The sequence below is a fragment of the Cotesia typhae genome, unplaced genomic scaffold (assembly GCF_013202065.1).
Source record: "Cotesia typhae breed Kobodo isofemale line unplaced genomic scaffold, CoteBio_Ctyphae scaffold_141, whole genome shotgun sequence".
NCBI lineage: Eukaryota > Metazoa > Arthropoda > Insecta > Hymenoptera > Braconidae > Cotesia > Cotesia typhae.
Window position 1 is genome coordinate 132,524 of NW_027423775.1, and position 72,089 is coordinate 204,612.

Below are 72,089 nucleotides of genomic sequence, written 5' to 3' on the forward strand. Positions count from 1 at the left end.
ACAGAATTATAAATTAGACATTGTAAAAATTTGATTTTCAATTATAAAAATTAGTGAAATGAATGAAACTGAAATGTGTTATAAAAAATAGGCTGGTATTACCTCTTATTTTTTTGCACTGCTGGTTAGTAATTTCTATATGATTTTCGTTCTTGTGACGGTCCTGAATATACATCTTTTCTAATATCTCTGATGGCCACAATTCTTTTATTATTAAATTTACCCGTTGCCTCATGCTCGACTTTTTCAAAATTTTTGCTAAATTTTCAGCACCTATTGCTGTATCTCCAAAAACGACAAACTGGAATAAATAAAGAAAATGATGAAATTTAGTTTCATGAATCGTAAATGGTTGATAATTTTTACGGTCATTCAGAAAGAGTCGATTTTGATAAGATAACTACTTGTTACTTGAGCAGTACTGTTACTGTTATTAACCAGAATATATATATAGTTACCTCATCTCCATTTTCGATTATTATCGATTCTGTCAATTTTGGAATAGGATAAGTAACTTGCTGATTATGGCCTGGTTGTTGAGGAGCCTGCCTTGACTTAACGTTGTTATGTTTCAAATCTGCCTTAATCATTCGACTTAAATTATTTATTTTATTATTTAAAGTTCTCAGGTTAGTATTAAGAGACGTTAATGGCCGGCGTATAACTGTCTTGCTGCGTCGTGACGTTGATCGATTTGATGAAACATTAGGTACTGTTGGACTACGTTGAACCGGTGCTCCTCGTACAGATTTTTCGACACTTGAACTTCTTTCGGTTTCACTATTGTCACTGACAATCTCCGTGGGTATCTGCTCTTGCTACAATAATAAGTAAATCAGTGAGTGTAATAATTCAAAACGCATTTAGAAATTACATTACAGAGACAAATACTTCTGTATTAAAATATATGTATTAAATAATATTTTGTTTTTAAGTTAGCTCGTTAGATATTAAAAGATGTATTAGCATGGAAAAAACAAATGCGTTCTATCTTTTCAAATACAATTCTAAAAAGTCAAACAATTAAACAAGTTCCACAATTTTTCAGATTACAAAAACAGGCTATAAAATTACTGTATTACAATTTTTGTAACTTACGTCACGGTCTATTTCATCGTAATCCCTGGGAAAATTATTGCTTGGCATCATATTGCGGTAAAACTCCGATGATTTCGTCGTAACCTTTTCTTTTGGGTTTTTTTATTATTCTGTTCAAAAGCAACGAAATAATTATTTAAAAATTTTTAAAAAGTATATTTTCAGAAACAAATACTATTAAATTGTTCAATAAATTTGATTTTAATTTTTGGTATTAATTATAAGTGAATACGAAATAAAATAACTATAGAAATATATAGTCGTCTAATATTGAAAGTTTGTACAGTTATTGTACTTTAATTGAATGTTTGACAACTTTAAACACTGACATTAAAATTTTATTCTTTTATTATGCCAAAAATTAAACTTACTTTTATAATTATTTTCGGCTTAAATGGAATATTGGTTCTCATTTTTGGACTGTACTTCGGTAATTTCATCATAATAATTCGATTAGAATCCGAATTACGTTTCATAAGTGTATGTGGATTATCTGTAATAAATGACAGTAATTATAACTGAAAGATGTAAAAATAAGTTAATAATTTACTATAAGAAATATATATAATGTAATTTATTTATTTTTTATCATGTTTCATTTTTCATTTCGCAGGTAGACAAACAAATTGATTATTACGGAATTCCAAAGATAATCTTAAAATTCGCGGTCAAAAGTCAAAATGTTAATTTTTTGACTTTTAATCAACAAAATGATCGTTGTAACTTAACTGGATGTCAATTAAAGTATTAGTTTATAAAAATCATACCATCTGAGTCCACGAATTTTACGATTGCATTACCCAATGATAAACGCTCGTCCCTCACAATTAAACTGCATTCACGGTCGATGTCCTTTGTCCAATCGATAGGCGTTAATTTTTTATTTTCGTTTATTCGGAAAATACAGCTGGAACACACTATGTAGCTCTTATTTTTACGGACATCTTTCACAAGACTATATTTATGATGCATCTTTATCAACGATCTATGAGAAAAAAATGAATTTGATTAGTAATTTTTGCCATTTATATACTTATGAACGTTCTTAAGTTATAACACAGAAATCGAACTGCCGATAAATTATACATATTGGCTATTATCAATGGAAGTTGTAAAAAAGTGATGTACTTACATCTGTAATTTGTCCTAGAGTTAAAACATCTGTTGTTTACACGTCGCCATCTTTCATGGGTCATAAACGCAAGCGCTGTAAAGCACAGAGGTCTAACATTAGTATATCCAGGCATAAATCACAGCGTCTGGATAGGATACGAACATATTTACGCATGCGTGTGTAAGGTAAGCGCGACAATTTTGAGAAAAATAAAATAAAATCTTATAACATTGTCTGAAAATTGGACAAATTCCATAGAAATAATAAACGGAATAAAATGAAAAATTATTTTATCATTTTAATTACAAGCCGAAATAAATAGATGATTTTGTCCCTTTATACATTTGAAATTTTTACGTAAAACGTCTAATGCTTGCATCTACATTCTGCGCATGCGTTTACTATTTTTCATATTGAAATCATCTTTTTTTATTACATTTAATTTTTAATACACGAGAAGTTGAGAATGTAAGCAACTTGTATAAATAATATTATTGACACTATAAATTGTTTATTAAATTATAAAATAAATATAAACTATCCACAGCGTACTTTTTTAATCGCTCCATAAATGTGTGATTTATAAATTAACTCTTTGTATATAAAGTCGTTTACTTAAAAAATTAACCTAACTTGTGAGATTGTTCAGTCTGTTATTAAAGTCCTGTAGAAAATACATGTAATCAAAAATCAAGCATTAATAATAAAAAGTACTTTCAATTGTTAGTATTTTGACTATATAATCTACATTGAACATAGAAGTGAATGCTAGGTAAGTAAAATGGCAGTTTCGAATGTTTTTCTGTAATATCTAAACAGTTACATCTATTATTTTGACCGTTTAATTCAATGTAAAAACGTGGGAGACTTGCTTCATCAATGCTACTTAAATTTTTGCAGTAGAACTCTGTACAGATAAATGCAGGTTATATTTCCATAGAAGTTTAATAGTTGAATAATAATCTATTTGAACAAAAAATAATTTAATATACTACCTGTAAAATTATTCACATATGAATATTGAGTAATTAAACAAACCTCCATTTCTAAATTACTAGTACTTTTTTTTCTATAGATATCCCTGGGTAAACTATTTGAATGTTGGCTAGGCTATCTGTAAAATTCAGGGTTGATTACCGTTTACGCGTAGATCAATCAATGTCATTCTAATTACTAATTTTGTATTTATAAATTCTTTCACCAGATAAATAATGAAGAGGAAGTTCAGTAATTCTCGGGTAGCAGTGTATAGAAGACAAAAAAGAAAACTAGCTAATTATTTGACGGCGTTTCCAGATGGACAGGGGCCATCTATTCCCCAACATTTTTCGGATCACCAGTAAGTTGAAATAATTTAAATAATATTTTTTCCGACTTTCATCATTAATGTACATGTATGAACACATTTCAAATAACTTGCATGTAGTTTTATTCCAGCATAAATTTGTATAAAAAAAAATTAGTAGAGATCAAAAATGATTTAATTTTTTAAATTTCAGTAGTCCAAATTATATTATGCTATTGGTGCTTATTTGTTAAAGCATTCAATAAATGAATTCGATTTTCTTACTGCTTTAAAATGTTTATTATTCGTTCAATAATAGTTCAATAGTTCAAATAATGCTTTAGATGAAACGATTATAATTTAATCAAAATCTTACTTTTTTAATATGAGTAGATCAATTTTTATATTTTTTCATTACTTATTTTTTTTTTTTTTTTAATAATTTAGTGTATTATGAACTTGTTATTATGGAATAAATGAATATTACGCGTTATAAGCAATTAAAAAAATTTTGTTGAAATACTTAAAATTTATTATCATTAATGAAAGCAAACTTGTTTATTATCCCTGATGGAATTCTTTTATTGAAAAGTGTTGAAATTGATAGAATGTACATTCTCAATAATTTCAATTATATTTGCTTCAATGTAAATATACTGTTCACATGGAGCGACTACTGATCAACGCCTTTCAATGAGTATTTTTAATCAGGGGAAAAAGTTGCAATCATAGCTGTGCCTATGTACTGTTTTTTTCTATGATGATGTTTTGATAAAATGAGAATTTATTATGTGTATTTACGTTTCATTTCAGAATTCTGAGCATACCGAAAATATGGATGTCGAACCTACCAACGATCTAAATGTTAGTAGTTCTCATGGTGTTTGCGTTGAAGATATGTATGATACTGACAATCGAGAAGAAGAGTATGAAAATGAATTTCATCATGACTATAATGTAGAAGACAATGAAGAAAAGGAAGAGGAAGAAGAATACAAAGAAGAAGATGATTATAATATTAATAATGATGAAGAAGAAGAAGAAGAAGAAGAAGAAGAAGAAGAAGAAGAAGAAGAAGAAGAAGAAGAAGAAGGAGAAGAGAAGAAGAAGAAGAAGAAGAAGAAGAAGAAGAAGAAGAAGAAGAAGAAGACGAAGAAGAAGAAGAAGAAGATGATGATGAAGACGAAGAAGAAAAAGGAGAACACGATGATCAAAGTGAAAGTACAAATAATTGTAGTGAAGTTGAAAATTCGAACAAGCCATTTTTCAGCGTCGATAATGAAGTAAATCCAGGTGTTTTCTTAATTGCTAAACGTAATAAAACTGCAAGAGACCACGTTCTTGCTCAAATAGCTATATCATCCCGACATCAATTATCGTATACAGCTACTCTTGATAACTTGAAATGGATTAAATCGTTGTATTATGATAGTACAATACCCTCTACAAAAGATGGGTTATGGAAATTTTTAAATCGCAATGATGATTGCCTTACCTATCATTACTATTGTCGCTTATGTCAGGACTATTTAGGCTTTAAATGCGAAATAACTAATAAACTGACTAGACAGTGTGAATGTAAAGCGTGTGGTCCTGATGATAAGTTAGAATGTAATTTACGTTACTTCATATACTTGAGCTTATCAACACAAATCCAAGAATTACTCTCTATACCCAACATTAGTGAGTCGTTAAAATATAGATTTCATCGAATAAAAAAAGATCCAGAGGGTTACGAAGATATTTATGACGGCCAAGAATATAAATCGCTCTGTGAACCTAGAAAATTTTTGGAAGAATGGTATAATTTCTCATTAACTATAAATACTGATGGATGTAATGTATCAAAGTCTTCTAAATCAAGTGCATGGCCGATTTACGCTCAGATCAACGAGCTACCTCCACAGATGCGAAAGAAACATATGCTTCTTGCGGCAATATTCGTGGACGAAACACATCCAGTAATGAATAATTTTTTAAGACCATTTACCACAGAAATACAAAATATATTTTGTGATGGAATTACATGGAAACCTAACAATAATTTAGAAGTAACATCAAGATTAATTGTCACCACATGTAGCTTAGACGCCCCGGCCCGCGCAGCAGTAGCTTGTATTAAGCAATTCAACGGAAAATATGGTTGTTTATACTGTTATGCAAAAGGCAAATCAGCAGGACGTGGTAAACGAATTTATCCATTATCTCAGTGTTATCAAAAAGAACGATGTGATGCCGAAATACGTAATGACATGATTCGAGCTTTTGATACCGAGAAAGTGATCCATGGAATAAAAATATATCAGCTTTAGTAGCTCTACCATTATTCGACATAAGTAAAGGTGTTGTTGTTGAAGCGATGCATGCTGTTTTTCTCGGAGTTGTAAAGCAATTAACAAAGTTACTTTTAACTACAACAAATGCACCTTATTATATTGGGGCACCTAAAACTATGAGCTCGATAGATAAATCTTTATTGTCGATCAGACCACCGTCATGTCGCTCACGAAAACCACGGTCCATATCAACTTATCCCAAGTGGAAAGCATCAGAATGGCGGAATTGGCTCGACTATGCTCCAATTTGTTTATTAGAAGTTTTGCCAAAAAAATATTTAACCCATCTAGCACTTTTATCAGAAGCGATTCATCATTTAAACAGTGACTGCCTGACGCCCAATAATTTAGAGCGATCTGCTACTCTATTAAAAAAATTTGTATCACTTTTTCAAAAGTATTATGGCACGATAAATATGTCTTCTAATGTCCATTTAATGACACACTTGGTATCTGTTGTGAAAAACTGGGGCCCAATATGGGTCCATGAAGCATTCGTGTTTGAGTCCTGGAATAAGAGAATCATGGATTTTGTCAGCAGTTCTCATGCTCGAGTTAATCAAATTGCCATGCGCTTTATCATGCGAAAATTTATTATTACATCTCTATACGATAATGCAATAACAGCTGAAACCAAAAAAATTATGGCTAAACAATGTAGAGTTTCATTGGAAACCAATAAAATTGACACTAAAAATCGCTTGAAAGGTGTAGGAAAATGTATAACACGATTAACGACAGATAATGAACGGAATGCTTTGATGAAATTTGGATATGAACCTATACACATGGAATGTTTTGAAAAGATGATATTAAACGGAATCAAATACGAGTGTAAGAATACAAAAATTGTAAATTCGACAACAGTATTATTTTCGATGGAAATAATAAATTTGGTACGATAATTTCAATTGTTAAATTTTGCAACAATAATAAAACAATAGGCGGTATTTTCATTCAACGCATGCAACAAGTCAGAAGTCTATTAGGAACTAAGCATATTCACAAAGTAACCACCAGATTGGATGACCTAATTTTTATCGAAGAATCTCAATTTATTAAGCCTGCAGTTCAGATCATTAAATCGCAACAATTATATGTTATTGAACAAACTAACTGTTGGGAAACAGATTAGTTATATAATATAGATAGGTTATGTTTGTAATTAATATGTTATAATTTTAGGTGGCTGTGTGCAGGTACCAGCAGTTATTTGATTGTCTGTTCCATTGGATGCTTCCCTGAGTTCCTATATTTTTATATAACTTAATTTATAAAAAAATTTGAATAAAGTTGTTAATTTTATAATTTAAGAGTTTAAATTATTTCTTCAGCATTCTTTAACACTCATTACAAACTGTTTCTTTCTAGGTATAATTTGCTACATCTATTTATATGTATATAGCTATAAAGAATATAACTGAACGGGAATCTAGATACACAGTAAAAAGGTTTCCTTCAGCCAAGAAAATAAAAATTGATTCAAGAAAATTTTTTGAAGAAATTGATATTCTTGAGCTAAGATAATGAAAAATGTGAAACCAAGAAAATTTTCTTGTTAAAGTAAATTTTTCTTACTTTCAGAATTTTTCTTCTTAGCTGAAAATAAATCAAATTCTTAAAATAAAATTTTCTTCAGTCAAAATTTTTTTCTTCGCTCAATTAAACCATTTTTTCTGTGTACGGAATTTGAAGTTAAGTAATCGGAAAACTTGAAATCCCAAACATAACAATCAATTTAGCAATAAATTTAAGCTAATTTTGATGCAATTCAAATATAAGTAGGAAGTAAAATGTTTAACGTTGGATTAACAAAAATTAATTATGGGGCTATATTTCATATTTATTGGACGTATAACTTGTTTTCTGTATCTAAATTAGCCCTTCGTTAGTCGCGCTATGTGCGAATCGCTAGCTAACAACTACTCAAATTATAAAGACTCGTTATAGTGCAAGTGAGAAACTAAAAAGACGCGACCAACGGAGGGTTAAATACGTAACATAAGTACTCCCACTCTTTACGGTGATTAAGACATCATTATATATATTGACTATGGATACATTATGGTTCTTATATGTTTCAACTCGGGGAGCTTTGTGATAACAACATGTATTCACTCTGGTTCTTTGATGGGCTCTGTATGAAACCATTTTGGAAACTTCAAGATAACAAAATGTATTCACTCTGGGTACGTTATAGTAACATATTGGTTACAGTACGTATTCACTCTGGAAATACTCTGTTATCATTATGTGTTCTTTCTGAAAACATTCTGTTTTCAAAATGTATTCATTATTGTTTCACTACATATTCATTCTGGTTACCGACTGAGCCCACTATGGTTTCACTCTGGAAACACGATGGACAAATGTAACAAACACAGTCTGGAAACGCTTTGGAAACACTCTGGAAACAGAATGGAACCATTGCCACTCTGTTTCCAGAGTGTTTCCAGAATGGTCCTAAGGTCGCGAGGGATGGTTTTAAAATTAAAATTTTTTACTTACCATCTTGTAATAGTATTTTAATAGGTAAATTTTTATTTCTTGACTTCACAACAAAGCCCGACTTGGTAGAAGCTTTTATCTTTTCAGTTTTAACCACAGATGCGTAACCCAAACCAATCCAAAAAATTAAAGAGAACATTTTTTTGGACATTATTAATATCAATATTTTTACGGTTATTTAATTATTTTCATTAACGATAAAGCGTCAATTAATTGAAGTTTGTCAACAAAAAATAAATGCGAATCGGTTAAAAAAAAAAATAAACTAAAATAGGTTAAAAAACGTAAATAAAAAACATATGAAAGAAATTATCCCGTGAGCTATCTTATAAGTACGCATAAAATACTGGTGTCTTGATCAAATACAAAATAATGAAAGATTTTGCGCAATTATCAAGATCAACAAAGTATCGGATATTAAAAAATGTCGAAAGGCAACCAGTTCGAATGATGACAGTTCATTTACAGGTAAATCGATAAAAGTGCTGCATTCATTTACGATCAAAGTCTTATATAAGTTGATTTTTATACAAAACTATAAGAACTCTTCACAAAAAACCACCGGGGATCACTTCGATATTTACTCTTCTTTTTTTTTTTGAGCAAAGTTTTATTGGAGTTTTGATAAACTCTGAAAAATTATCATCGAAATTAATTAGATTTTCTAAGAAAAATGTCAGATTATATACAATTATATATGATTATATATAATTGTATATAATTATATATGTGATTTGATATATAATCATATATAATCATATATGATTATATAGAAAAATTTTTTCTCGGGTACTTTCATGACAATTTTAGGACACTTTTATGAAAATTTTAGGACACTTATGGAAATTTTAGAATAGCTTTATGACAACTTTATGATGCTGTTATGACAATTTTAGAAATCCTCATGATAATCTTAGGATTCTGTTACGCCAATTTTAGGAAAATTTCATGACAACTTTATGATAATTTTAGGACAACTCTATAATAATTGTAGGTTACTTTTATGACAATATTAGGACACTTTTAGGACAACTTAAAAATACTTTCACGACAATTTTAGGACAACCTTATGATAACTTCACGATATTTTTAGGATACTTTCATGACAATCTTAAGACACTTTTATGACAATTTTAGGACACTTTTATGATAACTTTAGGATACTTCTATGACAACTTCATGATAATTGTAGGATACTTTTATTACAATTTTAGGACACTTGTATGATAATTTTAGGACAATTTTATGACAAGTTAAGGACCCTTTTATGATAATGTTAGGATAACTTTATGACAACTTTATGATGCTGTTATGACAACTTTAGGGAAATTTTTATGATGATTTTAGCAAACTTCATGATAATTTTAGGATACTTCCATGACAATTTTAGGACAACTTCAAGGCTTCACGATAATTTTAGGACAACTTCATGATAATTGTAAGATACTTCTATGACAATATTAGGACACTTTTATGACAACTTTAGGATACTTTCACGACAACTTTAGGACAACTTTATGACAACTTCATGATAATTTTAGGATACTTTTATGATAATTTTAGGACACTTATGATAATTTTAGGATAGCTTTATGACAACTTTATGATGCTGTTATGACAATTTTAGAAAACTCCATAATAATCTTAGGATTCCTTTACGCCAATTTTAGGATAATTTCATGACAACTTCATGATAATTTTAGGACAACTCTATGATAATTGTAGGTTACTTTTATGACAATATTAGAACACTTTTAGGACAACTTTAGGACACTTTCACGACAATTTTAAGACAACTTCATGATAATTTTAGGACAATTTTATGTTGATTGTAGGATACTGTTGTGACAATTTAAAGATACTCTTATGACAACTTTATGATGCTGTTATGACAATGTTAGAAAATCCGATGATAATCTTAGAATACTTTCACGACAATTTTAGGACAACTTCATGACATTTTCATTATAATTTTAGAATAATTTTATGATAATTTTAAGATACTTTTATGACAATTTTAGGATACTTTTATGCCAACTTTATGATAATTCCAGGAGACTTAAGACAATTTTCAGATACTTATATGATTATTTTAGAATAACTTTATGATACTTTTATGTCAATTTTTATGTGTTCTATAATAAATATTCAAGCCTTTTATTTGTTAACATGTTAGGAATATTTCTTCAGAATCTTTTTAAGAAAAATACTCTTGAACCTTTATGATCATTTCAGATGATGAATACGAGTATACCAGTGATTCCGATTCTTCTAGAAGCCAAGACTCCTATACTTCCAAGTCCCAATGTTCCCCTCGTTACGAGAACGAATACTCTTCTGATTCGGAAAGTGAATACGCTGCTAGTGCAGACGATGAGCAGAGTCTTACGAACGATAGTAATTATGAAGATAGTAGGGTTGGTGATGATTATAATTTTGATTGTCATAACAATCACGATACTCGCAGTAGGAGCTCCGATTCTTCTTATAGCGGTACTTATGATCAAACTGATTCTAACAGTTCCTCCGAAAATTACGTTAGTGAATGGAATGAAAGCTCAGATGATAGTCAATTTACTGAAAGTGAAACCAGTGATAGTTCAACTGACGATGACGAGGCAGGGGCTTCTTTCGATAATGAACATTTAAATGACCCTATTTATGAAAATGCTCCGCTTACATTAGGCGAAAGTGTACTTTGTATCTTGACGTTCATGATTCGTCATAAAGTTACTAAAGTGCTTTTGGCCGATTTACTATCTCTCATCAATGTTCATTGTATAAAACCAAATTTTTGCATCAAAACATTATACTTTTTTACAAAATTCTTCAAAAACATGAAAACACCTCTTCAACGACATTTTTTTGTTCTGTTTGTTTTCTGAAGTTAAACAATGAAAAAGGGTATTGTCGGAGATGTAAAAAGAAGAACGAAGTAAGTTATTTCATTCAAGTCCCTCTGATATCGCAACTTTTCAATCTCTTTCGGCGTCCAAATTTTTATAATTCATTACAAAGTCGGTTCAATAGGCAAAAAATTGTGCAAAACAATTTAGAAGACATCTGGGATGGGGAAGTTTATCAATCATTATTTAAAAACAATGGATTTCTGTCGTATCCCTCAAATATTTCATTCACTTGGAATACTGACGGAGTAGCTTTATTTAAATCATCAAAATTCAGTCTCTGGCCATTTTATTTAACGATAAACGAACTGACATTTCAACAACGAACAAAAAAAGAAAATTTATTGTTAGCTGGTCTTTGGTTTGGAGCTAAACCACAGCCAAATTTATTTGTAGACAGTTTTCGGAACGATTTAACGAAAATTTTTCAAGGTGTTTGGTGCAAACCAGCTGATTTGAATCACAGAGTCAAAGTTAGAGGCATGATTATTTGCGGGACGTGTGATCTTCCTGCTAAAGCTGCTTTTTTAAATATGAAGGGACATCGAGGAGTGTTTGGGTGTTGCCACTGCAAGATCAAGAGTAAAAATTTTAATAGGAGACGCGTTTACTCGTATCAGCGACGGTTAATACTTAGAAATACTGCGGAATCTATCAGTGATGGGAGGAAAGCCTTCATCTCTGGCAATGAAGTCGATGGAATAAAAGGTCCCACAGTTTTATCTCAAATAGTGCATGATGTTTATAATACTACTGTGGTAGATTCAATGCACTGTATATTTTTAGGAGTTGTACGGAAAATATTCAGTTTATGGTTTGATGCACAGTACAAAAACTATCCTTTTTCGCTTTACCAACATCGAGAGTGGGTTGATAAAAAATTAAATTAATTTGCCCTCCAGCATTTGTTTCACGATTAACAAGATCTATTTTCGACTATAAATATTGGAAGGCATCTGAATGGAAACAGTGGTTATTATATTATTCGATTCCACTTTTGCATTTGATTATGAGAAAAGAGTGCTTAGAGCATCACCAACTCTTAGTACTTGCTGTCAGTTATTTAAGTTATCCTTCTATCAACAAAAAAATGATCTTAATAGCAAATACTTCCATAAAAATATATATCTCCCAGTTTGAACGATTGTACGGATTAACCCACATGACTTGTAATTTACACTGTTTGATTCATCTTCCTGATGCTGTGCGTAAATTCGGTCCGTTACCCTACACGTCGTGTTTTGCGTATGAAGACCTCAACGGAACTTTTAGACGGTTTATTCAAGGAACTCGGTATGCCCAATTACAAGTATGTTCTGCTCTATCAGTCTTCAATAATATTATACAGCTCAAATCCGAAGCACAACAAGAAAGTCGTGATGTAGCAGAGAATTGCAAGAAGTTAGAACTGACTTATTTGAGAAGGCGCAAGCTTGTTCCAATATTCGAAAAATGCTTCATTCTAGGAAAGTTGAGAAAGTGTGACGAGTCAATTCAACAAGTGAGAGCTTTAATGACTGAACGCTTACAGGAACCGTTTAAAGTTTTCACGTTTATGCGTTTATTTAAAAACAATATGGTTTATGACTCAGAACTCTATGAACGCGATAAAAAAACAAATTCTTTCGTAGTAATTTACCGTAATAATCAAAATAATTGTATTGGCATTATAACAAAATTTATAAAAATTTGTTATTGTGATTATAACCACAAATGTGTTGTGAATTGTGAGAACAGTAGCTTTTATGCAATAATAAGACCATGTGAATCAATCCGTTCTGTGTTTCCGTATTGTGAGATCGAAAATTTTATGAATTTGTGTGTCGATTCGTCTGAATTATTAACAATAACAGAAATTAATAATTTAATCACTGTATGTTTTGTCATAGAAAATGATACTGAGGAGGAACCTGAAACGTTTTTTGTTATAAGACCTGTAAATACGTCTGAAATTGAATGATGTTTTAATTAGTATATTACACACCTAGGAAAGTAAAGTAAGAAATGTCTCAGATCACATGTAATTGTTGTCCGAGGCAAAGCCGAGGTCAACAAACATATAATCTGAGGCTTTCTTATTTATTTCCCGTAGAGTGTATACTATTTTTTTGCTGGACGAAGGCAGGAAGTGGCAACTTCATTTAGCGCAGCGGGCTGAAAGTTGACGCTTTCTGCCTGTCGAGCAAAAAAAATTTTTTGAACAATCTATCACTAGAACAATATTTCTGTACACTGTAAAAAATGTTTATTATTAACTAACATATTTATTATTCTAGTTTTAAGAACAAATTTTGTTTATGTTCGTTATTAATTAACACCTAAGTTTATCAAGATCGTGTTGCCAGCATGCTAAATTCTTTATTTGTGTTTTTAATTAGTTTTTTTAATTATCCTAAATAATTTATAGTTAAATATATAAACAACGGTCTGGGCTGTCCGAATTACTTTTTTCAGTTACCGAAAATTCATACTGAGTAAAGGTCCTCCATTTCCCTTTATCCTTTATTTCTCTAATTCACAAATTTGTCTATATGGCTTTTTTCTACTATAAAAATTATTTAATGTTTCTAGAGTTGAAATAATATAACAGCCTTTTTAATAAACAACTTGATGTAGACATTTTGTACTTGTCCCACCAGTCACAAATGTCTGTCCCACCAATTACAATAAAAAAATTTTTACTACGTAGGTAAACAGTCTAATTCTTCATAATATTGAATGTTTGTAGGATAAATTTTTTATTGAGAGGGAAATATTTTTTTAAACTTAGTGATCGAACTGAAATTGGACTTAAAGTATACCAAGGTAAGAGAGAAGAATTTTTTGATGTCCCACCACTCACACTCAGTCAAATGATAATTACGAGAAACTCAAAAAGTAATCGAGGTTTTTGACAAAGGGATGTTGTTAATTAGTTATTCTTCTATATTATGAGATAAATTTCACTATAGTATAAGTTTTAGTCACATAATTATAGCTTATAATTGATGGAATTCCAGAGTTATAAATAATAACACGGAATAGTGTAAAACAGTTAATTACACCGTGTTAAATTTACACAAGTGTTTACACCGACTTTTCACACTTACACGACGGTGTAAAAGTCTCTGGGTCCATCTTTTACACCGAAATTTTTTACAGTATACTATCTTTGTGTATTCATCAGGATTTCATCCGGAATTCATTTAGAATTCTTATTTGTGTCAAAATATGACTTCCACATGATAGTCAGCGGATCACCTGCGGATTACCGGCGGAATCCCGCAACTTTTTTACACGGGGGGTTTCAAATAATCATAATTTTTAGATAATTCGTATTGTAATTATGCGTTTGATGCATTGTCTTATTTACTAGCAACAATATCATAATAATAATAAATGATAATTTAGGAGCTAATTTTTAAAATGGTATTAAAGTAAAATTTCAATTATGTGAAAAAGCTTTCGTTGTAAGAGAACAATTTCCATTATGCTTGAGTTATGCAGTAACTATTGATAAGAGTCAAGGTTTAAGTTTAAAAAATGCCATCATTGAAGCAGGGAACACCATTTTTAATGTTGGTCAAATTTATGTAGCCCTATCTCGTGTAACAGAGTTACGTGGACTACATTTAATCAATTTTGATCCTCATTCCGTTAAAGCAAGCTCTTCAGCAATTAAAGAATATAATTGTTTAAGAAAAATTTATAGGTCTGATTTACCTACCATACCAATTCCTGATACACGTTGGCAAAAAGTATGGGACATGATTTGGGCAGTTGAAGAACATTCTATTCAAATTGAACTCAAAAATGCGAAAAAAGCTTCTCTTAGTTTATTAGATTGTCGAGGTATCGAAAACTGTGATAACGTTTCCGATGGTCTTAATTCAATTATTCAATGTATGTTTAATAATACAATAATTAGGACATTATTAATCAATCATGGCCTAAAGTATCAATCTGTCAACAATAAACTTAGTAATTTATTTAGCAAATATAATAATCGCGAATTACTTCTAAAGTCCAGTGACATTAAAGAGTCATTAATAGAGCAGCCTTATTCTATGACAAATAACGATCCTGTATCAGTATTTCTTAAAATTTGTAATGATAATTGTGATATTAGAAATTTAGTACAATTTAAATTAGAAATTAATGATCGATGCAAAACATGCAATTATTCTAATTTTACAGTATACTAGAAAATGTATTACATGTTTCAATATATGATGAGAAAAAAACATTTGAACTACAAGAATTAATTGATTCATCATTTGGATATTGATTTACTAATTTCAAATTTTGTGAAAATTGTATAGAAGTCAAAGAAACGCTAACAAAAATTTCATTAAATTCCTTGCAACAGATATTAGTTGTGAAGTTACATGTACCCATCAAAGGAAACAATAAATTAATAAATAGGAAAAAGGGTTTATAAAATCGGTACCCAAAGCAAAAATATCAATATGTAATACAAACTATGTTGTTGTAAGTGCTATATTTAACTCTTCAAAAGATGGTAATTCTGAAAATCATCATGTTGCGATGATTAAACATAATTTATCATGGATCCAAATAGATGATGAGATTGTACAATCAGTAAGATGGCCTGCGAATTCTAAAAGTGCTTACGTATTTTTCTTACAAAAGAAGTAAATTGAAAACTTGAGGTACACCGAAAGAAAGAAAGTCTTAAGTCAAGCGAAAATTTTCTTAAATCAAAAAAATCTTAAGGAAGATTGAAAATTTCTTGAATGAAGTTAATTTTTTTTAAGCCAAGAAAATTCCTTCTTGCTCCAAAATAACTTCGGTCTTCCTTACAATTTTCTTAGTTCAAGAAATTTTCTTTTCTATGTATATATGACATCTTAATACTTAAAATATATTAACTTATCTTAAACTTAACAAGAAATTAAATAAAATAACTACTACTAACTTCTTTTAAAGTTAAAAAACATACTTAAGTAAATGAGCACAAACAACAAAACAAAAATTTTTAAAATTATAATACTAAATAAAAAAATAATCCACAGATTCGGTAGAATCTGGCACCAAGTTCCGTTCAAAAATTTCGTTGTAAACGGAGCGTCAGACTACCGACTGTGTTTACTGTGAGCATGACGTTTTTCTGAGGTTGCAAATTTTATTTTAAATTCTACGTTCTTTCTTTTTCTTAAATTTCTATTATAACAGTAGTTCATACCTTTTTTCCTAATATTAATTAATTGAAAAATATGAAAAAATTGTTTAGTTCTATGAATCAGAATTATTTCGGTTCAGACAGCGTTGAATATAACTGCTTAAATTTTGTCCCTATTATAATTTTTTATTCAGATATCTCTGCATAGGAACACTTTTTAACAATAATACTAAAAGTAATAATATCGGTAATAATAAATTGATGTTAAAAATGACAGCAATAATAATATTTATCATTATCATTATTATTACTAAAATAATTGTTTGTTATTTTCATTGGATTAATGTGTATTGCAGTATTAAATCTAAATTAAAATTTTTTCTTATTAAGAAAATGGCAAAATTCTCTTTGTATATATAAGAAATGTATAATTTCCATCGATAATTTAAGTTATCGATTTAAACCGGAGGCGTTTTCGCGGATTAGTCAGTTTAAATTTTTTAATTCCACTAGCTAATATGAGAAAAGAAAACTTTAATTTTTTTTATCATAATTTGAGCTGTAAAATCAAAGAACGAACTCCTTTTCATATGATTATAGCTTTGCCTGAAAAATTCATTTATTTATGAATTTTTAATATTGCGCGGGAAAAGTTTACGTTTGAAATTAAAAATGTAAAAGTATCTTATGAAACAAAAAATTTTATAGAACAAATTATCATACAACCTTCCATGTTTATGTTTGAAACATATTTTTTAATTAAATTTTATTTGTTAACCAGTTTAAACACACAAACATTGTATGAGTTATACTTTCTTCGGATAAACCAGATGTTCAGTGTCTGGGGAATTCTCATTAAAAAGTGTGAACATTCTGTGATCTTATAGTTATTGCCTGTAGGTGGCACTGTCATCCAATTGAGCGGGTTTCAAATAATCTTAATCTCTTGATAATACGAAACATGACTATGCGTTTGATATATTGCGTCATTTACTAACAACAATATCATAATAACAATAAATAATATTGGTAACCATAATAAAAATAACAATAATAGTAATTATAATACTGAAAGTATTAATATCGGTAATAATAAATGATGTTAAAAATGAAAGCAATAATAATGTTTATCATTATCATTATTATTACTAAAATGATTGTTATTATTAATAAATCCGAATAAAAACAGTTTCACTGTAAAAATTGCGCCAAGTCCACGTTCATAAAACTCATCTCAATAACATTATCACTTTACAAAAAAAAATAAGACTCATTTCAAAAATTTTCATTCTTTACAAAAAGATGTGAAATCCGAACAAAAACAGTTTCACTGTAAAAAAATTGCGCCAAGTCCACGTTCATAAAACTCATCTCAATAACGTTTGCACTTTACAAAAAAAATAAGACTCAATATAATAATTGTCGTTCTCTACAAAAAAAAGTGAAATACAAAAAAATACCAAGAAACTGTCCTAATGTTAAAAAAATTGAAAGAAAATTTGTTGAAAATTTAAAAATTAAAAAAACATTTTTTTTTCGTACTTGGCGCGCGTCATTGAGTACCCCAAATTTTTTCAGGATAAATAAACATCCTTTGAATGATTAAAAATTTATAATTAAGTCAACCTATAAAATGCATGAATTTAATTAATCAGCTATTATTATTTAATAATAAGTTTTACAAAATTTAGGTAAAATCGACATGTCATACATATGTTATTTGAAATTTTTTAATCTTCCAGACATCATTTATGATTTTACTAAAACGCCCTCTCGTGTTTGGTTATGAAAACTACTTCAAAGTGGATACAATTGAGTGCTCAAGAAAAGAAAACATATGGCCGACTAAATTGAGAAAATGCGTTGTGATTGCCAATCAAAATGTGTTAATTACAATTAAACTAAGCATGATCAAGTTTCTTCATGAAAGCTTAATGACGGAACTGAAAAAAATTGAATTAAAAAATTTTGTGTTATTTCAGATATCTTCACCAGACTACCATATTGACAGATATTTTCACTAAAAATCTGAAAAAAATTTTCGAAACGGATTTTTTCACTGAAACGGATATTAATCCAGTAAGCAGTGTTTTTAATGAGTTGAGTATGCTTGACTAATGTAAATTTATAAGTATAAGAACGTATGAAATCATATATTATGTAATTAGAGCTGATCAGCCCGAATATGTATAACTATACATAATTACATAAATTCGAGCAAAATCGTTTTTTCTCGGGTTGAAATTCTTCCGAAAAAATTTGGGGTACTCAATGACGCGCGTCAAGTACGATAAAAAAATTTTTTTTTAATTTTTAAATTTTCAACAAATTTTCTTTCAATTTTTTTAACATTATGACAGTTTCTTGGTATTTTTTTGTATTTCACTTTTTTTTGTAGAGAACGACAATTATTATATTGAGTCTTATTTTTTTTGTAAAGTGCAAACGTTATTGAGATGAGTTTTATGAACGTGGACTTGGCGCAATTTTTTTACAGTGAAACTGTTTTTGTTCGGATTGTATTTACACAATTTTCATCTTCGGTCATTTCAAGTTGAAATGAAATATTTTTTGAATCTAACCATTCACGTAAATTTTGAGGGCATTGTGGTAATTTAATTTCAGAGTAAAGAGTATTATTACTCTTTAACCATGTCAATACTCTCAATACATTTTCTAAGCTAACCATTTTCTCCCATATAACATTTGACTTTGTAGGAATGCTACGCATTACAATATACAGCTCATGATGTTTATTCAACGGATCAGTTGTAGAACAAATTTTTTTTAGTGTTTCTTCTATTGGCAAGGGAAGATGAAATGTTTGACCTTTTAGGTTTTGTATTCGCATAGTATGAGGTAAATTTTTTTTAGCAACAGTTCCTAATCTTTGAACTACTTGAAATGCTTTTGCTCGCTGTATAAGTATTTTTTCATACTCATTTAATGCGAAAATTTCATTTGGAATTTTTCCAACATACATGTTGTTCAGTAAACAAGTTGGAGGCATAGATCCAGAGCGAATTTTTCGTAAACAATAGTTACAAATAAAATCGCTGTTCATAGTTGGATCTTGTTCATTAATAAAGTTAATTAAATTACTCCATATTTTATTTGAAATAGGCTGACGCAATTTACTCCATTCAGTAACATCTTTTTTGAAAACTAACTTTTGACAGGATATGCATTTAAAGCGTGGTAAATCCAATGACCGTTTTGTAAAAGCCAGGAATGCTGCTTTGTTCTCAGTCTGTATTTTATCTTCATCTAGACATAATCCTCCTTCTTTTTTATCTAATATATTTCCTTCTTCTTTCATTTTATTTGTAACATTTATTAAAAATTCTGAATCACCTGATTCTAATGCCTTATCTAGATGATTTAAATCAATCAAATTTCTTTTGATTTTGTGTATAAGTTGCTTAATATATCGAACAGAAGGAAAATGAGGTGATAATAACTCAATGCATAATAACTCTGAATTGCATGAATTAAAAGATTGAAGACAAAAATTGTAGTGACCTAATTTATCCACGACATCATCAACTGAATGATATATAAATAGTTGATCCAAAAATGCTTGAAAATTATTCAAATTCCGTGTTTTTAATTTTTCAAGAAAGTTTTTATACCGTAAGTACATTTCCATCTCCACAGTTACTCGACAATAATTATTGCAAAGTCACTTTTTTTTTGCATGTTTATCATTTAATAAAGGTAGTATATTTGTAGATTGACCTAATTTATTCATAGAAATAATTTGATCCTCGATTGTTCCAAATGAATATGACGTTTCATAAAAATAAGGTTCTGTAGTTGAGTAATGGAGAGATGGACTACACATAGCCTTATATTCATCTATTGTCATTGCTAAAGCATCAACGGGTAGGTGTGAAAGATGGAATTCGGCTTTCTTCTTCAAAATATACAAAGTATCTGTTAATAATTTCATATGCATTTTTCTTTGACACATACACCACTTGATGATTCTTTGCGCTTCTAAATGTTTCTCCACAAGATTTTTCCCATCAATAACTGTAGCTAATTTATTAATATAATATTCAGAAGATTTTATTTTGATGAAATTTTTTCTTGAATTTTCTCGAGAGTACTTCGCCACAATTTTTTTAGCCGTTAATACTTTTTGTTTTAAACTTTTATTTTTATAATCTGATTTTATTGCCACTTTTTTCTTAGCCGTTAATGCTTTCTGTTGTATAATTTTATTTTCATAATCAGATTTTATACTCAGATTAGAATAATTATGTTCTTCAATGATTGAATCTTGTGTTAATATTGAATTGTCATCAAAATCATCATCTTCGATAATCTTAACGCTAATTACCGCTTTAGATAATTGTGTTGAAAGTTCTGAACTCAGATCATGCGATGACGATTGATCATGAGCTTCTTCTTTAGATTGTTCAACCACTGACTGTTTTTGATTAAATTTTGTTTCAACGTTTTCACAATTTTGAGCCAATTCACTCGAGCCTTTTTTAGTCAATGCCTTGTGGCCCCTAACGCGCTGATTATATATTCTACGATTTCTTTTTTTTATTTCTCTCAAAGATTGTAAGTCTAATGCATTCTCATTAATAGTTGGAAAATGACTTATTGTATTTGTCTGAAATATTTTGACTAAATGATAACGCATAAGACCCTGGTCATAAACGATGCACTCCGGTTTTTGATTGTATAGTAAAGATATTGCAAACGCAATGGCAAATACTCTACAATCAGTTCCATTACATTGGTTTTGAACTTTCATAAAAATAATTGATTTTGAATCAAAATTAAGATAAGGATACAGATGTTTTAAGAAGAGAGTTTGATCGTCATTTAATGAAAATCTATTCAAAGAATCGTAAATGTAAATCTTTTTTGTATCATAGTATGAACATATCCAATGTTTATCAGTGCTATATAATATTTGTATATGATTTTTCAACTATGGTACGGGTTCGATTTTTTCAGATCTCGCTAGATATAACGTGTCGCGAAGATCATAGTCTGAACAATTAGCTAAAATTAATTTGAAATGATACATATGTTCATCCCGCAGTTGACCTCCACGTCTTACTATATTTAAAAGCATGTCACTTACATTTGGTAAAAAAACTTGTATTATTGGTATTTCTTCGTTTTGTTGATGATAATTCTTCAACTAACGTTGTGTGAACTTTTCTTTTTCGTTCCGTTGTTAGCAACTTGATTTTCTTTGAAACGGAAACAATATCTTTCTTAACATTTTGAGTTGAAGTTGCATCGTTATTGTTAAACAAAACTGTTTCAATTTTCCGCTTCTGTTTAGTAGGTGATGAACCGTTTTTTATAGAGTTTGTGCTTGTTTCGACTTTTACATTATTTTTACGGGAAAAATTTTTGCTATTTAGAGCTAACAACGAATTATCATTACTTAAAATTATTGTTTCAATTTTTCTTTTGCGTACATTTTTCAAAAAATCGCTAGTTTTTGTACCTACAGGTTTTATCGCCACTTTATTTTCTATTTTTAAGTCAACTTTCTTAAATTTATCAGTTGGAAATACGTTATAATTACTGTTAGTAACTATAACCTTTCCTTCTTTCATGATTGCGGAAAAAGTTTTCATCGGAATTTTTCCATTATCACTAGGTATCTTTGGGAAACTCGTTAAAATACGATCATTGAATAGTTTTATCAAATGGTTACGCATTTTATTATGATCGAAAAGGAATAAAGATTTTATTGGCCACTCTCCTAAGGCCAATGAGGTTGCGAATGCAATTGCATACACTCCACAATCATAATTATTTGGTTGACTCTGTACATCAGGAAATTCAATTGTATTACTATTAAATGTAAATCCTGGGTATAATTTTTCTAAAAAAATCTTATGCTTTTCATGAAGTTGTTTTCTATTCGCGGAATCAAAAATATAAATTTTTTTGGTATCATAATAACTACAAACCCAGTGATCGGTGCGATACTTTTCATTTTGATTAAAAATATAATCTGTGTCGCGACTATGCAATATTTGTATATGCTCTTTATTAGTATCCAGTTGTTCAATAGCTTCTGGATGTTGAACATACAAACTTTCTCGAATAGCATACTGAAATTGATTGTGCAGGAGGAGAGCAAAAAAATCTATATGCTCATCTTCTAACAATTGATTGTTAGCAATAACGGGTGATTTTAAATTATGAAGAGAAAACATTTTTGAGTACAATAGTTAATAAAATAAATTAAGATTAAAATATTTGTATGGGAAATAAATTACAAAAAAGTTTTATGTAAGTCGTTTATGAATTAATTTATTATAATTTTCAAATTATGTTAGTAAGTTTATATATAATAAAGTAAGAAATTAAAGAAAAAAGTCACCTGTAAGATTTACAGAATAAATAAATAAAAATTTTGTCTTTAAGTTAATATTGATGATAAACTAATTTTTACTACAAATTTTTATAATAATGTTATATAGACTGTTTTGTTTATAATCAGACTATTTTTTTACAATGAAACAATCGCACAGCAGACTGTTTTTTAAATGTTTTTTATATGAAACAATCACACAGCAGACTGTTTATTTTATTTTATTTATCACTTAAATTAGACAACACAATACAAATTAATTATTAATAATCATCAGCATAAAAGCTACTGAAACGCTTAATTTACTAGTGTAACAATAATAATCAACAATTGGAAACAAGTCAAATAATATACATATATATATATATATATATATATATATATATATATATATATATATATATATATATATATATATATAATATGTTTATAATATATATATAATATGTAAAATAAATAAAAGTATTTATATTTTTAACTTATATTGTTGTTTCCAATTTTGACGCATAAAAACATACACTAATAAACATTACAATTACAATAAAATTCTTCAGGTTATTCATAAAATATATAAGTGCTTGAAGTTAGTCAATAGTCGAAATTAAAAAAAAAACGAGACAAAATTTGTCATTGGTTAAAATTAAGGCGCGCGCGTAGTACGTTATTCAAATTTCTGATAAAATTATATTTAAAGGGTGTTTAATAAATGACGATATGGTCTTTATTTTTCATCCTAATGAATCAAATCAAATACCTTTAGACCTTTTATCGTATAACTGGTACATTAGTAAAACTATAGTTTTATTGAGTGTAATTAATAAATAAGAAGGTGGATATCAGAAAATCCCATTAATGTTTTGTAGTAAATATCATTTGTCAGTGACAAATTTCTATGAGAAGCTACGCTACCCGGGAAAAAATGATCAGACCTGATCAGACATGAACAGGCATGAGTCTTCAGCCCTGATCAGACATGAAAAATGACCATGCCTGATCAGGCATGAATTGACCTGATCAGGCCTGATCAGACATGGTCAGGTCTGAAAACCCATTACTATTTTTAATTAATTATTTTGCTTAATTTTATGGTTGTAGTACTTGATAGAGTCGTACGCAATTCTCTATAATAAAATAAAATAAAAAAAAAAATAATTACATATTATTGTAAGGATGTAACACCAGCGGTCAACCATCCAACTACCAACCATGCTCAATGCTGTTTAACTCTGGTGTTATCCGTTTGCCTTGAATTTCCCGCCTGCTGTGCTGCTATATTAGATGTAACAATTCTATGAAGTACATAGAGTATCGAATAAGTTTATGATAAATATAATGTTAAAATTGGTTTTATAATATATTTTGATAGTCCTAATTTATTTATGTAACCGAATCTCATTATAATATCACATTTATTTAAATAATATAATAAGTAATGATTTTCATATTAGGCAGGAGCAGAGCAGACCATAACATCCCATAGAAAATGTAATAAATTTTTATTTCAAAATTATTTAAATAAACGTAATGTTAAAAATAATTTTGCACTTTTTAGATGACCAAAAATTTTTTTCGTCAAAGAAAAAATTTTTATCATATCTCTGACTATAGTCAGAGAGGAACAGTCATAAACAGGCATGGTCAGACATGAATAGACATGAACAGGTATGAACAGGCCTGAGCGTATTTAACACTTCAGACATGAACAGGCATGGACAGGCATGGATAGGTCTGGTCAGGCATGGACAGGCCTGATCAGGCCTGAGCGTATTTAGTACTCCAGATATGAGCAGGCATGAACAGAACTGATCAGGCATGATCATGTATAACTTCAGGCCTGGTCATACATGAACAGGCATGATCAGGTCTAATTTCAGGCCTGATCATACATGAACAGGCATGGTCAGGTCTGATCATTTTTTCCCGGGTAGTCAATGGATCGGACCTTAGTAATCGTGGTTAGATGTCACTACCGACAAATTGAGCGGCAATTCGAAAGAACCACTCCGTGAAGGTAAGCCGCAGTACATGTTATTGTATAGTACAGTGAAATCTGTTAAAAATTACCGTAGTTCTGTCTCAATTTCTCATGAAACACTAATAAGAGCAAGAAAGACAACCTAGGTTACTTTTAAGAGCTTTTATTGTAATTTATTACTATGGTGATGTTTCAATGACATACCCTCGCGGTTTTAGAATCACTGTGAAAGCACAGTGCAAACTCCGTGTAAGTTGTGTGATTTCACTGTGCTTACACTGTGCATTTGTCCCATTTGTACACAGTGTTTTCACAATGAATTCACAGTAAAATCACAATGTTCTCACAATGAATTCACAATGTTCTCACAATGAATTCACAGTGGTTACACAATGAATTCACAGTGTTTTCACAATGAATTCACAGTGTTTACACAGTGAATTCACAGTGATTTCACAAGAAAATAGACAGTAAAATCGCGATATTAACCCGGCAAATTCATCGTGAACTTATGGTGTATTCACGGTGGTTACACGCAATCTTCACAGTGAATACTCTTGAAACAGCATCAATATTGTTTTTATGGTGTACCTACCTGATTTTTGTATTCAAAAATTTATAAAATGTAATACCATAGATAATTTAAAAAAAAAGTATTTATTACTTTTAAGTATCTTGTTACATTTATATGAAACACTGACAATTTTTATTTTAAAAAAATATAATTTATACTTATTTTATTACGACAATATTAATAATATTCTGTATATTTAAACAATAACAATAATTATAATATCAGTAATAATAATAATATTAGTAGAATCAGTTTAATCATTAACTATCACAGCACGACAGTTTGTACATTATTTTACTCATATCAGTTGTAACAATTGCGTTGTATTTCTAACTTTAAATTAAGTTAATTAACTACATTTTCTTGGCTTTTTTTTATTTTTCTCCTGCATGCACGAAAAGCCATGCTCATCCAATTTTTCAAATGAATGTTAATGTCATCGTTAGAGCCTTCGCCATAGTGAATTTCTCGACGTCTTTGCAGGTATAAACAAATTTCTATAATGAGAAAAAGAAAATTAAAATTAAAATTTTTGAAATTAAAATAAGGTTTTATAATGGAGAACAATAAACAACATTTTTTTATTTTACTATTTAATTTTTCGTTTTACATCATTATTTTTAAAAATCTTGTAACTTTATTTTAAATTTTAGTTTATTTTTAAAAATGTTAATTCAATATTGAAAGCTGAGATTTTATAGCCTTTGAAAATAGCATGAGGAAAATTTTCATTTTTAACAATGGATCGGAATTTTTCTAACTTTCCGCTGAGAAAATTAAAAATTTTCGAAAATCGGGAAGTTATTGGTTTTATCCCGTTTTTTGAAAATTGAGTTTTCATCAGATCTCGATGTTTTGAGGTCCTAGGAAGCTTCTTTAACTATTCCCGCGATGGTGTCTGTACCTCTGTATGTATGTACGTATGTATGTATGTATGTTTGTACAAAAACACAGAAACTCTGATTTTTTATCTGTACATTTCTGCAACTTACTGGCACTTAGTACAGTGGCGAAAACGCGAATTACGTGGAAAAATCAAGTTTTGAGGTCTGTAATACTTCGCCGGTTCGAGTTACAGCTTGGTCGCAATGGACACTTTTGTAGCGCATTTAATTAATTCTAAAGAAAACTCGTCCATGGTCGAAGCGATGCTAGAAAGTACCACTGAGCTACAGAAATTCACAGATAAAAAAATCAGAGTTTCTGTATTTTTGTAATGGGAAATCTTTACACGCCTTGGGCGAGAAATTAATATTAATATTAAGGGCGTCGAATGCTGCCAACCGCGTGAAAATCGGTTAATTCGTTCAAAAGTAATTGGAGTTTGAAAATATAAATAATCGTGTTTTATCAAACATCTATCAGATTTTGATAAGTGCAATTTTAAGCGCTTAGATATGGAATTATGGGAAGTTGCCGGGATAGCATTTAAGATTAACCGTTTTCCTAATTTGTTTGAACTACTTTAACTTTACAAACATGACTTATATGTAGAATCCTTGAAGTACATACTTTTCAATTTTCGCCGATCTTCAGGGGTTGTAATCGTTTGTACTTCTACATTATCTTGACGTATCAGATACATGTTTTTCATTACATCCGGCGGCCATATTTCTCTCATTACAAGATTAGCACGTCGTCTCATTGTCTTTTGCATAAGAATATCTGACATATTATCTGCATCAATTTTTAAACCATCAATGACAACAAACTAGATTTAAAAAAAAAAAAACATTTTTAGTATGAAAATTCGACTGTCATAAATGAAATGTGTACATCGCAATAAGTAATATACAGGTGTACACATACGGAATAGGTATTCAAGAATAATCCCCGATGAAAAATATTAAATGAAAAGAATTGAAAAGCGGTCGCTCCGTGCTAACTATATATATATATATATATATATATATATATATACAAGCAGAGAAATTGAAATTATTGACAAGAATTAAAATTTCATCATTTTTAATTCTTTTCAATCAATTTTTTTAAACAGGGAATCTTCAAGCTAAGATAAAAAATATCATTTTCTTTACTAATCTTGTCACACAATTGAGTACAGCTATTATAGATTGATGAAAAGTACTTATTGTTATACCTCTTGAGTTCCTTCTACCACAACGTGAGTTTCTGTTAAGTTTGGATATGACAAAGGCGATACGTTTGGTTGGCTTCTTTGCTGTCCAATCGGTTGATTTTTTTAATTAATTTATTCACCTTCTTATTCAAAGAATCAACCATAGCTTCAAGTCTCATTGTTTTCTTAGAAAGTTTTAAGTTTTTCTGAGGTCGCTGAAGAGGCCGCTTAATTCGAGTTCTTGGTTGCTGAGGACGTCGTGAAGCTGAAGTCGACGTTTGTGAATTTGTAGATTCTGTTAGTACTCGGCGTGGTGTTACTTCGTCATTTTTATGGCCATCACGGTTGTTTTGAAATGAGCCATTATCCTCTGCATCAGTACCGTCTGATAAATCCTCAAGTTCTTCATTATGAAGCTCATCATTTGATAAATCTTCAAGTTCTTCATTATGAAGCTCGTCATCTGATTCATGTGGCTTCTTATAAGACAAAATAGAAGAGACAAAAACATTTTTATTTTCACCATTAAAGTCCATGGGCTGTATAAAATTGATATGAAAAGTGCACAAGTAACAATTCGCGACCCAAATGCCAAAAGGGCGTATTACAGCAGTTAGATAGAGTTATGCCAAAAGGGCGTATAAAAAAATTTTTTTTTGCCATTCAACTTAGAATTGTTCGAAACGTAAAGATTTGTCAAAAAAAATTTTTCTATGTACTAATGCCAAAAGGACATATCTCAATACATACGCCCTTTTGGCTTTAAAAAAATTTTAGCCTAAAGCCAAAAGGGCGTATAAAAAAACTTTTAATTTTGTTCTGAAATATAAAATTTAACTCTAAAAAATAAATTCAGACTATTTAATTTTGTTCAATTTCGTGCCTCTGACTCAGCAACCATATTAGATATCGGTATTTTTCAAATTAATTTTACATGATTAAATTGTACTGTTTATTGGTCTGTTATTTTACTGTAATGTCAAACAATGAACTATAAATGATAGTCAAATACATTTCAGAACCTCAAGTAAACCATGGATGATTGCCATCACCATTGCACCTTGATAAAATTTTTTCATTTCAGCTGGTGTTTTTTTTTCTTTATCAATTAAAATTATAAACAGAATTTGTATTAAAATTTTAATATTAACCTTTAATAATACTGATGTGTAATTTAATAATCAATAAATATTTTCAATTCTGCAGTAAAATTAGTAACATATAACTCAGAATTCAAAGCAATTGGCAAAAAAATTATGCGCCCTTTTGGCTTTAGGTCACTAAATTTTCAAAATCCTAAAGCTGAAAGGGCGTATAATTTCAGACATACGCCCTTTTGGCTTTGGAAATTTTTTGTCTATATTTAAGCTTAGAAACCGTTAATAAAGCGATTAGTGAAAAAAAAAAATTTATACGCCCTTTTGGCACTGCAAAGCCAAAAGGGCGTATAAATTGGTATACGCCCTTTTGGCATTTGGGTCGCAAATTATCAACTTGTAAAATGCCAAATTGTAATATCACGTAAACGAATTAAGGTCAAAATAAAGGAAAAAAGATCTAATTTTCGGTCTATTTAACTTTAACTCCAAATTGTTTTTAGGGGAGTAGATTTATAAAAAAGTTTTTAAGCTGATTTTACAATTGAAAATTTTCTCGACTCAGGTATTGTTTCATTTTAGTGATATTATAATTTGTTCATGTATTTTTAATTCCTACAGTAAGAAAATACAATTTTATCGTGTTATTAAAATAGCAAACTAAAATATGCGATACAATACCGCTGCAGTCGCTATTACGAACAGTATATTTCTCAATGTATTTTTTTCACTTCTAACGATATTTTCCAGATACGTCAAAATAAGAAATTACTCAATTTTTTCATAAGTATATAAGCATTTTGATGATTAAAACTTACATCTTTCTCAGGATCAGGCTGTGTTCCTGGTAACAAATTTCGGTAATATTCTGCTGAGGCATTAACGGCGGCATTTTTAGGAATTTTGCTTGGACACTGTTAACAATAGTTTTAAAACCATTACAAATAATTTATTAAAGAAGTGAGCTTTCCAAGATTATCTTTATCTTAAATTACTGCAATGTATTAAATTTTTTATTTTCTTTTATTTTTATACGTTAAATCCACTTGCACTGCAAAGTGTACAGTTTATGATTTTTTAAAAGAAGTAATTGATTCTCAATTCAAATATTTTTCTTAAAATTTAGTATATATTTGAAAACTAGTTGAATTATTTTCTCGAAATGAAAAAGTTATTTCTTTAAGATAAAAATAAGTAACAAAACGGATATTTCTATGTAGTTTTATAAGTAAAAACTAAAAAGGAGACTTAAAAGTCTATTTACCAGATTTCATTAAAACTACCGTGATTAAAAGAAAAAAGATAAATGTAGAAATGATTAATATATATATATGGGGTATTCCATGCCAAATCGACCACTTTTGTACTCAACCCCTTTAGATTTAGCTGAAACTTAATCATTCTTTTCTACCCTTTGAAAAACATTTTGAGAATTTTTCAATTTTTTTGTCAACCCAAAAAAGTTTTAAATTTTTGAAAAAAATTGCTTTTTATTTTCAAATAGCCATAACTTTTAAAAATTGACTTTTGGGTACCTTTTTTTTAAAATTTTTGTTTTTAATGAACTTTTCGAAAAATACACAAAAAAAATAAAATATGATCAATTCTATAAAATAATCGGTTTTTTTGAGCTAAATCGTTATTTTTTCAAAGTTGGCTCTTTGTATTTCTTTTTCTCAAAAAAAAACTTCAATCAATTTGACAATTATTCCCGCTCATCCCGGGCAGGGCCGATTTTTTGTTTTTTATTATTTATATTTAATTGAAAAAAAAAAATTGTCAAATTTTATGAAATAAAAGAAAATTATTTTTTCAATTAAATAAAAATAATAAAAAAAAAATCGGCCCTGCCCGGGATGAGCGGGAATAATTGTCAAATTGATTGAAGTTTTTTTTTGGAAAAAAGAAATAAAAAGGCCAACTTTGAAAAAATAACGATTTAACTCAAAAAAACCGATTATTTTATAGAATTGATCATATTTTATTTATTTATTTTTTTATTTATTTTTTCGAAAAGTTCATTAAAAAACAAAAATTTAAAAAAAAAAAAGGTACCCAAAAATCAATTTCTAAAAAAGTTATGGCTATTTGAAAATAAAAAAGCAATTTTTTTAGAAATTTAAAATTTTTTTGCGTTGGACAAAAAATTTGAAAAATTCTTAAAAATGTTTTTCAAAGGGTCGAAAAGAATGATAAAGTTTCAGCTAAATCTAAAGGGGTCGAGTTCAAAAGTGGTCGATTTGGCATGGAATACCCCATATATACCTGTTTAGCTGCTACAGTCGTTGACGTCTGTTTGGATTGAATGGAAGGACTATAATCGTTAAATTTCACAGTCCTGATGCGTATAACCCCATCATCATGACGTTCTTTTAACAATTTAGGATTATCTGAAATTTTGATTAAAAACAATAGTTGAAAATTAGATGCAATGGCTTAGGATTACTTTACCGTCATGTTTGTAATGAAAGTAATAAATGCATGGTTGAGAGTTCATAATTTCATAAAACTTTTTCATTTGAAATTACCAAAAAATTTTCCAGCATAAGGAATGAAAGTGAATGTTCTAATACAATTACTTAATCAAACACACACTCATTACATTTTACAATTAGATAAATTATCCACTATTTACAGAACAGATCGTCAACTTTGTCACTTCAATGAAAACTTACCATCAGATCCAACTACTAAAAGATTATTTAAAGGAACTCCGACGTTTCTTACGTACACTATAGTATCGGAACTTTCATCCAAAGTAATGGGTTCAAATTTATTACCTTCTATAATTTTAAAAACATTTTTCGTTTTCACAACCCAACCTTGCTTTCTATTCTTAGATACAAGGAAACAAAATTTATCCATTTCTTATTCCTAAAATAATTTGAAATAAAATTTTTGATTAAATGACATTTCATAATAATATCAATGGTCACTGAAAACTATATCCGAACAAAAACAGTTTCACTGTAAAAAAAAATTGCGCCAAGTCCACGTTCATAAAACTCATCTCAATAACGTTTGCACTTTACAAAAAAAATAAGACTCGATATAATAATTGTCATTCTCTACAAAAAAAAGTGAAATACAAAAAAATACCAAGAAACTGTCATAATGTTAAAAAAATTGATAGAAAATTTGTTGAAAATTTAAAAATTAAAAAAATTTTTTATCGTACTTGGCGCGCGTCATTGAGTACCCCAAATTTTTTTCGGAAGAATTTCAACCCGAGAAAAAACTATTTTGCTCGAATTTATGTAATTATGTATAGTTATACATATTTGGGCTGATCAGTTCTAATTACAAAATATATGATTTCATACATTCTTATACTTATAAATTTACATTAGTCAAGCATACTCAACTCAATAAAAACACTGCTTACTCGATTAATTATCAGTTTCAGTGAAAAAATCCGTTATTAAATTTTTTTTTTAATTTTTAGTGGAAATAACTGTCAATATGATGGTGTGGTGAAATCATCTGAAATTATATAAAATTTTTGGATTCAATTTTTTTCAGCTCTATCATTAAGCTTCAATGAAGAAACTTGATATTGCTTAGTTTAATTGTAATTAACACATTTTGATTGGCAATCACACCGCATTTTCTCAATTTAGTCGGCCATATGTTTTCTTTTCTAGAGCACTCAATAGTATCCACTTTGAAGTAGTTTTCATAACCAAACACGAGAGGGCGTTTTAATAAAATCATAAATGATGTCTGGATGATTAAAAATTTCAAATAACATACGTATGACATGTCGATTTTACCTAAATTTTGTAAAACTTATTATTAAATAATAATAGTTGATTAATTAAATTCATGCATTTTATAGGTTGACTAACTTATAAATTTTTAATCATTAAAAGGATATTTATTTATCCTGAAAAATTTGGGGTACTCAATGACGTGCGCCAAGTACGATAAAAAAATTTTTTTTTTAATTTTTAAATTTTCAACAAATTATCTATCAATTTTTTTAACATTATGACAGTTTCTTGGTATTTTTTTGTATTTCACTTTTTTTTGTAGAGAATGACAATTATTATATCGAGTCTTATTTTTTTTGTAAAGTGCAAACGTTATTGAGATGAGTTTTATGAACGTGGACTTAGCGCAATTTTTTTTTACAGTGAAACTGTTTTTGTTCGGATTTCACATCTTTTTGTAAAGAATGAAAATTTTTGAAACGAGTCTTATTTTTTTTTGTAAAGTGCTAATGTTATTGAGATGAGTTTTATGAACGTGGACTTGGCGCAATTTTTTACAGTGAAGCTGTTTTTGTTCGGATTTATTAATAACAACAATCATTTTAGTAATAATAATGATAATGATAAACATTATTATTGCTTTCATTTTTAACATCAATTTATTATTACCGATATTAATACTTTCAGTATTATAATTACTATTATTGTTATTTTTATTATGGTTACCAATATTATTTATTGTTATTATGACATCGTTGTTAGTAAATGACGCAATATATCAAACGCATAGTTATGTTTCGTATTATCAAGAGATTAAGATTATTTGAAACCCGCTCAATTGGATGACAGTGCCACCTACAGGCCATAACCATAAGATCACAGAATGTTCACACTTTTTAATGAGTTACATGTTATCAAGAAATTAAGATTATTTGAAACCCGCTCAATTAGATGACAGTGCCATCTACAGGCAATAACCATAAGATCATAGAATGTACACACTTTTCAATGAGAATTCCCCAGACACTGAACATCTGGTTTATTCGAAGAAAGTATAACTCATACAATGTTTGTGTGTTTAAACTGGTTAACAAATAAAATTTAATTAAAAAATATGTTTCAAACATAAACATGGAAGGTTGTATGATAATTTGTTCTATAAAATTTTTTGTTTCATAAGATACTTTTACATTTTTAATTTCAAACGTAAACTTTTCCCGCGCAATATTAAAAATTCATAAATAAATGAATTTTTTCAGGCAAAGCTATAATCATATGAAAAGTCGTTCGTTCTTTGATTTTACAGCTCAAATTCTGATAAAAAATTAAAGTTTTCTTTTCTCATATTAGCTAGTGGTATTAAAAAATTTAAACTGACTAATCCGCGTAAACGCCTCCGGTTTAAATCGATATCCTTAATTATCGATGGAAATTATACATTTCTTATATATAGAAAGAGAATTTTGACATTTTCTTAATAAGAAAAAATTTTAATTTAGATTTAATACTGCAATACACATTTATTCAATTACATGTTATCAAGAAATTAAGATTATTTGAAACCCGCTCAATTGGATGACAGTGTCATCTACAGGCAATAACCATAAGATCATAGAATGTACACACTTTTCAATGAGAATTCCCCAGACACTGAACATCTGGTTTATTCGAAGAAAGTATAACTCATACAATGTTTGTGTGTTTAAACTGGTTAACAAATAAAATTTAATTAAAAAAATATGTTTCAAACTTAAACATGGAAGGTTGTATGATAATTTGTTCTATAAAATTTTTTGTTTCATAAGATACTTTTACATTTTTAATTTCAAACGTAAACTTTTCCCGCGCAATATTAAAAATTCATAAATAAATGAATTTTTTCAGGCAAAGCTATAATCATATGAAAAGTCGTTCGTTCTTTGATTTTACAGCTCAAATTCTGATAAAAAATTAAAGTTTTCTTTTCTCATATTAGCTAGTGGTATTAAAAAATTTAAACTGACTAATCCGCGTAAACGCCTCCGGTTTAAATCGATATCCTTAATTATCGATGGAAATTATACATTTCTTATATATAGAAAGAGAATTTTGACATTTTCTTAATAAGAAAAAATTTTAATTTAGATTTAATACTGCAATACACATTTATTCAAATTACATGTTATCAAGAAATTAAGATTATTTGAAACCTGCTCAATTGGATGACAGTGTCATCTACAGGCAATAACCATAAGATCATAGAATGTACACACTTTTCAATGAGAATTCCCCAGACACTGAACATCTGGTTTATTCGAAGAAAGTATAACTCATACAATGTTTGTGTGTTTAAACTGGTTAACAAATAAAATTTAATTAAAAAAATATGTTTCAAACATAAACATGGAAGGTTGTATGATAATTTGTTCTATAAAATTTTTTGTTTCATAAGATACTTTTACATTTTTAATTTCAAACGTAAACTTTTCCCGCGCAATATTAAAAATTCATAAATAAATGAATTTTTTCAGGCAAAGCTATAATCATATGAAAAGTCGTTCGTTCTTTGATTTTACAGCTCAAATTCTGATAAAAAAATTAAAGTTTTCTTTTCTCATATTAGCTAGTGGTATTAAAAAATTTAAACTGACTAATCCGCGTAAACGCCTCCGGTTTAAATCGATATCCTAAATTATCGATGGAAATTATACATTTCTTATATATAGAAAGAGAATTTTGACATTTTCTTAATAAGAAAAAATTTTAATTTAGATTTAATACTGCAATACACATTTATTCAATTACATGTTATCAAGAAATTAAGATTATTTGAAACCCGCTCAATTGGATGACAGTGTCATCTACAGGCAATAACCATAAGATCATAGAATGTACACACTTTTCAATGAGAATTCCCCAGACACTGAACATCTGGTTTATTCGAAGAAAGTATAACTCATACAATGTTTGTGTGTTTAAACTGGTTAACAAATAAAATTTAATTAAAAAAATATGTTTCAAACATAAACATGGAAGGTTGTATGATAATTTGTTCTATAAAATTTTTTATTTCATAAGATACTTTTACATTTTTAATTTCAAACGTAAACTTTTCCCGCGCAATATTAAAAATTCATAAATAAATGAATTTTTTCAGGCAAAGCTATAATCATATGAAAAGTCGTTCGTTCTTTGATTTTACAGCTCAAATTCTGATAAAAAAATTAAAGTTTTCTTTTCTCATATTAGCTAGTGGTATTAAAAAATTTAAACTGACTAATCCGCGTAAACGCCTCCGGTTTAAATCGATATCCTTAATTATCGATGGAAATTATACATTTCTTATATATAGAAAGAGAATTTTGACATTTTCTTAATAAGAAAAATTTTAATTTAGATTTAATACTGCAATACACATTTATTCAATTACATGTTATCAAGAAATTAAGATTATTTGAAACCCGCTCAATTGGATGACAGTGTCATCTACAGGCAATAACCATAAGATCATAGAATGTACACACTTTTCAATGAGAATTCCCCAGACACTGAACATCTGGTTTATTCGAAGAAAGTATAACTCATACAATGTTTGTGTGTTTAAACTGGTTAACAAATAAAATTTAATTAAAAAATATGTTTCAAACATAAACATGGAAGGTTGTATGATAATTTGTTCTATAAAATTTTTTGTTTCATAAGATACTTTTACATTTTTAATTTCAAACGTAAACTTTTCCCGCGCAATATTAAAAATTCATAAATAAATGAATTTTTTCAGGCAAAGCTATAATCATATGAAAAGTCGTTCGTTCTTTGATTTTACAGCTCAAATTCTGATAAAAAAATTAAAGTTTTCTTTTCTCATATTAGCTAGTGGTATTAAAATATTTAAACTGACTAATCCGCGTAAACGCCTCCGGTTTAAATCGATATCCTAAATTATCGATGGAAATTATACATTTCTTATATATAGAAAGAGAATTTTGACATTTTCTTAATAAGAAAAAATTTTAATTTAGATTTAATACTGCAATACACATTAATTCAATGAATATAACAAACAATTATTTTAGTAATAATAATGATAATGATAAATATTATTATTGCTTTCATTTTTAACATCAATTTATTATTACCGATATTATTACTTTTAGTATTCTAATTAGTATTATTGTTATCGAAAATATGAAACATTAGAAATTAGGTTTCTAGTTAAAAAGTGTTCCTATGCAGAGATATCTGAATAAAAAATTATAATAGGGACAAAATTTAAGCAGTTATATTCAACGCTGTCTGAACCGAAATAATTCTGATTCATAGAATTAAACAATTTTTTCATATTTTTTCAATTAATTGATATCAGGAAAATAAGGTATGAACTACTGTTATAATAGAAATTTAAGAAAAAAAAAAGACCGTACAATTTAAAATAAAATTTGCAACCTGAGAAAAACGTCATGCTTACAGTAAACAGTCGGTAGTCTGACGCTCCGTTTACAACGAAATTTTTGAACCGAACTTGGCGCCAGATTCTACCGAATCTGTGAATTATTTTTTTTTATTTAGTATTATAATTTTAAAAATTTTTGTTTTGTTGTTTGTGCTCATTTACTTAAGTATTTTTTTTAACTTTAAAAGAAGTTAGTAGTAGTTATTTTATTTAATTTCTTGATAAGTTTAAGATAAGTTAATATATTTTAAGTATTAAGATGTCATATATATACACAGAAAAAGAGAATTTCTTGAACTAAGAAAATTGTAAGGAAGACAGAAGTTATTTTGGAGCAAGAAGGAATTTTCTTGGCTTAAAAAAAATTAACTTCATTCAAGAAATTTTCAATCTTCCTTAAGATTTTTTTGATTAAAGAAAATTTACGCTTGACTTAAGACTTTCTTTCTTTCGGTGTACCTCAAGTTTTCAATTAACTTCTTTTGTAAGAAAAATACGTAAGCACTTTTAGAATTCGCAGGCCATCTTACTGATTGTACAATCTCATCATCTATTTGGATCCATGATAAATTATGTTTAATCATCGCAACATGATGATTTTCAGAATTACCATCTTTTGAAGAGTTAAATATAGCACTTACAACAACATAGTTTGTATTACATATTGATATTTTTGCTTTGGGTACCGATTTTATAAACCCTTTTTTCCTATTTATTAATTTATTGTTTCCTTTGATGGGTACATGTAACTTCACAACTAATATCTGTTGCAAGGAATTTAATGAAATTTTTGTTAGCGTTTCTTTGACTTCTATACAATTTTCACAAAATTTGAAATTAGTAAACCAATATCCAAATGATGAATCAATTAATTCTTGTAGTTCAAATGTTTTTTTCTCTTCATATATTGAAACATGTAATACATTTTCTAGTATACTGTAAGAATTAGAATAATTGCATGTTTTGCATCGATCATTAATTTCTAATTTAAATTGTACTAAATTTCTAATATCACAATTATCATCACAAATTTTAAGAAATACTGATACAGGATCGTTATTTGTTATAGAATAAGGCTGCTCTATTAATGACTCTTTAATGTCACTGGACTTTAGAAGTAATTCGCGATTATTATATTTGCTAAATAAATTACTAAGTTTATTGTTGACAAATTGATTCTTTAGGCCATGATTGATTAATAATGTCCTAATTATTGTATTATTAAACATACATTGAATAATTGAATTAAGACCATCGGAAACGTTATCACAGTTTTCGATACCTCGACAATCTCATAAACTAAGAGAAGCTTTTTTCGCATTTTTGGGTTCAATTTGAATAGAATGTTCTTCAACTGCCCAAATCATGTCCCATACTTTTTGCCAACGTGTATTAGGAATTGGTATGGTAGGTAAATCAGACCTATAAATTTTTCTTAAACGATTATATTCTTTAATTGCTAAAGAGCTTGCTTTAACGGAATGAGGATCAAAATTGATTAAATGTAGTCCACGTAACTCTGCTATACGAGATAGGCCTACATAAATTTGACCAACATTAAAAATGGTGTTTCCTGCTTCAATGATGGCATTTTTTAAACTTAAACCTTGACTCTTATGAATAGTTACTGCATAACTCAAACATAATGGAAATTGTTCTCTTACAACGAAAGCTCTTTCAAATAATTGAAATTTTACTTTAATCTTCTCAATAGCGTATTCGGTATCTGCACCAAAGTCTATATTGATAGCTTTTATTTCACTCCCATCAATCGACTTGGAGACTGATTTAACTGTTCCAATAGCACCATTTACTAGACCAAGAGTAACATCAATATTTCGACGTAACATAACTTTCGCACCAATTTTTATTGTTATAGTTTTAGCAAGTCCAGCTGATTGACTAGCATTGTCTTCTATTTTATTTAAAGTCTCGGATACTTTTTTTATCAATGATTTATTACAATCTATGTGGTCACGAGCCGTCAGTATAATTTCTTCAGAAAAAATTTTACTCGTCATAACTGAATTTATTAAATCACATTGCTTACAAGTAGGTACTAAACAGACTGAATCCGACGGCAATTTATCAATGTAATTACATATTTCATGTAATTTCTCATTATACGAAAGAGACGGTTCTATAGTAATTTTTCTCTGCTCCAATAATTTGATGTCGTCATTAGTCATAGAAGCAACTCGTACTCGAGAAAGCAGCTGACCATAAATATTATCAGTTTTTTGTCTCATATTAATTCGTAATTCTTCATAAGAGAATAAGTCGGTCCATAAATTAACACTACACATTGACCCAACATACTTTTCAGCATCTTGAGATGATAATGTGACATAACTTGGATTTTCATGTACAGGAGGGAGTTGGAGTAAGTCTCCGAAAACAACAACATGTTTACCTCCGAACCAATCATCAACATCAAAAATTTCTACTAGTCTTAAATGTATATATATCAGAGTAATATTTGAGACCATTGATATCTCATCAATGATAAACAGCATTGTGTTTTGTAACTGATCACGTAATGCTTTTAACACATTGTCAGATAATTGCGTATAAGATGGTGTGAAACCATGTTCGACAGGCAATTGAAATACTCGATGTATAGTCAATCCATTAATATTGAAAGCAGCAATACTAGTAGGGGCTGTTACAACTGTTTCTTGATTCAATTCTTCTCTAATCCAACGTTTTATTACATTAATTAGAAAACTTTTTCCTGTACCACCTTCTCCGCTTACATACAATCTTAATTTTGTATTATCAGATAATACATTATTTTTAATTTTTTCAAAAACTTTTATTTGATCAGAGTTCATGTTATTAATCATATCAGCTAGAGTACAATTATTATTATCATGTTTTTGTGCAGCATCATTAATTTCTTTAGCGATTATATGTACTTCTGCAGCATCACAGTTTGATGACTTTTTCTGTGAATTATCATTATTATCATCGTCATTATTACATTTATTTTCAATCAAGTTTTTTATGTATTCTAAACCTTTTTCAATTTCTTCATTGTATTCATGATAATCATTAGCTTGTTGAAGCATATACTGCTGATGAGTAAATGACTCTGTGTAAGTTTCAAATCCATTTTTAAGCTCATCTGTATTACGCCATGGTTGAAATAATAATAACAATGAGTAGAAATAATCCTCTGGTCGATTTGCAATATTATATCTAAAATGATTAATTAAGTAACCTCGTAACCGTTTTTTCAAAAATAATCCTGGACGTATTTCATAATACTCATTAAGATTATTTTTTGGTTCTGTCTTAGTTATATCGGACCATTTAGCGAAATTATACAAACATAAATTTTCTAAATCTTTAGGACGATTAGGGTAATAATCATCAATTAATGAAGGACAAAATATCTCAGTTGATTCAGGATCATTATGCTCTAATTCTTCAATTTCTGCTTTGGTTTTTAATTTTCTATTTCTTATCATTCGGACATCTAACCATTTAATAATAGTTTCTGAATCTGTACCATGTAGAGAAATGCCCAATAAAGTATCAGCAGCTTCTAGAGCTCCGACTTCTCTGTGAGTCAAACTACGAAACGCAATCTTCCACAAAAGCTGAGGTAAAGTTTTGGTTGAGTTAATTTCGTTGATTGTTTCTGATGATTTAGTTATTTCTCTTTTCGTAGCATATTTTGTGATATATTGTGTCAGTATCGTAGATTTTTCTCCGATAAATTGAATATCCATATTTCCTTCCCAGACAGATAAAACTGATGGATTGTAATCATTAATATTAACTTCGTTTTCATTACGAGGAAGATCATATAGTCGACTTTTACTTTTTAAGTTTCTACGTCCAGCTATTGAAGTAGCAGTATCACGAAGTACAAAGTTTTCAGAAACAGGCCGTGGAAATCCGAATCGACAGGCTTTACTTACTTTACCAGACTTTGGTTTTTTTTGTTCGTAAGCAGTAACTATTGTGATTGTGTTGTTGATGTGTAGTTACGCGTCTGTAAAGTGTTGGTGATATTTTTTTATCTGGTAATTTACAAGTTACGTATTTCATGATAAATTCAACGACTTCTTCATTGGTGTTAATACCCATTATTGGAGCACCTTCTACCCAAAGTATTAAATGAAAATGTTGAATTCCTCTACCTTGATATTCTCGGCGCCAAAAGTAGTGACTAAGTGGACCGAGAGGTTGGCTATCTGACTTGATGAATTCAAGAACAGCTTGAAATTTATTGTCAATAAATCTTGAAACTGACACTGGGTCAGCTGCAATTACTTCACTTGCAGATAGTTTATCAAAGTGTGGAGCATTAATTTCTTTTTTATATACTTAATTAAATCATCCCAAAGCCATTCAGCAGGACTGACAGTAAAAACCATGTTGCAGGTCCGTAATGACGTGTCATACATGCCAAATTATTTCTAGGCTTACTCCAAAATTGTTCTGAATTTCGAAGTCGAGCAAACAGAGTTGTTAAATTTGCTTCTAACTGACCATCTTTGAGATGTTTCAAATAACTTTTCGCTGTGTATTTTTCACGAGCATTTGTAATATTTAGCGTATGATAAACACCTGCACCAAGCTGTCGAATGTTAGCGTCATTTAATAAAAAGAATAAATATTGTTGGTTCAGGCGAAAACGTGAATCAGCAGATTTTAACCTTGGTTTAATATACTCAAAAGCAGTAAGAGGTACATTTCTTTCTTCACATTGACCGTTTTTACCATAAGGATATAAATCTGGAAAACATTGTAAGTCTAATGTTTTTATTCGATTATTTAATGCTTTTTCATTAATTTTTAACATTTGATACATATTTGTTGAAGTATCATTCTTCCTTTTATCGTGAAGCGGATATATAGTGTATTGTGCATATTGAGAACTATCTGGATTTAATACTTGAGTAATCATAGCTTGATGTTGAGGTGTTTCACTTTTACTTTCTTGAATATCAATTTTATCAGTAGTCTCTTTGTCTTTTGTTGACAATGATATTTTACTGTAAGTATGATCACTAGAATTTATGCTTTTGTCTCTGACAGATGACATTTTAGTATAGCTATGTTCTTTAGTAATACTATCTCCGCTCAGTCCTTTATTTTCTCTATCTTCTGACTTATTACTTAACTCTTCAACGTTTTGATTATCATCAAGAATCTCTTCTTTACTAACTATATCATTTTTTTCTTGTTCCATACTGATAGGAGTATTGTCATTATCATTTTTTTCACTGTTGATTGTATTTTCATAATTTTTATCTTCAGTCATTTCAATTTGGAATGAAATATTTTTTGAATCTAACCATTCACGTAAATTTTGAGGACATTGTGGTAATTCAATTTCTGAATAAAGAGTATTATTTCTCTTTAACCATGTCAATACTCTGAATACATTTTCTAAGCTAACCATTTTCTCCCATATAACATTTGACTTTGTAGGTATACTACGCATTACAATATACAACTCATGATGTTTATTCAGCGGATCAGTTGTGGAACAAATTTTTTTTAGTGTTTCTTCTATTGGCAAGGGAAGATGAAATGTTTGACCTTTGAGTTTTTGTATTCGCATAGTATGAGGTAAATTTTTTTTAGCAACAGTTCCTAATCTTTGAACGACTTGAAATGCTTTTGCTCGCTGTATAAGTACTTTTTCATACTCATTTAATGCAAAAATTTCATTCGGAATTTTTCCAACATACATGTTGTTTAGTAAGCAAGTTGGAGGCATAGATCCAGAGCGAATTTTTTGTAAGCAATATTTACAAATAAAATCGCTATTCATAGTTTTATCTTGCTCATTAATAAAGTTAATTAAATTATTCCATATTTCATTTGAGATAGGCTGACACAATTTACTCAATTCAATAACATCTTTTGTGAAAACTAGTTTTTGACAAGATATGCATTTGAATCGAGGTAAATCTAAAGATCGTTTTGTAAAAGCTGTAAAAGCTGATTTCAATTCAGTCTGTAATTTATCTTCATTCAAGCACAACCCGTCTTGATCTTTATCTAATATTTTTCCTTCTCCCTTCATTTTATTTGTAACATTTATTAAAAATTCTAAATCGCCTGATTCTAATGCCGTATCTAGATGATTCAAGTCAATCAAATTTCTTTTTATTTTGTATATAAGTTGTTTAATATATCGAACAGAAGGAAAATGAGGTGATAATAACTCAATGCATAAGAATTCTGAATTGCATGAATCAAAAGATGTAAGACAAAAATTGCAATGACCTAATTTATCCACTACATCATCAATTGAATGATATATAAACAGTTGATCCAAAAATGTTTGAAAATTATTCAAATTTCGTGTATTTAATTTTTCAAGAAAGTTTTTATACCGTACATACATTTCCGTCTCCATATTAGCTCGGCAGTAATTATTGCAAAGCCACTTTTTTTTTGCATGATCATCTTTCAATAAAGGTAGTATATTTGTAGATTGACCTAATTTATTCATAGAAATAGGTTGATTCTCGATTGTTGCGAATGAATATGATGTCTCGTAAAAATAAGGTTCTGTAGTTGGGTAATGGAGAGATTGACCACATATAGCTTTATATTCATCTATTGTAATTGCTGAAGAATCGAAAGGTAGGTGTGAAAGATGGAATTCAGCTTTCTTTTTCAAAATATGCAAAGTATCTGTTAATAATTTCATATATATTTTTCTTTGACACATACACCATTTGATGATTCTTTGCGCTTCTAAATGTTTTTCAACAACGCTTTCCCCATCTATGACTAAAGCTAACTTCTTTATGTAATATTCAGAAGATTTTATTTTAATAAAATTTTTTCTTGCATTCTCTCGACGGTACTTTGCTACGATTTTTTTAGTTACCGATAGTTTTTGTTTTAGAATTTTCTTACTATCAACAGATTTAGTTTCTGTACATAAATTATTATTATCATGAGACAATGAATCTTGTTTTGGTATTAAATTATTGATAAAATCACCGTCTGTTACACTAATTATTATCTCATCTGACAAGTCCTTAGAATTTTTTATCTCTTCAGATAAGTTTTTAGAAATTTCTAAACCATTATACAATGACATTAATTTAATTTTTCTTATTTCCGATTGTTTTGTCGATAATTGATTTTTATTTGAATTTATATCATTGTTACGATGGTTGTGCAACAATTTACTTTGATCTTTTTTCATCAATGCTTTATTGCGCCTAAGACGTAAGTTGTATATTCGATGATTTCTTTTTGTTACTTCTTTTAAAGACGGTAAATTTAACGTTATTCTATGGTCAGTAGTCGGAAAGTGATTAATTGTATTTGTTTGAAATATTTTAGCCAAGTGAGAACGCATGAGACTCTGTTCGTAGACAATGCATTCAGGTTTTTGATTATATAATAAAGATATTGCAAACGCAATGGCAAATACCCCACAATCGGTGCCATTACGTTGGTGTTGAACTCTCATGAAAATTAATGATTTTTCATTGATATTGAATTGAGGATACAAATGTCTCAAAAATAAGGTTTGATCTTCATTTAATGTAAATTTATTCAAAGAATCATAAATATATATTTTTTTAGTATCATAATATGAGCATATCCAGTGTTTATCAATACTGTACAATATTTGAATATGGTTTTTTAACGGTGGCACAGGCTCAATATTTTCAGGTCTTGCTAAATATAATGTGTCACGATGATCATAGTAATTCGAACAGTCAGCTAGAATTAATTTAAATTGATACATATGTTCATCCTGCAGTTGATCTCCATATACAACCATATTTAGATACTTGTCATTCAATACTGGTAAGGAACACCTGTAATTGATATTTCTACGTTTTTTAGTTGGTAATTCTTCATTTAAAGTTGATTTAATCTTTCTTCGTCGTTCATTTGTTGTTAAATCTCTTTTTCTGTAATTGTACTACTTTTTATTTCTATATTTTGCTGAATAAAGGATTTTTATTAATATTAACTGTAGATAATTCATAATCATTTACCGGCATTGTGTCGTTTTTTCTTTTTCTTATGTTAATTGACGAGTAATTACTTTCTGTACCATTGAAATTTTTCGGCTCTTGATTTATTTTTGTAATAGTTTTCTTATTAATATTCAAAACTGGAAAGACTTTGCAATAGTTAATGATGTTGATACTTTTTTCTTTCATTGCTTTGGAAATAGGTTTACTTAAATTTTTTTCAGTATTGATTTTTGGAAAACTAGATATGTTATTAGTTTGATATATCTTAATTAAATGATGGCGCATTTGATTATGATCATATAGAAATGAAGCTTTTATTGGCCACTCTCCTAAAGCCAAAGAAGTTGCAAATGCTATCGCATAAACTCCACAGTCGTAATTATTTGGTTGCCCTTGAACATCAGGGAATTCAACTGTATTTGCGTTAAATTCAAAACTGGGATATAATTTTTCTAAAAATGTCTGGTGACTTTTGTGAAGTTGTTTTTTATTTGCTGAATCGAAAATATAAATTTTTTTGTATCACAAAACTACAAACCCAATGATCAGTACTATATTTATCATTTTCGTTGAAAGCATACTCTGTGTCACGGCTGTGTAGAATTTGAATATGTAATCGATTGACGTCTAATTTTTCGATTAAATCAGGATATTGTACATACAAAGAAGGTTGATAAGAATAATTAAATTGCTTGTGGAGAAGAAAGGCAAATTGATCTATATGCTGATCTTCTAATATTTGATTACAAGAAATAATAGAATAGTCCGATTCTGTGAGAGGAAACATTTTTTGATTTAATAAGGTAATGACAAAAATCGGTAAAGTAAAAAATACAGGATAAGGATAAAAATAAAATTTTCAACTATAAATCCCAAATTTAATTATTAATCAAATTTTTACAATTAATAATAATAATAATAATAATAATAATAATAATAATAATAATAATAATAATAATAAAGGCTTATACAGTTATTTTAAGGTACAATAAATAACTCAATTACACCTTCAACTTTATTGACTTGAATAAAATTGATATTTAAGTATGAAAAAGTACGTCCCAATAAATTTATTTCTTAAATTGGTCGCACAAGAGAACTCTTCATTAGATTATTCAATCGCACAAGAGACCGTTTTTTCAAATTAATCAGTCGTACAGTAGACCGTTTTTGAATCTAATTAATCAGTCGCACAGCAAACCGTTTTTAAATTAAGTAAATCAGTAGCACAGCAGACCGTTTTTTTTTTATTAAGCCAGTCGCACAGCAGACCGTTTTTTTTTTTATTAAGCCAGTCGCACAGCAGACCGTTTTTTTTTTATTATTTTGTTTTGTTAATATTATTTAAAATAGAAAATTTCTAATTACTTCCCAACTTAACTAAGGACAAAAAAATTCAAGCTTAAAAAAAAGACAAATTTTTTTAGAAGCCGGAAATTATTTTAGTTCAAACTTTATGTAAGAAATAATTAGAAAATTTCAATTTATGAACGTTGAATAGATATAATTCACCGTTAGTTAATGAAAAAATTTGACAATGAAAACAATAGAAATAATAATATTTTGATAAATAATTATTATTACGTAAATAATAACGATTTATCAATATATATTATCAATTTATATTGTTATAATTCTCAAATTTAACTAAGACACTTACTTAAAGTTTTAAACTAATGAATACAACGCAAAATTTATAATTAAATTAATGCGTACAATTGTAAACATAACAGTAAACATAACCATAAGAAAGGGTCATAAACCGACATTAGAAAGCAACATTAAGTTTAATTATGAATAAATATTTGTCCAGATAGGTGGCGCACTATAGCCCGAAGTATCATAATTTGGTTGGGTGTGTTTCGAAGATAGAAGTTCTTACTTAATAATTAAGTAAAGACAATGAGCGTGTTCAGTCGAACCAAGTTCACTCAACACTTTACGGGTCGGCGACAATGTGCCCTCTTTGAACTGGGTAATTTCATCTTATCAGTTTTTCATTACTAGACAGGTGAACTAAACCAGTGCCGTATGAAGAAAGTTGATAAAAATAGATGGCCACAAAATTTTCATCAAAAATAAATTGAATTCAATCATGAGCATTTGACTGCCGTCTATTAAATGAATACTTCATAATTATCAGGTGAAATCTGTAAGTTAATTCTTCTTAATACGGCACTGGTTTAGTTCACCCATCTACCGACTAATGTAATGTGATAAAACTACCGCATAAATTTGAACACCAGATCAGAAATAAATACAGTAAAAACAAACTGCGCTTAGTCTTGAGATTTAATCAATTTTTTTCAGAAAAAGCGCGTTTTTTGAATGATGTAACTTATTCTGTTGCGGCTTCATCTAACGATGATAGTAAAGTTTCGAATTGAATAGACACTAAAAACGTGTTTTGAGAAGCTCTCACAACGCTCAAAATCGTCAAAATAAATAAATCATCTTAAAATATATGTTGTTAACGATAAAGTGCCACCTAGATGCAGCTACAAATATCCAATTGAAATAATGACTGGAATTGTGTATAAATTTATATTTGACTCAATAAAAAATTCAAATTCTCGCGATTTAGATTGTTAACGATACAGTGCCACCTAACTGCAGCTATAAGTATCCAATTGAAATGATGATTGAAATTTCGGATATAAACGTATACTTGACACCATGAGGAACTTAAATTGGATGTGGCTAAAGGCACAGTAAGTGAACGATACGGCACCGAATGTCTACGCAGCGCCACGAAATACCGGGAAATTCATATTTTATTTAAAAAATATCACACGTATAAGGAGCCGATCGTTCATTTGCGGTGCCTGTAGCCACATCGTTAGAAATTTGAATTCCGGGTAAAATAAATTAAGAAACAGAAATTTGATTAATTATATATTATATATTATATATTATAATAATAATAATAATAGTAGTAATTATTGTAATAATAATAATAATAATAATAATAATAATATTCATAATAATAATGATAATAATAGTAATAATAGTAGTAGTAATAATAGTAATAATTATCATTAATCATTAATAATAATTATATTTTTTGCTCGACGGGCAGAAAGCGTCAACTTTCGGCCCGCTGCGCTAAACGAAGTTACCACTTTCTGCCTTTTGTCGAGCAAAAAAATAGCATAGCATACACTCCTCGGGAAGTAAATAAGAAAGCCTCAGATCACATGTTTGTTGACCTCGGCTTCGCCTCGGCCAACAATTACATGTGATCTGAGACATTTTTACTTTACTTCCCTCGGTGTGTAATATACTATTATAATAGTATATTACATCCCTCGGGAAGGAAAATAAGAAAAGCCTTAGATCACATGTAATTGTTGGCCGAGGCGGAGCCGGGATCAACAAATATGTGATCTGAGGTTTTCTTTTTTACTTCCTTAGGGCTGTATACTATTTTTTTGTCCAACGAAGGCGTAAAGGGGCAACTTTGTTTAGCGCAGCGCAACAAAAGTTACCACTTTTCGCCCGGAGGGCAAAAAATATAATTATTAATAATAATTGTAGTGAATGACGGGACGGTTTCCCCGCCCCCTGGGGTATAGTCTCCCCTGACCGCGCCCTTGGCCCCGCCGATTTGCCCAGCCACGCCCTTTCTTGCCTCCCCCATGCTTCAACTCTCGCTGTTTTCCAGCTGAAAGATGGCGGGCTGTAAAAATTGAAATTAATAATTAATTAATTATTGAAAAATTTATTTTAATAATATTCAATGTGAATTTTTATTAATAACATACGAGTAGCTTGGGGCGGCTGTTGCTGCGGCTGTTCTGGCATTTCCAGCAGCGGTTGCGGCTGTTGCTGCTGTTGATTCTGCTGCTGTTGCTGTTGCGGCCATTGTTGTTGCTGTTGCGGCATTTCCAGCAGCAGAGGCGGCGGCTGTTGTTGTTGCTGCGGCTGTTGTTGTTGTTGCGGCTGTTGTTGTTGTTGCCGCTGTTGTTGCTGATGTTGTTGTTGTTGTTTTTGCGGCTGCTGTTGTTGCTGTTGCGGCATTTCTGGCAGCAGTGGCTGCTGTTGTTGTTGCTGCGGCTGTTGTTGTTGTTGCGGCCATTGTTGTTGTTGCGGCCATTGTTGTTGTTGCGGCCATTGTTGTTGCTGTTGCGGCATTTCCAGCAGCAGAGGCGGCGGCTGTTGTTGTTGCTGCGGCTGTTGTTGTTGTTGCGGCTGTTGTTGTTGTTGCTGATGTTGTTGTTGCGGCTGCTGTTGTTGCTGTTGCGGCATTTCTGGCAGCAGTGGCTGCTGTTGTTGTTGCTGCGGCTGTTGTTGTTGTTCTCCAGCTGGTGGTGGCGGCGGTGGTAGCCGAATCAGCTGCATTTCCGGCATCAGTGGCTGCTGATTGACATTATTCATTCGTCCATGAGATGAACGTTGACCGTTCATCTGATGGACCAATGAATAATAGCGATCAGCAGCACGCTGCGCTGCTTCTCTCGCCTCCTCGAGATTTTGGTTAAATTCGTCTGAAAAAAAGAAATTTAATTAGATTAATATTTGTTTTTCATTATTTTACTCTTTTTTTTTTATTTTTTTTTGCTTACTTACCTCTGTCACTAACCATTGTGCTGGATATTAAGCTGAAATAGAAGGAAAATCACACATTATTATTCCATTTATAACGTAAATAAAATTTGAGAAACTCAAAAACTCAATAATTTTATGTAAACATAATAATTAAGAATAAAAACCTAACCGTAATGTAAAGTAATCGAAAACAAACAGGAATAAGTTCCACTATTAAAATTTAATTATTTAATGTATGGAACCAATTTATCAATTTTTTTATTACTATATTGTTAGTAAAAATATTTAAATTATATTATTAAGATTAATTGCGTAAATAAAAAGTACTTACATGTTACTCGAAATCCGCCAATATATCGAATGACAAGAAATAATAATAATAACAATGGCGTCACTGAGAAAAAATGTAATAATCTGTTGACCGCGGCACCTGTTGTCATTATTATGTCATTATTAAAAAAATGTGACTGACAGTTAATCATTTCACAATTGAATGACGTCATTATACACTAAATCTTTCGGGGGCTGAGTTTGGTTTTTTAAGTAATAATAATACAGCAAAGAACTCTTTAAGTTAGTAGAAATGAATACATTTTTAAACTCTTTTTGTTAAATCATTTGTTCTGCATTTGTTCGTGATAGACCCGGCAAATTTATCGTTTGTTTGTTTTTCGTTCTTCAATAAATAATTTTAAAATTTTAAACTTAGATGTGGCTCTTAATATAATAATATCTGAGGGATTTTTTTTTCAATCTATATTAAATATTCTTTGTTCAATTACGAGAAAACGTTTTTTTGATCGAATTTTCTTTTATAATTTTTTAAATTATTTTTTTACTGTAACTATACACACATATATGATTTTCAAAAAGGTTCTTACTGCGCATGCGCGATATTTTTATTCATTGCGCGGTCTGTTTAAACCTTACTTTATATAACAATAATAGTAATAGTAATAACAATAATAATAATCAATAAAATTATATTAATATTAATAATGATTATTATTATAATTATTATTATTATTATTATTATTATTATTATTATTATTATTATTATTATTAATATTAATATTGAATGCCTTAAGCGCGAAGCGCGCAGGTATGCTCTACTCTCGCTTGAAAATCATGATTTCGACAAAAACGAGATTTTCAGAATTTAAACAAAAAAATTATGCATAAAAATCATATTGTGATAAATAATAATAACTATAGAACGATAATTATGTTGCGATTACGATTATTATCAAACAAAACCATATACAATTGCAAGCCTGATTGAGTGTTAGCAGCGCTCGTTATCTCTTCTTCGTCACTTATCGAAAAACCCACAACATTTTTAGACGAATATTTTGTTGCGGCTTTATGCTCCACTGCGTGTTTTTTCTTTTGTTTTAAATAAGAAGAAATGATAATTCATATGATTTTATAAAAATTATTTTATTTATTTATTTTACTCAAGAAGTACACAGTAAAATATTTGGCGTCATTGCGTCAACAAATTGTGTGTTAAATATTTATTTCTTATTTCGTCATTTTGCCAGCAGTCATTTTACCAGCGGTCATTTTGTATCGCTGGGTTTTGGTAAGCAGTTTTTTAATTATCTTGATTCAGGCTAGATATAGAGACAATTTGACACTTTGCATAAAGAGTGTTCGGCTAAGAAGTGTTTCTTGGCACCCTATTCACTTTTCATTTGATGCTGGAGTAAATTTAAAATAGGATTAACAAAAATATCCTATATTCCTATATATACTAAAATAAATGGTAGAATGAAGTTAGCTTAGTATCGAAAACATGGACCCTGATTTCTTATTGGTTAGGATTGAAGCGCGCGTGTACGCGCGCAATTTGAATTCCTAGTATAAATTTATTCTCTATTGACGAAATAGCCATCGGCATGTTTTTATTATTTTCTTATCTATCAGCAATTAGTAATAAAAACTATCATATTTTATTATTTAGTGTGTACCAGTCATCAATGACTGCAACTGTACAGTAAGACGATAACGATATCTAAATATAGAAGTACTGCAACGCTAACTAGTGGATATAAAGAAAGACTTTTATATATAGTGATTTATAAGTCGAGTATTTCATCTACTATCGAAATTTCCGTAAGCTCTCGTGTTATTACTTTTTCTACGGCGGTTGGATTTGGCATCGAAAAAAGTTCAATATCAAAAAATCTGGGTCGCTATAGTTTCTGATAATTAATTTGATATCAATTAAAAATATATTTATCAATATAATACACTACTGGAAAAAATTAAGGGATCAAAAAAAAATTCCAAATTTTTCGGTAGTTTTCAACAGGCCGTAACTTTGAGAGAAATGGTCGTACAGGAAATAAAAAAAAAGGAAATTGTAGCTCCAAGTGTCTAGTTTTTGGATTAGAACTTCAAAATTTCGTAGCCTCCGCGGTTTCTGAGTAATCGTAGAAAAACCAGCAACAAAAAAATTCTCAAAATTTTTTTAGTTTTTTTTTTGGTCTACGGGCGTGGAAAAAATTTTTTTAGCTTAACCACCATAAGGATCGGATACTTTGTTCATTTAGCTTTAATTTCTTTTTTTAAACACCCTGATACGTCCACTCCTTGCTGAGATATCGGTCTTCAAATGGAAAAGGATCTTTTTCTCTTTGATTATCGATATCTCAGCAACCAATGATCGCACAGAAAGTTAAAGGTGGGTTTCAAGAACTTGAATGAATTCCCCTTAACGACTGTCCATTGTTTTTTCGAAAAAGAATTTTTTCTTTCCGTCACATGAATTTGAAAATGCAACAAAAAAAGGGCTTTTAGTGGTTTTTTGGAAAATCAAGCGCTGGATCGAAAATATTGAGGAAACCACTAATGTTAAGTGTGCCTTTTACAGTTCAATATGTCCACAAAACCCTACACAGAATCAAATTAATCCAGCCAGCCGTTTTTGTTTCACTTGATCGAATTTTTGAAAAATTAAAGGATCACGTTTTTGCTCTGAAAAGCTCATAATTTTTAAAAATGAGAAAAAAATTGTTTTTTCGAGCTTTTTCCACATTTTTGTTCCAGAAAGTGCTTAAATTTTCAAAAAAAAAAATTCAAAAAAAAATTTTCAAAAAAAAAAATTTTTCGAAAAAAATTAAAAAAAAATTTTTTTGGAAAAATTTTTTTAACAAGTTAAGGAAACTCAAAAACCATCGCCCAATGATTTTTATCACCTTTCCACCGCTGCATTCCTTGATTCTACTGATCTCCTTTTAATTAAATTAATAAAAAAGTTAATACCCCCAATCGAATTTCGATTTTTTCATACGCTTTTCGGAGTTTTTTTTTCTTTTCTTTTTGTGAATCCTTAGCAAATCGCTTCATTCAACAGTTTTTTCAAAACTAATCCCTCTGCGCTAAAAAAATTTTTTTAATTTTTTGGTCAAAATTGAAAATTTCTGACTTTTGATTCTTAATCATGGTTAGACGACATTTATCGGAGGTGGAAGTCGCTCGGTTAGTGACTCTTGTCGACGAAGGTTACACTCAACATGCAGTTGCTATCCGGATGGGTGTAAGTCAATCTGTCGTATCTCGAGCTTATACCAGATACCAAGAGACGAATCAATATCATCGTCGCCCCGGACAAGGTCGCCATCGAGTCACTAATGCCCGCGATGATCGAACAATTGTTAGAGAAGTTCGACGACAACCTTTCGTCAATGCGAATATTGTCGCTCGAAACTTCCCCAATCGCAGACAACAGCAACAACAACAGCAACAGCGACGACGGCATCAAGTGCGAAACATTTGCTCTCGAACAATCATCAATCGTCTTCGTGAAACTGGGTTACACGCACGACATCCTAATCGTGTACCCCTGTTGACAGCAAGACATCGTCGAGCTCGTTTAGCGTATGCTTACGATCATCGAAATTGGAACTTGAGGGAATGGACAAATGTTTTATTCACTGATGAGTCTCGTTTTAATCTGTATGGCAACGATCGACGTCCTCTCGTTTGGCGCCGTCGTGGAGAACGTTTTCGCCAGAACTTTGTCCGTCAGTCGTTGCCTACGGCGGTGGATCAGTTATGGTGTGGGGCGGCGTTTCACGAAATTGGAGAACACCTTTGGTAATTGTACGCGAAAATTTGACAGCTAGACGTGACATCGACCAAATTTTAAGGCCCATTGTTCTGCGCAGACGACAACATCTGAGGTCGTTCATATTGATGCAAGATAATGCACGTCCACACACAGCCAACATTACCCGGCACTTCTTTGAGCGGCATGACATCACATTGTTGCGACACCCAGCAATGAGTCCAGATCTCAACCCCATAGAGCACGTTTGGGACATAATGGGCCGTCGGTTGCGCAGAGAGTATCCAAATTTGCAGAACTTAGCTGCTTTGGAGCGCGCGCTTCAGCACATTTGGAATACCATTCCGCAGCCTCAAATTACCGTCTGCATAAACATGGCTGAACGTTTGAGAGCCGTTATTGAAAACAGGGGTGGTAATACCCGGTATTGAACCAACAAAAACCTTCATAGAATGAGTTTGGAGTCATTAAATACGGTGGAACTGACGAGCCACCGGGTCTCAATTCTCCTGAAATACACACACACACACACACACACACACACACACACACACACACACACACACACACACACACACACACACACACACACACACACACACACACACACACACACACACACACACACACACACACACACACACACACACACACACACACACACACACACACACACACACACACACACACACACACACACACACACAGAAGCGTAAATCCGACCGCGCGACCTCCACGTGGTACGCTTTGGATAACGCTAATGCCGGCGGTAATTGTTTTCTTAAACTTTTCAAGAGAAAAAATTTCAAAAAAATTTTTTTTTTTTTCAATTTAAGCACTTTCTGGAACAAAAATGTGGAAAAAGCTCGAAAAAACAATTTTTTTTCTCATTTTTAAAAATTATGAGCTTTTCAGAGCAAAAACGTGATCCTTTAATTTTTTCAAAAATTCGATCAAGTGAAACAAAAAAACGGCTGGCTGGATTAATTTGATTCTGTGTAGGGTTTTTGTGGACATATTGAACTGTAAAAGGCACACTTAACATTAGTGGTTTCCTCAATATTTTCGATCCAGCGCTTGATTTTCCAAAAACCACTAAAAGCCCTTTTTTGTTGCATTTTCAAATTCATGTGACGGAAAGAAAAATTCTTTTCGAAAAAACAATGGACAGTCGTTAAGGGAATTCATTCAAGTTCTTGAAACCCACCTTTAACTTTCTGTGCGATCATTGGTTGCTGAGATATCGATAATCAAAGACAAAAAGATCCTTTTCCATTTGAAGACCGATATCTCAGCAAGGAGTGGACGTATCAGGGTGTTTAAAAAAGAAATTAAAGCTAAATGAACAAAGTATCCGATCCTTATGGTGGTTAAGCTAAAAAAATTTTTTCCACGCCCGTAGACCAAAAAAAAAAACTAAAAAAATTTTGAGAATTTTTTTGTTGCTGGTTTTTCTACGATTACTCAGAAACCGCGGAGGCTACGAAATTTTGAAGTTCTAATCCAAAAACTAGCCACTTGGAGCTACAATTTCCTTTTTTTTTATTTCCTGTACGACCATTTCTCTCAAAGTTGCGGCCTGTTGAAAACTACCGAAAAATTTGGAATTTTTTTTTGATCCCTTAATTTTTTCCAGTAGTGTAGATTGTAATTAAATTAAAATCGATATATAAGTGAATAAATTATATTGAAAAATCTTTTTCAAGCATAAAAATTTCAATAAAGTAACAAAAATTTCGTAGCCTAAGAATACCGTTCCCATAGCTGTATACACATACTTGATTCTTCTAGTTTTGAACTGAACTTGGCGCCACATTCTACCAAATCGGTGGATTAAAAATCGATCAGCTATTTACATGAATTGAATTTATTCATGAAAACAATTTATCACAAATCATATAATTAACACAAATAATATAGTTAATTAATGAAATAAATTATTCAATACGCTGAAAACACAAAAAAAACAACCAAGAATAGTTTTAACAAACAATTCTTGAATAAACTAATATATAAATAAAAATAATCCTAAATAATACAAAATCAAGTGACTCGGAGAGCAATGTCTGGAGTCAGTTCATATTATTACCGCGTTATTTGAATTGAGAATACACGATAAATGATGACAATTAAGTTAACCAACGGCTGAAAAATTTCATAATTTTTTCTACTAAAAAAATTATTACAAAAAAAAAAATTATATCTGTAGAAAATTTGAAAACCTACACGTGCTATTTTTTAAAAATATTTTGTAGTACTAATTACATGATTAAAAAAAATCAAAAAATTAAAAATGTTGGATAACTCTTGTGTCATCGACATATGATGAATTTTTCGAACAAATGTTACTTACAGTGTTTTATTTTATTTTTAAATAAAAATACAGAAAGTCACATCATATTTTATTATTTATATAATTATTTACTGAAAATGGTGTGGATTTAATTGCTATAAGTTTCGTACTAAATTATTTTTATAAACTTATTTGGATATTTGCATAAAAATTAAATTATGCAACCACTATTTTTCTGGCTAAATATTATAACGGATCAATGAAAGATTAAATATAAAAATTAGAATAACAGTGAAAATAAAAACGAAATTATAATAATTCATGAACGCATAAAAATATAAAATGTACGGCCCTGGTTTAAACCAAGGCTCTCCAGTGAATGATTTGATAACGTAGGTAGTGACATCTGAAAGCGACTAAAAATATCACACTGATTCTTAAAACTCACTAAAGTTAGCGACCCAGAGTTTTTTTTTTTAATTTTTAAACTTTTTTTATTACATCATTAGTTCGTCGTTTATTCTTTATTGTTCACGATTCACATTTGTTTGTTCTCCATTTATTTATTTAAAAAAATTTATGAATAATATGCCTTTAAGTTAGCCCCCTTTCGCATTTTTTAATATTTTGGTAGTAATACGGGTCATTAAACCTGTGTTTTTAATTGCTCATGTGTATAGAACATTTTTTCCTACTTCACATTGTTTATTTGTTGTTTAAGTAACATTTTTAATTAGCTGAATATTTGTATTCAAAATATTTGCACTGCACATGCGTCAACTATAGGTTTAGACTTTTAGCGCGGTCTTTTGAAAATTATAATGACAGTGATTAGAGTAAGTGTATTATTGTTGTATTTCATTATAGAAATTACAGGACGAAAAGGCAACGTGTAGTTTTTAATAATTTTATAAAAAGTTTTATTTTAATAAAGTATTAAAAATTTTTTGTTATTTGTTATTTCTTTTTTATTTTGATACTAGTTCGTATAATTCATGGAAATGGAACAGATGAGTATAAAAAAAAATATACATGCATTGATTCAAAGTTGATTCTATATTTTTTAAAAAATTCAAAATGAAATAGATATTTATTAGTTATTTATTTATTTACTTAATAATATTGAAATTGGCTGACGTCTAACAATTTTTTTATAATTATTTAAATTAATTGAAAATTGATTCCTAAAAGATTATACTTGTAGATTTTTTAATTTTTTACACATAAGATGTGCTTGTCACTATAATTTTCAAAAGACCGCGCTAAAAGTCTATATACGTAAAGTTGACGCATGCGCAGTGCGAATATTTAGAATACATACATTCAGCTAATTACAAATGTTAATTAAACAACAAATAAACAATGTGAAGTAGAAACCAATGTTGAATATATATGAACAATCAAAAATAGAGGTTTAATGACCCAAATTGCGACCAAAAAATTAAAAAATGCGATAGGGGGGCTAACTTAAAAGTACATTATTAATAAATTTTCTTTAAAATGAATAAATGGAGAACTAACAAATGTTGATATTAAACAATAAAGAACAAACGACGAGCTAACGACGTGATAAAAAAATCAAAAATTAATAAAAAAACTCTGGGGTGCTAACTTTAGTGAGCTATCCCGTTGAATCTACAGTTTATGTAGAAAGAATTCCAGTGCACCCTGGCGAGTGTAGATCCAAGCTGCGAAATATCTTTTTTTAACTGTAGTTTCCCATCTATCGGAGGATTACTATGCATTCTCGAATTATTTAGTCTGTGGCAGATCACTTTGCCCATCGAAAAAAAGTCAGGATCGAAAATTTTGCGTTGCTATAGTTTGTGCTGATTAAATTTAATAATATTAAGCAGATTAATTGTTATAATTGGATATAATCAATTAATATCAGGAAAATAAGGTATGAACTACCGTTATAATACAAATTTAAGGAAAAAAAGGACCGTAGAATTAAAAATAAATTTGCAACCTCTAAAAAACGTGATGCTTACAGTAAACACATTCGGTAGTCTGGCGCTCCGTTTACAACGGAATTTTTGAACGGAACTTGGCGCCAGATTCTACCGAATCTGTAGATTACTTACTGTGTAATTTATCTTCTCAATTTTTAGTCATTCATACATAAAAACAAGTCATGCTTGTCCATATAGGTTATAATGTAAAAAAAAATATTATTTTCATTCACAGGTTAGTTATCAGAAATTTGTACCTAGGTAGATAAGTAAAATTTTTAGTTTATATTATTTTTAATAAGTTGCTATTATAATTTTGGAAGACTTTTAAAGTATTATTGTCAAATAAAAGTAAATTATAAAACGCATTGTATGTTTTCTTTTTTAAAGTAAAATTGCTTGTGTAGGATATTCAGTGTGGTAGCAACTGCTTACCCTCGATTCCAATAAAATGCAAAATACTACTACTACTAAGCAACTTCAATAACCTCGTAATACACTACATACACCACACGAACATTGCTTTGTAATTTATTCAAGGGGCTGACTCAAACGATATCTAAAAATAAAATTAGAAATCTCGGGTAGTAATTATTATTATTATTATAGAAAAATTTACGCGAGCGGGAAAATCCAGAACGCAATAGAATAATCCGTTTTATTTATAAAAAAACTTTTTTTGAGAAAATGGAAAAAATTTGTCCGACTTTTTTTTGAAAATTTCTCTATACTTTACCTAAGTTTTTTTTTATTTTGAAATAATACGAATTATTTCAGTGCATTTTCGTTTTTCTTTGTTCGTTTAGTTTCTTTTTCAATGGTTAATATTATTATTGTAATTATTATTATGATCGGAGATTCCTACTATTCCTTATAGAGGGCGTTACACTCAGCCCCACGAATACACAACACCTTTATATCAAGAGAAATATAATGACATTAAAATTAGCCGACGTTCAACAATTTTAGATTTTTTTATCAATTAAATTAGAACAAAAAAATATCTTTACAAAATTGCACGTATAATTTTTAAAACTTTCTAGATGTGAAAGTTTTTCAATTAATTTTTAAAAATAATTTTTCAATAAAAAAATTCTAAAAATTTTTAGATGTCGGCTAACTTTATTGTCATAGAAATATATTGTATGCTTCATAATATTGTATACTATATACTCGTTAACAACGAGGCTTGAGTATATACTAGGAATTTAAATTGCGCGCTTCGCGCGCCTTAATTTTCCAACCAATAAGGGATCGGGGACCATATTTCATCTACTTTAATTTAGAGAATAATAATCAAAACATATATTTGTAAATCTTGCTTAACCGTGCGTCTGTAAGATATTGTAACTTGTAAAACGATAAAGTTTATTGTTTTATTGACATTACTTCTGTCAATCACTGTTTGAAATTTAAAAATAAAACTGTAAAAGATCACTGCATAGTAATTATAAACTTTTGTGTACATATATAATCTATATATCGTAGTTAAAAGTAATTAAGGTAAATCACAAGTAAGTAACCTCAAATGTTTATCAAAAGTTTGTTATTAAAACTGGATTCGTTTTGTTTTCTAAATTAAAATTTTTTAACACAGTTCATCAACAATGAAAAGATCATTAAGTAATACTCGAACCGCAGTTTATAGGAGAAACAAAAGAAAATTAAGAAAATTTCTAATTGCGTTCCCTGCTGAAGAAGGCCTATCGATCCCGAGAAGTTATTTTATATCTCAGGTGAGTTTCTACAACTATAATTATTCGTTAATTTGTGGAAATATTTATTGAATTTAAAAGTTAGACTCATCACCATTGTTGTTAATTTTACAAGAATCACCAAGATTTTCTATAATGTCCGATGTTTTTTTAATAATTTAATCAACACTTTAAATTTTTTTATTTCATTCCATTCACTCGACTATAGTATAAATAGTATTTCGATATCCATTTACTACATGTAATAATAAAATCACTGTAAAAATTAAACTGTAAATACTCACAGTTGAATACATGAAAAATTAATTGACTTTATTAATTTGGTTGATGCTGTATTTTTGATACTACATTTATAAAATAAAAAAAAAATTAAACGTGTTTAGTAACACACAATAATTAAAAATTTTGTAGATAAAAGTTTTAGGACTTTAAATTTCGTATAAAAAATGTAGCATATGATTTTTTTCTGCACTGATAGAAGGATTTATTAACTATTAATAATTGAATTTATTTGAGGACAATTATTTAATTTATTAAATTTTAATAAATATTTTTTAACATTCAAAAAATATTTATTTGGGTGGAAAGTAAATTTATTAATAGTTAATAAGTATTTGTTAACAGTTAACAAATATTCATTAACCAATAATAAGTATTTATTAACAGTCAACAAACTGTACTTAATAATTACTTATTAACTGTTAGAAAATATTTGTTAAGTGTTTACAAATATTTATTAACATTTTATAAGTCGTATTTAATGAATAATTTATTAACTGGTAATAAATATTTATTAAATCCTATGATGTTAAAAAATTATTTATCAACAGATAATAAAGCTTATTAAATATAAACAAATCCTTTTATCAGTGTAGGACTAATATTTTCACCGTAATTTCAAAATTAACATTCTTACTAGGATTGAAATATTTGATAATTATAAAAATATTAATTTCAGAATTACGGTTTTCTTATTGTTTCTTACAAAAAATCATAAGTGACATTTTTTGCAGAGAATTAAATTATATACAACTTTTATTCAAATCTTCTTTTCTATACGAATTATATCTGTGGCGTTATGTTAAAAATTTCACTCAATCAATTATGAATTATTGTCTTGAAATTGGGAAAAAATCCTAATTATAAAAACATAATACAATTAGATAACTTGATGGTGTACATTTAAAATTCCACCTACTTTGAATAGTTAATTTTTGACCATCACAGGTCTAATATTGAAGTTACGCCTATCTTAATGATCCCAATGTATTTATGATTCAAATATTGATTTAACTATTTTTACAGAATGATGGTCAAATAAAAAATGTTAACCCTGAAAGCAGCTGTGAGAACTTCGATCGTGACAGTGATGATATTGCTGTGGATTCTGGAACTGGTGCAGCTTTCAATGTTGAAAATGAAAATGAACTTGATGGTGACGTTTACAATGACGATGATCAAAATGAACTTGATAGTGACATCCACGATGACGATAATCATAATGGTAGTGATCATTACTCCTCTTGCTCCACAGATGATGATTGGTCTACTAGTGATGATTCTTCGTGGGATACTGATGGTGACGATGATGATAATAGCAATCAAAGTAACGTTGATGATGACATTTCTCGACATAATTCTTTTCTCAGCATCAATATGCCAGATTTAGAAATTCCCTTAATTTCACGCCGTACTATTACTGTAAAAGATCACTTATTGGCTGCTGTAGCTACGTCAGTTCGACATCATTTAACATTTGAGGCTACGCTTGATCAATTAAAATGGATAAAGTCCACGTATTATAATAATTCTATCCCAACGAGTAAGGAGAAATTTTGGCATTGTTTGAATCGTAATGATGATTGACACATTGCTTGACACATCATTATTATTGTAAAATACACTACTGGAAAAAATTAAGGGATCAAAAAAAAATTCCAAATTTTTCGGTAGTTTTCAACAGGCCGTAACTTTGAGAGAAATGGTCGTACAGGAAATAAAAAAAAAGGAAATTGTAGCTCCAAGTGTCTAGTTTTTGGATTAGAACTTCAAAATTTTGTAGCCTCCGCGGTTTCTGAGTAATCGTAGAAAAACCAGCAACAAAAAATTCTCAAAATTTTTTTTTTTTTTTTGGTCTACGGGCGTGGAAAAAATTTTTTTAGCTTAACCACCATAAGAATCGGATACTTTGTTCATTTAGCTTTAATTTCTTTCTTTAAACACCCTGATACGTCCACTCCTCGCTGAGATATCGGTCTTCAAATGGAAAAGGATCTTTTTGTCTTTGATTATTGATATCTCAGCAACCAATGATCGCACAGAAAGTTAAAGGTGGGTTTCAAGAACTTGAATGAATTCCCTTAACGACTGTCCATTGTTTTTTCGAAAAAAATTTTTTTTCTTTCCGTCACATGAATTTGAAAATGCAACAAAAAAAGGGCTTTTAGTGGTTTTTGGAAAATCAAGCGCTGGATCGAAAATATTGAGGAAACCACTAATGTTAAGTGTGCCTTTTACAGTTCAATATGTCCACAAAAACCCTACAAAGAATCAAATTAATCCAGCCAGCCGTTTTTTTGTTTCACTTGATCGAATTTTTGAAAAAATTAAAGGATCACGTTTTTGCTCTGAAAAGCTCATAATTTTTAAAAATGAGAAAAAAATGGTTTTTTCGAGCTTTTTCCACATTTTTGTTCCAAAAGCGCTTAAATTTTCAAAAAAAAATTCAAAAAAAAATTTTTCGAAAAAAATTAAAAAAAAAAATTTTTTTGGAAAAATTTTTTTAACAAGTTAAGGAAACTCAAAAAACCATCGCCCAACGATTTTTATCACCTTTCCACCGCTGCATTCCTTGATTCTACTGATCTCCTTTTAATTAAATTAATAAAAAAGTTAATCCCCCCCAATCGAATTTCGATTTTTTCATACGCTTTTCGGAGTTTTTTTTTCTTTTCTTTTTGTGAATCCTTAGCAAATCGCTTCATTCAACAGTTTTTTCAAAACTAATCCCTCTGCGCTAAAAAAATTTTTTTAATTTTTTGGTCAAAATTGAAAATTTCTGACTTTTGATTCTTAATCATGGTTAGACGACATTTATCGGAGGTGGAAGTCGCTCGGTTAGTGACTCTTGTCGACGAAGGTTACACTCAACATGCAGTTGCTATCCGGATGGGTGTAAGTCAATCTGTCGTATCTCGAGCTTATACCAGATACCAAGAGACGAATCAATATCATCGTCGCCCCGGACAAGGTCGCCATCGAGTCACTAATGTCCGCGATGATCGAACAATTGTTAGAGAAGTTCGACGACAACCTTTCGTCAATGCGAATATTGTCGCTCGAAACTTCCCCAATCGCAGACAACATCAACAACAACAGCAACAGCGACGACGGCATCAAGTGCGAAACATTTGCTCTCGAACAATCATCAACCGTCTTCATGAAACTGGGTTACACGCACGACATCCTAATCGTGTACCCCTGTTGACAGCAAGACATCGTCGAGCTCGTTTCGCGTATGCTTACGATCATCGAAAGTGGAACTTGAGGGAATGGACAAATGTTTTATTCACTGATGAGTCTCGTTTTAATCTGTATGGCAACGATCGACGTCCTCTCGTTTGGCGCCGTCGTGGAGAACGTTTTCGCCAGAACTTTGTCCGTCCAGTCGTTGCCTACGGCGGTGGATCAGTTATGGTGTGGGGCGGCGTTTCACGAAATTGGAGAACACCTTTGGTAATTGTACGCGAAAATTTGACAGCTAGACGTTACATCGACCAAATTTTAAGGCCCATTGTTCTGCGCAGACGACAACATCTGAGGTCGTTCATATTGATGCAAGATAATGCACGTCCACACACAGCCAACATTACCCGGCGCTTCTTTGAGCGGCATGACATCACATTGTTGCGATACCCAGCAATGAGTCCAGATCTCAACCCCATAGAGGACGTTTGGGACATAATGGGCCGTCGGTTGCGCAGAGAGTATCCAAATTTGCAGAACTTAGCTGCTTTGGAGCGCGCGCTTCAGCACATTTGGAATACCATTCCGCAGTCTCAAATTACCGTCTGCATAAACATGGCTGAACGTTTGAGAGTCGTTATTGAAAACAGGGGTGGTAATACCCGGTATTGAACCAACAAAAACCTTCAGAGAATGAGTTTGGAGTCATTAAATACGGTGGAACTGACGAGCCACCGGGTCTCAATTCTCCTGAAATACCCACACACACACACACACACACACACACACACACACACACACACACACACACACACACACACACACACACACACACACACACACACACACACACACACACACACACACACACACACACACACACACACACACACACACACACACACACACACACACACACACACACACACACACACACACACAGAAGCGTAAATCCGACCGCGCGACCTCCACGTGGTACGCTTTGGATAACGCTAATGCCGGCGGTAATTGTTTTCTTAAACTTTTCAAGAGAAAAAATTTCAAAAAAATTTTTTTGTTAATTTTTTTTTTTTTTTCAATTTAAGCACTTTCTGGAACAAAAATGTGGAAAAAGCTCGAAAAAACAATTGTTTTTCTCATTTTTAAAAATTATGAGCTTTTCAGAGCAAAAAAGTGATCCTTTAATTTTTTCAAAAATTCGATCAAGTGAAACAAAAAAACGGCTGGCTGGATTAATTTGATTCTTTGTAGGGTTTTTGTGGACATATTGAACTGTAAAAGGCACACTTAACATTAGTGGTTTCCTCAATATTTTCGATCCAGCGCTTGATTTTCCAAAAAACCACTAAAAGCCCTTTTTTGTTGCATTTTCAAATTCATGTGACGGAAAAAAAAATTTTTTTCGAAAAACAATGGACAGTCGTTAAGGGAATTCATTCAAGTTCTTGAAACCCACCTTTAACTTTCCGTGCGATCATTGGTTGCTGAGATATCAATAATCAAAGACAAAAAGATCCTTTTCCATTTGAAGACCGATATCTCAGCGAGGAGTGGACGTATCAGGGTGTTTAAAAAAAGAAATTAAAGCTAAATGAACAAAGTATCCGATTCTTATGGTGGTTAAGCTAAAAAAATTTTTTCCACGCCCGTAGACCAAAAAAAAAAAAAAAAAAATTTTGAGAATTTTTTTGTTGCTGGTTTTTCTACGATTACTCAGAAACCGCGGAGGCTACAAAATTTTGAAGTTCTAATCCAAAAACTAGACACTTGGAGCTACAATTTCCTTTTTTTTTATTTCCTGTACGACCATTTCTCTCAAAGTTACGGCCTGTTGAAATCTACCGAAAAATTTGGAATTTTTTTTTGATCTCTTAATTTTTTCCAGTAGTGTATGTCAAGACTACCTTGGTATAAAATGCAAATTAACGAAAAAACTGCAAAAAAAATGTATTTGCGAAGCATGTGGACCACATGATGAAGACGAACGTGATTTAGGTTACTTCATATATATTAGTTTAACGATGCAAATTGAAGAACTATTATCTATTCCTTATATGAGTGAATTGTTGAAATATAGGTTTCGTAGAATAAAAAAAGATGAAGATGCTTACGAAGACCTTTATGATGGTGAAGAGTATAAATCGTTATGCTTACCTGATAATTTTTTAGGAAAGTGGAACAATTTTTCTCTAACATTCAATACGGATGGATGCAATGTCGCCAATTCTTCCAATTCCAGTGCGTGGCCTGTATATTTACAAATTAACGAGCTTCCTCCACAGTTAAGGAAAAAACATATGCTCCTTGCCGCTATTTATGTGGACCAAGTGCACCCAGTGATGAATAACTTTTTAAGACCACTGACCGATGAAATGCAGAAACTCTTTTCTACTGGTATCACATGGAAGCCGTTAAATACATCACAAGTAACATCTAAATTCATCATAACTATCGGAAGTCTTGATGCTCCGGCTCGAGCAGCAGTCGCTTGTCATACTCAGTACAATGGATATTTTGGATGTTTATATTGCTACGCTAAAGGCCGTAGCTTGGGCCCTGGTAAATTCGTATATCCACTATCACAGTGCTATCAATAACTGCGGACTGATGCTGAATTACGCGTTGATATGGCGTCCGTTTTTGATACTGGTAAAGTGAAACGTGGAGTTAAAAATATTTCATCGTTGGTGGCTTTACCGTTATTTAATATTAACAAAGGAGTCATTGTTGAGTCTATGCATGCAGTATATCTAGGTGTAGATCGGCAGCATACGCGACTATTACTTACTAAAGCTAAAGCTCCTTACTACGTTGGAAGTCCCAAGAGTTTGAAGTTAATAGATGAATGTTTGTTATCAATAATGCCCCCGTCATGTAGATCTCGAAAGTCAAGATCTTTATCTACATACCTAAAATGGAAGGCCTCTGAATGGCGCAATTGGCTGGAGTATGCACCAATTTGCTTACAGAAGGTATTACCTAAAAAGTATATCGATCACCTGGCACTTCTGTCAGAAGCAATTTATTATTTAAATTCTGATTCTATAACTTCAACAAATCTAGATCGTTGCGAAGTTCTTTTAAAAAAGTATGTTAAGCTTTTTGAAGAGTATTTTGGTGAGGAAAATATGACCTCAAACATACATTTATTGACACACTTAGTAACTGTTGTCGAAACTGGGGTCCGTTATGGGCACATCATGCATTTAATTTTGAAGCGTGGAATAGGAGGATTATGGAGTTTGTTACGAGTTCTTATGCTCGAACCAATCAAGTCGCAGAACGTTTTCTTATGCAGAAATTTATCATAAACACTTTGTATGATGAATCAATATCTGTTGAAACGAAAAAATTCATTGCAAAACAAATAAAAATGCCGTTAGACAAAGATGGGGTTGAAAGAACAAAATCGTTTAATTGGTTTTGGAAAATGTACATTACGCTCACCGACAGTTAATGAACGCGCTTTGTTAAATGAAAAAGGTTTTGACCCTGCAAATCTGAGATGCTTTCAAAAGATGAAACTGAATGGTACAAAGTATACATGTGAAAGCTACAAAAATTAAAAGTTTGTGATTCTACGGTTCATGATGGCAATGACACTTTTGGAATAATAGTTAACATGGTTCAATTTCATAATAATGAAGAAAGTATAAGTGGCATGTTCATCAAGCGTATGCAGCTAGTCGGACCTGCATTCAATACGACTTATATTAATCAAGTTAGATTAACAAATAACATATGTTTTATACAAGAATCTTCTTTGATAAAACCTGCTGTTCAAATATCTTCATCAGGAAACTTGTATGTTATCAAGCAAACAAATTGCTGGGAAACTGACTAAGAACTATTTGGAAAAAGTACTTGTATCATTTGTATTAAGTATTGATTGATGAAAAAGTATAAATTTGTAATTATCAGACTACGTAACATTGTTAATAATTATTAAAGCTATTGGCATTTCAAATTTTGAAAAATTTGTGTGAAATTCTTTGTTTTTTTATCTTTTGTGTATACACATAGCAATATTGACGATTTATTTTCTAATATTTTAGGTAATAAAAGTAAATCGAAGAAGAGTCAAAAGTTTGTTTCTTTTGATATTGTCAAAAACAATAAATTTACATGTATAAATTTAGTGTAAGTAAGAATTTTACCAACAAATCTGAAAATCGGTTGACCGCGCATCGTTCGATTTTCATTTTTAAATAAGCATTCGACGCAGTTTTTTAAACAGAAAAAGAAAATGTACAGGTTTATATTGATTGGTTGAGGAATCTGGAATATATCTTAAAAAAATACAGAAGAATAAAATGTTGTGAATTTTTATACAACTGTAACTTTCGAATTCATTGTTCGATTTTAATTTTCAAAGAAGCATTCGACGCATTTTTTTAACGACAAAAAATGTATACGTGGTTTTATTATAATTTTTTCGCGCGCTTAAATGTTATTTTAAAAAAAAAATAACAATTCACCTTTTCTTTGGTTATTTTTAAATTTTTTCGAAATCGCTCGATGGTTTAACTCTCAAATCTAATCAAATGCAAGCTTTGATAAGCTCTTTCGAATGACGTATCGTAGAATTCAATCGGTTGATTCGTTTTTGAGATACCGTACGACAAAAATTCATTTACACACATACATCAGCTCACACACACACACAAATTATTTAAAGGCTAAAATATTGAATAATCTGTACAAGGTAAAAGACCCAGTTATTGACACTGGCCTAGTTGTTTAACAGTTGCAATTTTATCCTAATTTAAAAAATAAAATGTTTTCAAGAAAGCAATTATCTTAAAATTTAAAATTCAAAAATTATATTTATTAATTTATTCGAGTCAATTTGTTTTTTCGAATTAAAATAAAATTGCTAGTGTCACTAACTAGGTCAGTGTCAATAATTGTCAACACCGTACCACTTGTCGGTAAGAAAAAGTTCCAACGTAACATTCTGATAGTCCATTTTTGTCAATTGGTGAACCGGAATATTGACATCAGTTCGACTAATATGAAATTATTAATAATTAATTATCATGACACTGGATTTTTAAATATAAAGATAATTAAAATAAAATTGTTTGTTATAATTAGATAATATAATTAAACTTAATAAAATAAAATAATTCCTGGTTGATTGGACGACATTTTGTCTCAAAATTATTCTCGTGAGATATTATCACAATAATAAATTACAATAAGTGGTAACGTTCGATTGTTGAGTGACTTTTATTATTAAAATTTTTTGGTGGCAGGTGTCGCGGTTACACAACATAATAGTTTTCATCAAGTGACTTATATAGTTTATTTACTTTATTTAAATCACTTCTTTTCGTTGCCGTTGACGTTTGTGTAAGTAGCTTTAATTAATAATTTTATTTTTAATTAAAGAAATTTAAGCAATAAATTCATAACAATATTTTAATTATTAGAAATTAAAATATCTAATATCTTCTTAAAAATATAACAGACACCGTTTTGAAATATATTTAAGTAAATTTTATAATAGTTTCCAATATTTACAATGTTGTTTTTTTTTAAGTTTGAGCAACAATGGCGGACCACCGGCGAGAATTAACGCGTAAGTAAATTAATAAAAATTAATACTGAAATCAGCAGATATCGGACAATTTCTTGGTGTTCGTGACGGATTTATTTATTGATTTTCTTTTTAATAATAATTTAATAATTATAAAAATTTTTGAAATTGTTAAATACTATCACACGGCTCATGATGCGAAGCATCGAAGAGTACTTTACAAATCAAAAATTTTTTTGGCCTAATTTCGAGAACTATTTTCATTATTATGCCCTTGTTTCTTTACGAAATCAAGATATTTTATTTATACTATTGTCAAGATAATTTAATTAACTATTTCATTAGTTTAATTATTAATTGTAATTGACCTTGTCGAAGCACTATTTTTTTCCTGGGAATTTCGGGAGTGGCATTAAGACTAGATTATTCGTGATTTTATTAATTTTAAATTTTATTTTTAACAGAGCAAGAACTCCACAACACTTTCATGCAGTGGGTATTAAGCCGTAGTAACCACTGGGTTCGAAACTTTGGTATCAATTACCAATATGGATACCAACAAGCTAATGAAAATGTTTGGTATAACCCATCAACGCCAGTAGCTCCGCCTACAGCCCCGCCTACGATGCCACGAGCAGCTGCTCTTGCAGCACTAATAGCGCCTCCACCGCCTCCACCGCCATCGACGCCACCGCCGACTCCAGCAGAAAATTCAACACGGAATTCGCCAGGACATCAGCGAGACGGTGGAGCAGGAAATTTGCCAGCCGATCTACCGGCAGATCCACTGCCGAATCCACCAGCAGATCCACTGGCGAATCCACCAGCAGATCCACTACCGAATCCACCGGCAGGTCCGCTGGCGAATCCACCAGCAGATCCTCTGCCGAATCCACTGGCAGGTCCGCTGGCGAATCCACTGGCAGATCCACTAGCTAATCCACCGGCAAATCCTCTAGCAAATCCACCGGCAGCTCCACTAGCAAATTCACCGGAAAATCAACGAGAAAATTTGCTAGCTAATCCACCAGCGAATCTACACGGATTTTTGCCGGGAAATTTGCCAGCGAACCTGCTAACCAATCCACTAGGAAGTTTTGTAGCAAATCCACCTGAAAATTGGCTAGCAAATCCGGTAGGAAATTGGCTGGCGAATTCTCAAGCAAATTGGCTAGCTAGTTCACAAGTAAATTCGCTCGCAAATTCAATAGAAATGTGGTTGGCCAATTTACAAACGAACTGGCTAGCCAATCAACTCGCAAATTTGCCGCAGAGTCGACCAGGAAATCTGCTCGCGAATTTGCTTGAAAATGTTCAAGGATATCAGCCAGAAAATACCCCAACGAATTTGCCAGCGGATTTTCTACCGAATTCTCGAGCAAATTTGCGAGCTTCTCTGTCCGCGAATCGAACTACAAACGTGTCAGCTAATCGGGCAGCAGATCCGCCAGCAAATCCATCAGCGAATGATCCAGTGCAAGTAAATCTTCAAATTATGCCGAGAAACTCGCAAAATACATCGTCTGGCTTGAGTGCTGACGATATTGCAGCTGAGTGGGAACTGCGACCCCATTCGTCGGTTGGACCGACTGTCGCTTGTAAGTTTTTTAATACTTTACAACATTAATTATTAGATTCTACTTTAATTAATTAAATTAACGTTTTTTCAGCGGGATCCACTGGTCGCCACCTGGCAGGTGGCAAAGGTCACCGTGGAAATGGAGGGCGGGGTAAAGGGCGTGGCAGAGGACGTGGGAAATGGCCATACAGCAAAGGGGGAAGTGAAGAAAAGAGAAGTGAAGGAGGGGGAGTCATACATAATCATAATTATTATAATATGAAAAAATAAAATAAGAATGAAGACATAAGAAAATCTATTTTTATACTTTTTCACAAAAAATAATAAAGGTGTGTCTTAAATGAACTTATTTAGTTATTTATTATTATTATTATTATTATTATTATTATTATTATTATTATTATTATTATTATTTTGTTATTAAATGCTCAGGGGGGTTATCCCCGGAGTCCGATTCTCCGAGGGCCCAGCCTGAGCTCCATCCGTTACTGCTGGACCACTCCGCACAACAAGGCGGTTAGTGATTACAGCAGGCCAAAGTCATTTCCCTTAAGAGACGGAGAGTACCAAGTAAAACAGCCTTCTGCATCCTAACTGCCAAGAACTCAGCTTTTGATGAGCAAGCTGGAACTTTAGCAAGTGAGGATACAAAAGACTGTTTCATCCCTCCTAGGACGCCAACAATCAGGACGAGAAGTTTGACACGGTAACCTGGGTAAAGTTTGCCAATTTCAAACAGGAGATCCTGATATATTTGTCTTTTGTGCTCTTCTTTGGCTGAGATGTTGTATTCAGCCGGGGCCGAGAACTCAATGACATAAATGTCATGAGTGGCCTTGTCGAAGAGCACAATATCAGGTTTGTTGTGATCTATCCGCCGGGTTGTTGCAAATGGCATGTTCCAATAAATTTTGCAACTGTCATTCTCAACAACCTGGGGAATATCTCCTGGCAAATAAGGCAGCACTGGTGTCACGTCAATACCGTAGCAATGACGAAGATAGTAGTACAGTACTCTCAGGGCAGCATTGTGACGCTGGATATATGCACCTCTCGCCAGCACTGGACATGCCGACAAAAGGTGCATAAGCGTCTCCGGATGTTGTCTACACCTCCTACAGGACGTGTCCGGAAGCTGCACCTGGAGCACCTTGCTATGGTACTCAAGAGTGTTAATGACACCATCTTGGCAGGCAAATATGAACCCTTCAGTCTCGGACATCAGGCCCGCTGACTTTAAGAAGGAAAACGTCAGCTGGATGGACAAGCCATGATTACGCACGTGTTTAAAGAACACGCTGTGCATGGACTTGTCCATCAGTTCGCCAAGGAGTAGTTTTTCCTCGGCGTTCCTGATGACGCTCTTAAATTCCTCCTTTCGGAGTTCCATAAGAGCGTTTATTTCTCCAAGACCAAGGGTTCTTGCCGCATATATTGCTGCCTTATACAAGAATGACCCCTTATGCGCATTTTCATGTTTATGTACAATTTGCATAAGAAAGTCATCCTCGTCTGCAGTGAAATTGACAACTTCGTGAGTTAAACCCAGGACCAAACGGTCGTGAAGCCGCTCCAAACTCTGCAAACCTCTCCCACCGATGGACCGGGAGAGGTATAATCTGGCGACTGATGAATTGGGGTGCATGCTCCGATTCATATTAATGATCTTACGGGTTTTGATGTCGAGATCTCGTAAATCCTTTCGGGTCCATTTCAGGACACCGAAAGAGTATAGTAAGACTGGGACAGCGAGCATGTTAGTAGCTGAGACTTTGTTTTTGCCGGAAAGTTCGGAGGACCAAATTTTCCGGAGTCTCCTAACATACTCGCTCTGGAGAGTTGTTCGGACTTCAGAGACCGCATGCATGCGGTGCTCTTCCATTCCTAGATATCTATACAACTCCCCGGCGTCTAATTGGCTTAAGACGCTCCCGTCCACTAATTCGACATCATCACCAGTATCAGAGCACTTACCCCTCGCCAGATGTACGACCGCACACTTGTCCAACCCAAAAGACATTCCGACATCTCGTGTGTACTCTGCTACGATGTTGAGGGCCGCTTGTAGATGATCTTTATCAGCGCTATACAACTTCAGATCATCCATGTAAAGCAGATGGGTAATCGAATAGTTTCGATCACCCGGAGGCCCCACAGAGTACCCATGAGTTTTACGGAGAACAACAGATATAGGCAACAGTGAAATGCAAAACAGCAGAGGGCTCAAGGAATCGCCTTGGAAGACCCCTCGTTTGTACTCTACAACTCCGGTTACGTGCAATGCGTTTCCACTTCCAATGTGAAATCGCGTTCGCCAGAGCTGCATTGTACGCCGAA

At 30.7% G+C, this 72,089-nt stretch overlaps 3 protein-coding genes across 3 annotated transcripts in view; 1 reads left to right on the forward strand and 2 right to left on the reverse strand.

Annotated features, from left to right (window-relative positions):
* Positions 1-1,208, reverse strand: part of LOC141535590 (uncharacterized) — a 1,602-nt gene extending 394 nt beyond the window's left edge. The window contains exons 1-3 of the mRNA XM_074255544.1: positions 1,099-1,208; positions 459-818; positions 103-301 (exon numbers count right to left, since the gene is read on the reverse strand). Of these exons, the coding sequence (XP_074111645.1) occupies positions 103-301; positions 459-818; positions 1,099-1,149 (610 nt within the window). The 5' untranslated portion in view covers positions 1,150-1,208. The remainder of the gene's footprint in view (positions 1-102; positions 302-458; positions 819-1,098) is intronic.
* Positions 1,209-2,529: 1,321 nt separating this feature from the next.
* On the forward strand, positions 2,530-4,918 carry LOC141535591 (uncharacterized). Its single transcript, XM_074255545.1, has 3 exons — positions 2,530-2,984; positions 3,417-3,551; positions 4,311-4,918. The coding sequence occupies exon 3, from the start codon at positions 4,332-4,334 to the stop codon at positions 4,782-4,784; it is 453 nt and encodes a 150-aa protein (XP_074111646.1). The 5' UTR covers positions 2,530-2,984; positions 3,417-3,551; positions 4,311-4,331; the 3' UTR covers positions 4,785-4,918.
* Positions 4,919-37,893: 32,975 nt separating this feature from the next.
* On the reverse strand, positions 37,894-43,682 carry LOC141535587 (uncharacterized). The gene is made up of 6 exons (XM_074255541.1): positions 43,467-43,682; positions 41,914-42,644; positions 41,042-41,841; positions 40,645-40,926; positions 39,621-40,568; positions 37,894-39,290 (listed from the first exon to the last, which is right to left on the reverse strand). Exons 1-6 carry the CDS (start codon positions 43,680-43,682, stop codon positions 37,894-37,896), a joined length of 4,374 nt encoding a protein of 1,457 aa, XP_074111642.1.
* Between the last annotated feature and the right edge of the window lie 28,407 nt (positions 43,683-72,089).

What these genes read in the sequence shown, in the direction of transcription:
- LOC141535591 (XM_074255545.1), top strand. Translation starts at nt 4,332, where the DNA reads ATGGATGTCGAACCTACCAACGATCTAAATGTTAGTAGTTCTCATGGT.
- LOC141535587 (XM_074255541.1), bottom strand. Translation starts at nt 43,682, where the DNA reads ATGTCATTGTATAATGGTTTAGAAATTTCTAAAAACTTATCTGAAGAG. An exon ending in TTCTAAAACAAAAACTATCG is followed by an intron (nt 42,645 to 43,466) that starts GTAACTAAAAAA and finishes AATAAAATGAAG; the next exon opens with GGAGAAGGAAAAATATTAGA. An exon ending in TATCATGAAATACGTAACTT is followed by an intron (nt 40,569 to 40,644) that starts GTAAATTACCAG and finishes CAATCACAATAG; the next exon opens with TTACTGCTTACGAACAAAAA.